This window comes from Lissotriton helveticus, chromosome 6, assembly GCF_964261635.1.
Source record: "Lissotriton helveticus chromosome 6, aLisHel1.1, whole genome shotgun sequence".
NCBI lineage: Eukaryota > Metazoa > Chordata > Amphibia > Caudata > Salamandridae > Lissotriton > Lissotriton helveticus.
The window spans coordinates 495,227,920-495,300,008 of NC_136067.1; the positions used below are offsets into that span (position 1 = coordinate 495,227,920).

A 72,089-nucleotide genomic window follows, 5' to 3' on the forward strand; every position below is an offset into this window, starting at 1 on the left:
AAGTTGGAGAAATGCAAGTTTTGGTGTACTGAAGTTGAATATTTGGGTCATGTTCTTACTCAAGATGGGGTAAAGCCTAGACCTGGTCTTCTAGAAGCAATTTCAAATGCTTCCACTCCTGTAAACAAAAAGCAAGATGTTTGCAATTTTGTTAGATCCGGTTGTCCACGTGAAAAAGTTTTGTCTTCATCGCTTCAACCTTTTTCAAAAGTTGAAGATGACATTTCTGTAGAAGATGGTATTTTGTTACCTAATGATAAGATTATTCCTCCCCACATTTTCAGGAGTGGTATTATTGTAAGGGCTCATGATGGACATCTGGGTTCCTCATTCACCAAACGTCGTATTCGTGATACTTTCTGGTGGCCTGGTATGGATTCGGATATTGATGAGTTTGTACCGGATTGCTGTATATGTAAATCTTCAGACAAGATACTTAAGACTTCAGTTCCTCCTCTCATGCCGGTTGAGTGTCCTGATTGTCCTTGGTCCAAGTTGGGAATAGATATAATGGGACCTTATGTCACTCTTAATGGGAATGCTAGATTTGTTTTGGTCTTAATAGACTATGCGTCAAAATGACCCGAGTACAGATTAGTTAAGGAAGCTGACACAAAGAGTAATATTGATTTTTTGAATGATGTTTGGACTAGGGAAGGTCTTCCTGAGACTTTAGTATCAGACAATGGGAAGCAATTTGTTAGTAATGAATTTGAACTTTTTCTTTCTAATTCTGGTGTTGAACACCTGAAGAGCTCTCTTTATCACCCTCAAGGAAATGGATTGGTGGAAAGGATGAATAGAGTGATTGGGGATTGTGTAAACTGGGCCAAAGGTAATAATAATGATGTTGCTAAGTCCCTGAGGAGCATGATTTGGTTCTTCAGAACCACACCGCACTCGTCTACCAAAATCTCCCCGTTTGAGTTGATGAGAGGTAGAAAACCTAATACGTCATTCTGTCCAGGTTGGATGTCTAAGTGGATCAAAGTTAATTCTGATGTACATAAACTTATGGATATTGTGAAAGGAAATGTATCCTCTACTCAAATCAAACAGAAGGTTAGTTTTAACAACAAAAAAGGGTCTAAAACTACCATTCTAGAGGTTGGAGACATTGTGAGAATTAGAAAATCAGTTCACGTTAACAAAGGGGAAAGTAAGTTTGGTTCTCCTGTAAAAGTCATTAAGATTGTTGGCAATGCTGTTCAAGTCGAAGGCGGGTTTTGTTGGAACTTAAGCAAAGTTACCAAAACAAAAAGTACGGCTCCAAGTGTTATTCCCAGGAATCCTGTCTCTACGGATTTTATTGGAAAACGTTCTCGTTAAGTCATTAGACCTGTAAGATTTAGAGATTGATTGCATCTTATCCTTTTTACTTTCTCACAGTGTTTGGGGTTGCTTTGCTTATGTTTTTTTTTCCATTTTTTGTATACTTTAATTTAATTTAATTTAGTTGGTCATTCTTGAGTTACGTACAGTTGGAGCTGGCTGCTGCTGTGGCTAGCTCATTTCCATGTAACCAAATAAATATATACTCAAGACAACTACTTTGTTATCCTGGAAATTACTTCAGAATGGAAGACTGGATTGTCGCAGGATACAAATCCACTAAGATGGCTGTCAACGTAAAGGGCTGAAATCCCGTGTCTTTCCCCTGAGTTTAAGCATTTACAGGGAAGCCTAAATCTCCTCTTCTTTTTACTCTTTTTGTGAATCCCCTGAGAAGTGACAATTAAGGCATGTGATGACATTAAGAATCCTCTTTATGGGAGAAGACCACAGATCTGATTTTTTGCAAATTATGTCGTACTCTCCTTGCAAACCCAGATACCTGTCTACTGGAGGTACTGGATGAGCTGGACCAATTCCTGCAGGTATCTGGATTTAAAGTGAAAAAATAAAATGTGATCACCCTTAACCTGTTCATCGTCCCATACCATGTCTCAGACATTCAATGTACTCCACCATTCACATTGGATGATCATTTGATTCAGTACTTGGGTTTGAACCTGACCAACAAACTTGATAAGAGGATAGAGGGCAACAAAGGGCAGCCTTACAATGGCAAATCTATGAAAATCTAAGGCACTGACATCCCCAATACAGATCGTGTTTGGCGTGTATTATTAACATTCTCAAAATGAACATACACCCCAGAGTCCTGTACTACTTCTAATCCCTAATGATCAGCCCTCCTCTCAATGAAATTCACTCTATGAGTTGATCGGAGGACTTTGTTTGTGTAGCAGGTCAACTGCGAATTTCAAAGAAGGGCTTACTAACACCCATACAGAGAGGAGGACTAGCTTGCCAAGACTTCCTATACTACTATAGGGCAGCACACCTCTGCTTTATGTCGGAATCAAAGATGAGGGATAGTGAAAAGAAGTGGCTGTTTATGAACCATGCGCTTGTTGACTGCTCCTTATGGGCTCTAGCTTGGCTGAAAAGGTCATATTGCTCATGCTACGCCAGTGAAAACCATCCTTGAGGTATGGGATAATAGAGCTATAAAAGGTGGTTTAACCACCTTCCCATCTCCAAACACACATATCCACTACAACCCATCATTTAGACTGGCCAAGGCGGGTGACAGCTTTAGACACTGGAAAAGGAGACTGTTGAACACCAGCACACCTATTCCATCAAGGCCAGAATAGGTCCTTCACTCAGTGCAACACTGAATTTGATGTACTTGAAATGAACCAGCTTCAATATGTTAAAAAAAGGCACTGATCTCTTCACCCCCAACCCTAAGGTGGCCACCAGATCTCTAGAACACTTTGAAAAAACTGATTCTATGGGGTTGGTCTCCAACATATACAAGGTACTCCAACTCAGAATGCCAATTAGTTGATGGTCCTATCAGAGATGGTGTAAAGTGGAAGTTGGGAGTCAAGTCACAGTTGAATCATGGGAGGGAGTATGGATTGACAACCAGAACATACTCAAGTATTCCTCACAGGGAATAAGTGAATAGAATAATCTATTAATAGTACACGATGCCCTAAAGCATTCACCACATTTCCTTTGCTATTCCAGATGGATGATGGAGATGTGAGGAGAAGAGTATACCATCAACTACATTTGGTGGTCATATTTCACACATTTTAGAAGGAAGTCCTGGAGAATATTAAAGGAACCTTACAGTATCCTATGGCAGCAGACCCAACATTAATTGTCGTGGGTGTACGTGAGCATGTCTAAACAAGTTGTTGCCTTATTTAGGAGGTAGAGATAACCCCCAATCATCATTCTTTGGTTTAATAATGTATGCCAATTTTAAACAACGGAGAAGTTAATACACAGCTTAGCTCAGACATAACAAATTCAGGTTAAGATGTTGGGCACTAGTACAATCCTTTTCAAGACTGGAACATCTCTGCTTCATGCCTCCAACCTTGTGAGCTTATGGGAGCTTGGCAGAATGGGTGTGTTGCAGACTTTCAATGCAGTTTAAAACTCTAGGATTTTATGTTGATCTGGCAATTGATGGTGTTGTCTGAAATTCTCATATATCATATCTGATCAGAAAAAATGAAAACAGAAGTTGAATGAGAAATAAATGCATCCCATAATAGTCATAGCACTGCTCCAAGTTAAACTGCTTACTGTCATGCATCTGCAAGAGTTCTCCTCATCACAGTCTCTGCTTCTTCTTCGTCATTCAATTTCAGTGTAGAGCATAATGGCTACAGAAGATATTGTTGTTGTCTTAATGCAAATGTTGTCTTCATATATGTGGTAGAGTGCTGAACTGTAAAGCATGGGTCCCACGATAGAGCTGGTGCACAGTTAATCTGTGAACGTATTCTGATTAAGTTCCCCGACCTTCAACTGGAACTCTGTCTTACTACATCATGAGAGGCCTTGCTTTTTCCTCAGTATTCTTTAGATGTTTATTTTGCCTGATCTTAAATTGATGGGTACCTCAGAAAAATACCTGCTTATTCTTTCAGTATCCTGGTAGTTTGACCCTAGCTGAACATGCTATCCTCCGATAAAATATGTTGTATTTGTGTCTTATGGACTCAACACTTACATTTTGGTGATCCAACAGCAGTACTCCATTGATTCCATTGCATACTGTCACTCTGTTATTGTGACTCTTTACCTTTTTTTGAGGTAGGGCACTATAGTGACTCTCAGAATTCAGGGTGGGAGATGCTCAAATTACCTATCTGTAGTCTGACATTTGGTTTGGGCATGTTTTGTCTTTATTCAACCTCAGGGAAAGTAAATGAAGGCTGAGGCATGCTGATAGCTCACTTGTAAATGTATTTTAAAGCCAGCATGTACGTCGTTGGGGCATTTTTAAAATACCTTTTCTTGGGTGGTTGTTCTTGCTTATGTTTAGTATATTAATGTACAGTTTGACTTTACTATTAGTAAGGGCTGCATGTACTGGTAAGGGTGTATAAATTGCTGATAAATGCTTTCTCTAATTTCTTATTCAAATTGTTATCTATATTTTTTTATGCAATTGGTGATATACTCGGCTTGTATAATCCTAATAAATGGAGGCATTTGGTTATGAGAAGTAGAGTTAATTATAGGTAGTGTGAAAAAAAAACAAGACCAAATGGTTTTGTGTTGACTTTCTACTCTTAGCCTTTGGAATCTCTCCTGTATCCTGTTTTTAAAGGATCTTTTCAATTGATGTTTCACTTTATATTAAAAAGTGTAATACAAAAAATATGATTTGACTGAAGATCTGTACAGCAATAAAGTAAATAAGCAAATAATTAGTGTCTTCAAACTAACTGAAAACTTTCCATTGGATCATAGTTGAATAGCATTACCTTTGAAAGGACAAAGCAGACACTGCATGCCACTGAAAACGTGAAACACTAAACCTGGTTTGTCAAACAGAAATATTAGATTTGTTAAAAAATATATAACTATTGTACATACAATTGGCAGCATGTATGGCTCCATCATGTTAATTGTGAGTCAGATAATATAGGCATTTATTAAACTGTAACATGTTACTGTATATTTGCAAAGAGAGTAAAAATCAATAAAAGCGTCATAACTGATTTTGATACTTTTTATTGATGTATTTCATATGAGGGTAGAAACAACATATGCCAATTGGCAAATATAATTTTGTGTTCAATAATGAGAGCTCTAAACATTTTCTATGGCATACATTGTCATATGATGACATCATTAATATACCTTAATGGAAGAAGTAGGATTTGGATTCTCATGTTATACTGATGGCATAAGTCCATTTAGTTTGAAATTGGTACTGAATGTTAATTGTTGGATTTCCAGTGAAACACGTATTATTCGCACTCGTGTATATGAAACCACCTCAGCATCAAATACTCATATGCCACCATGCCCTATTTGTTTCCTCACAATCTATGAGAAGCACATTACCCCTAAATTCCCTTCAGTTTCCCTCTAATCTTTAATGTATATGCTTATTTTGTTCTTGATTACAAAAAACACTTTACACCACACTACTCCAAATTAACTAATTTAGCTAACTATTCTGAGATAGCTTATTGGGTGCTCATATTCACACTTAATAGGGAGAGTACTCTGCCAGTTCCATTGCAATAGCCAACACTTAGAGTACATATGTCCCTTTATTACTCCGTTTTCTAAAACGTTTTTTCCAAACAAGCAGCAATCCAAAACAAATCCAAGGCTAGAGTGTTTTTCATTTGCCACAATGACGGGGGTAGATTTAGTAAGAATAGTATTACTACATGATAAAACAAACAAATAATACAGCCAAAACTATGTTTTGGGTGCTAGTCTCAAGCTACATGGATTCATATCAGTATCTACAATGTTCTTTCACTCAAGTTTAAATAGAATTTGGACAGTAACTCAGCTAAGTTTCTGTCCTTTTTAGTGAGATATTCTGTCCCTTGACACTGTGCCTTCACAAAAATCACAAATGAACCATCAAGGAGAAAATTATTTTCATCCTTCACTTTGATGAGGTAATCCAGAAAGGTAGTATTATTTAATATGGCTAGGGAAATCTTTTAGAGCTTTATCAAAGGGCCTTTATGTGCAAAGTTGCAGCCATCACTAAATAAAACTTAATTGCAAATGTTATTCAATAACAAAATGCAAAAAACTATGCAATATTAGTGGCTCTAGCTCATTCAGAAGCTCCAACACCTTACTTCTGAAACCACAGAGATTCCAAACTTACAACCAATTGTTCTCTGGGATTGCCCCGAGAACTTGGAACAGCTTGCCTCCTAAAGTCAGAATGAATCCCTCAACTGTATCTTTCTAGAAACTAGTCAAAGTACAACTTATGAACACATTTCTTCCCTGGAGCCCAAGATACCAAGTCCTCATTCACACGCATGGCTACTTCATACCGGCTAGTTTAGTATTTTCGATTTTTACCAAGTCTGACATTAGCCTTCCTTTTCTCAACACTTCCTGATCCTGCAAGTTTCCTGACTATGATAGCTTTGTTTTTTAGTGGTTTTCTACTCTGCTCTCTAAACATTGTAAAGCTCCTTCTCTTGAATATGATAATCTTGTTATTATCACTGTGCTCATTGCAATTTTGTAAAGCACTCTGATACCCGCAAGGGTCATATTCGTGCTATAAAAAACTATAAAAACAAATAAATCTAGAAAGGTTTGTTAAGGGACAACCTTAACGGATTTTCAAACTCATGACTAAGTAAAGGTGTTCCATTCTGAATCATTCAATGTCAATTAATCTTACGTTAATCCCTTGAAGACCAGCTATGGATCCCGCACTTCTGGACTACACAAACATTATGATAGATTAGGGCTTAAAGAAAAGATGGTATGAAGTATATAGTGTGCATTGCACTCTTCTGACTTGTGTAGTTCCCATTCAATAACTGTTTAAGAAGTGGCATAGACGTGGATGCAAATTACATGTTAATGAGGGTAACTAACACCACCTCTTACTTCTACCTAGAATGCTAATTGATTGTTCATCTACATCCTGCTTTTAGCTATGGCCACCTGTATGCTCCATACTATTGTAATTGTTAATTGTAAATCAGTAATTAAAATCATTATATATCTCTGTAATCACAATATATTGTAGTAAATTATATGTGAAACAAAGTTGGGCTATGTTTGTCCATCACTGAAATAGATTCAATTGTGCAGCTTGACAAAATAATGAAACTGTTTAATCATCAACAAACATCACCTTACTAGCTTACACCAAAGCACTGTTTTGCATTCTATTTAAATTATTATGTGCAAAATGAATTTTTCATTAGAACCTACACAATTTCTGTTACTTCCCATGTATTCCTTTACCTTTCTATAAAGTAACATGCTTATTATCAGGGATTAGCAGTGAGCACAATGGAAAAGGTTTCACAATACAAAGGGGAAATGTGAAATATTCCTTTCACTTCAGCCACTGTGAATAATTGCAGTAAATCAGAGCCAACCACAAAGACCAATTCATATTTCACTGTAACAAAAATCTTCTAGTGTCAAATCCATAACAATTTTGCAAGTCAAATGTCAATCTCACTTAAAAAGCTGTCAAATTCTCAACATGCTATACCACTTCGGGGAGGGAAGAAGTTTCAGCTTGTTTCCTCCACTATCCAACTAAGAACAAACATTAATCAGTTCACAATAGGAACAATGTATCTATCATACTTAATTACCCTCATAGCCATCACTTGTATCTTTCAACTACCTATATGATTGCATTTCGTGTTAAATGAAATCCCTACACTTACTCACGGTAAAGAGAACTGCATTTAATTAACAACAATGTTGTTCGTAGATTACCAACCACCTGTACCAATTTACATTCAAAATATTCTTAAGCCACATTCAATGGAAGAAAAGATTCACCACTGTTAGATGTCTGTGTACATTTAATGAGGTGTGTAAGCTTAGTTAAGAGACTGTTAACAAAATAAAACAATTCAATCACTGCTTGTCAAGCTTCTCGCTTATCCAAAATTATGCCTTTTCCTTTTCATTATGTTTAGGCTTTGTCTTTGTTACAGAAGACCAAGGCTGACATCTCTGCACACTCTGTACAAGTTTAAATGATTTACTACAGGCAGTGCAGAAACTAATGAACCGTAAAGGCCAGTGATGAATTTTGAATAAAAGAACTTGGTCATTAATAATGAAACAGAACTGCCAAAGCTTCAGGAGTGATGGATATCTAGTGCAAAAATCCCACTATTTAGGAAGTCAAAAGTTAAAACATGAAATATGTTAAGGGCCATCGACATATTAAGCTCTCTGCAAAGCAATACAGACTATGATGTGTAAGAGGCACTTTGTGTAGAAAGAGGCAGTGAGTGATGGTAGAAAAGGATCACATACAGAATTCTGAAGTACTGCATATGTTGCCAACAGTGTAATAATGGGCCAGATTCCCAAACTGCACTTCTCACTAAGTTCACACTTTTGAGTAAGTGCCACTTTTTGGTATTCGCAAACTTCCGTTTTGTAGGCGCTTGCACTTTTGTAGTAACTTACACTTTTGTAATAAGTCCAGCACTACATATCGCCAACCACTGGTACTTCAACATCCTCTTATAGAAAATAATGAAGATAAGGACTTAACATAAAAGCACATACGAAATAATGTTAATAAATGATGTTATTTAAAATAGTTAAACATATAAATTAATCTGTGCATATTTAGTCCATTATAAGTATTCAATATTAGATATCTACTATTTGAATCGATTTTGTAAGATTATTTTATGTTTGTTTACATTTGTAACTTTTAAATAATTTTTATTTAATTTAGCATTATTTCCTATGGTCATTATTTTCTATAGGAGTATGTTGCAGTACAAATGGTTGGCCATGTGTAGAGTTGGCCTTACTACAAACTTTTAAGCTACTACATAAACGCAGTGTGTGGATACTGAAAGGTAGTAAACGTACTCAAAAGTATAAGTTACCTTTGTAAATCAGGCCCAACGTTTCTATCACTATGGCAGGCTGAATATAGCAATTGTGTGCAACATTTTTTAGAGGTATTAATTGTTAATGCAATCACTGTAGCAACGTTGGCACACACACATCACAAAATGTTCCAAAATAGAAGTCAAAGAGAATAAGCAGTTTGAGGATTCTTTTTGATGCAGTTCTATCTTGTAAGATCAAAAATTTAGAGTCCACCTCTAGCTGTCCAGAGAGAGCATGTTAAAAATAAAAACCCTTGAATGATACGAAATATATGTGTGCTGCTGATTTGTTGATGCATTTTCTGACTGGAGTTAGATAGAATGTGCCTAGTTTCAATCACCAGTAATGAATGTCAGTTTTAGTTTTTTTTTACAACAAATAGTCCAGAAGATGCAAGGATGCTAAATGGATTAAACACAAAAAATCTAGATATCCTATGCGACCATTGTGTTTGCTGGATACTACAGGCAAATCTGTGCACCAAGCGCAGGATTACTAAATCTCTTTAATGTATTCATCTTGAAGGATGTCTGCACCATACTGTTATACAATTCATCAGACGTTTCATATGTGTCTGTCCAAACCCAGTAATTGATTTCCTACTTCATTTTTCCAACTATTTTAATTAAGTTCATATAAAAATTAAAACAGTTCTCAAATCCACTAGCATTAGCCTTTTGTACCACATTTGCTAAGTAAGTATTCTTCTAAGTCCAGCACACACTTTTTAAACTAATTGAAAAAACAATCACAGAGATAGTGCTTTATATTGCAACATTCTGGTATATATGATGTGAAGTTCATATGTAGTAAGGCAAGAAAAAAATGTACTTACTAACTTACTTTACAATCCATTTTCACAGTTTTAATAAAATGCTGCTTTACGCAAACAGGTTGCAAGTTATGGATAATAGTAGAACAGACTATTTTATAATTAAAATGGTTAAAAGAAGTGTTCCTAAACATGGCAAATTGTGTTTACTGTATTCAACCCTGAGAGCCTGTCGCTTAAATAAACATAATGCCCTGCTTTATGCACACTCTGGTTTACATTAATATTTAAAGGCCCAATTTTGTTTAGTTCATGTGGTGGGCTTTTCGCTATTTATTATTCAGACTGCAATGTGAATTTAACTTTCAGTAGAAGGAGACCTATTTTGAAGAGGACACTGAAGTTCTCAATACTACAAGGGTACGTGATTCAGAGATGGCAATGCATAATTGCCACCTAAATTCCATCCTGCACCCAGATACATTTGGTATTTCTGAAAATGGGTGCAGTCTTTCAACTTTTTTCTTGATTACCAAAAGTGTTCTGAACACACTGTAGTACAAACGTTTTGTTTAACTTAGAAGTATATTGTATGTGATATGTTTCTGGATGTGCTTTCTAGCACTTTGGGGCACATCTCTCTCTACAATTACGTGCATTCTTTATAAATGCTGCTTTTCTACAGCTTGTGATCAAGCCCTTTTTTGTTTGTGAAAGACTATCGAAACTGGAAACTAGCCACTAGCGTATGCTAATGGCTAGTTTCCAGTTTATGAACTCCTTCTGAGGTGTGAGCTCTTCAAAGTCAATATAGAAAGTGCTGCATCACTTTTACTATGCACAAAATCCACCCGCCCTTCTAAGGCACTTACTTGGCAGAGGAATACAACTCTCAATGTATCCTAAATGACAAAAACGGCATTCACAATGCATAAAATGAAACTAAAATAATCTGGTATTACCAAGTATTACTCCTCTTTTTTATGAGGAATAAAATAACTTCCAAAATGTGAACATTGAGGTAAAGTGGAAATATTTGTATAACCTATCAATCAAAGTCAGGCCCTGCATATTATCGTTCATGTCCTTAGACTAAGCTTCTGGGTTCTTTTAAGACATAAAACATATCTATGTAATTGCAAACCCTCTTTAATGAGTTTGGCTTCATATGTATTACTATGTTGAATCCAATTAGAGAATGTGTTGCCTAGATTCATATTTACTCGCAAAATATGTGTATATTGTTTGAACATTGATTACTAATATATGCTGTTTCATTCAAAATAAAGTTCAACACTAAGCATATTTAGGCATAATATACAATTCAATAAAATGCTGCTGTGTGTGAAAAGCCTTTGGTGGACATTGATGCAAAGATGTTTCTCAGCAAATTAAAAAATGTATTAATTCACACAAAACAGATTAGCCTTCTGTGCAAGCTGCAGTGTTGAAGGATGAGTGATTAACAATTGATTCCATAGTGTAAATTTATGTATTTATGTCGGTGTGAAACCATATGTAAGATTGACAAAATAAACGACCTTATTAGTTTGTATTTAGTAAACAAACAACTTAATCAGAGGGCCAGATTTCTTGTAATTGAATTGTGAGGTAGCCTTTCATCTATTCTCTTGACCCCTATGTATTATTATACTTGGGTACATTACCAGATCATGGACACAGTGTGACTATACGTTATAACTTGTGAACATATTTCAACATTGCACAGTAGAACAGTGGTGTAGAAGACCAGCTGTGATTGTATATTGGGATTTTTATTTATACCAACGCGTTTTTTCTCCCATGTTCTCTAAAGACAGTCCTCATATGAAAAATCATATTGTTATCATCTTTATAATTGCTTTTGCTTCAATGGATTACGGAGAAGAAAATAAACATTGTACAGTGGTGAGAATTCAGATCCCTGAGGGATCCATTCCAGTGTTGTGCATGGGGAATTGAGAGCACAACTGCAGGGAATACATTTTAGGGTTGCGCCACATGCTATCCATACATTGCACTGAAATGGTCAATTCTGAAGCCTAAGCAATACTGAAGGATAAGCAATTAAAACAAGGTATCGGAATTCACAGAGCAAAGTACTAAACCAAATCATAGTTGATTAAAACATTCTCAATTTTTCTGCAAGAACAGAGCATTCATAAAGACTTTGTTGCTTTTCATAGTTGAAAAAAATATAAAAGTAAACCTAATTAGCATATGTGTTTGCACACCAATACAGCCAATTGACAGATCAATAATTCATTTGACTTTTTAACCTCAGTCTTATTCACAGATTTTTTATTTTATCAAAGGAATTGAAATTGGTTTTAATTTTTTCACCTGTATTAGTAGTTTTAAAGTATCTGGCATACCCCCTGGACAACCTCTACGGTGGCTCAAATCAGTGCCTAGAGATCTTTAATAATGAGAAGCTTTTCAAAGGTTTAGGCACTTCTTTCTTCTACATAAAAAAACTGTAAATTATCATGGGTCATGTAGAAGGGACATTAAATGTATCATTGTCCTACTTTGGCTATACTGGTGCCACTTAATGCTACTTCCTTATGCTACATACTGACGGGCATTGAAGAGACTGAACTGGCCCTGGAATCTCGTGTTTTGCTCATGGGCATAGTAATGGTACAACAAGACACTCCCACAGTGGCCTCAGGCAGTTCATCATCCTCAGTCCATTCATTCAGGTCTGGATTATAGCACTGAATGCACTTCTTATATTTCTTCTCTACTTCATTCCAGCCTCCCACCAAGTAAATTCTACCATTAAGAGAGGTAGCGCCTGCAGTGCTTACTCCTGTTGCAAGGGGAGAGCAATAACTCCACTGGCCACTGTGGGGATTGTAGCACTCAACAGGGAGGACATCTACTCTTTCCCCACGTGCGCCAAGCTGACTCCCGCCCATTACATAGACCCTGTCGCTAAGGGAAACGGCGCAGTGCCATCCTCTTGGAGTACTCAGACTAGATTTATCCTGCCAGCTGTCGGTGGAGGGGTCGTACATGCATGTCAAACGGGAATATGCATTGTTTATATAACCTCCTGTAACCAAGATCTTGCCATCAACAGAAGCACTGGCATGGCAACACCTTGCCACCTCCAGTGGGGCCTTCATCTGCCACTGATTGGTTGATGGCACGTAGCATTCAACAGAAAGCAAACAGCCTTCAGTGTTGCGACCACCCACTGCAAAAAGAAGGCCATTAAACACATTCAGGCTAAAATGAGTGCGCCTCTGATTCATATTTGCTAGATGGATCCATGTGTTGAAACGGGGATCATATCTGAAAAAACAGAATGCAAAAAATAAAATGTTAGATGGCATTTATATTTTTTTAACGTTCCTAATGTAAATATGTTATTGCATGTATACAATTACACATTTAATCTGCACTGCATTTTCTTTATTTACAGTAAACAAAAAATTAAAAGTAGAGGTAGGATTTACCCAAAGGCATATTCTGCTGCCAAAAAACCTTAAACATTTTTTTTCACATGAACAAGAAATGTTAAAATGTGGCCACAATGTTCGTAATAAGGTATGAGACAGTGGAGTGCTTGAAAAAAATATTTTCAGTAGTCTTCAGTATTTATGTAGTGGTCTTGGCTGAGCTTTAGTGCGCAAGAATGTAGTAGAAAAATGGACTGCTTTACCAGAGCCTCTCAATTGTTTTTCAAAGGTTGCAGAGAATTGTCAATTTTATTAGATAATCAAAGCAAAATGGTGTTTGAAGTGTAATGCTATGTACTTATATCGAAAAGGCGGTAGGAGTTGAAGTGACCATATTTATTTATTTATTTATGTGATTTGTAGAGCGCCCGAATCACCCACATGGGGGTATCTCCGCGCTGTGACTGCTCGTGACCTACCCAGGAGAAAGATTCAGAACAGTGACATTTTCAGCAGTTTTCTTGAGGCCAGGAGGTTGGTGCATTGGTGCAGCTGGATGGGGATTTGGTTCCAGTAGCATGGAGCAAGGCGGGAGAAAGCTTTGCTGCCCATAAGGGCTAATTTGAAGTGCGGGGTGTGGAGGAGCGCTTGGTGACTCGACCGCAAGGGCCTGGACGGTGTGTATCTGACCAACTTTTCTGTCAGATAGCTTGGACCCATGTTGTTTAGGGATTTGTACACCATACAGCAGAGTTTAAACCTGATTCTCTTTTTTACTGGAAGGCAATTAGTTTTCGCAGTAACGGAATAGATGCAGTTCTGGAAGGGGTGTTGGTCACCAAATGGGCTGCGGTATTTTGGACTAGGAGGTTTCCTTTGCAGAAATCAGTAGGGCATTGCAATAGTCCGCCGTATTGTAAATATTGTATACTTTCATGCAGTTTACTGACTCAAAGGGACGTGCAATGGGTGTTACCGAGGGTTTCCCCTTAAATACTCATTGCTTTTTGACACTGCCCCAGATTTACAAGGATGTGTAAATCTGATGCAGTGCCAAAAAGTAACACATTCAAAAGGGAGCGTTAGAGTGCTGCAACGAGGAGAAATACTTTTATTTCTCCTCGTTTTTTGCTCTTTCTATGTGGGCTCCATTCTGCAGCACACATAAATGTAGCAAATTGACATTGTTGATTGGTTATAATTAGGAAGGGAGTCCTTCCTGCACATAAAATATCATCCCTGCAATGCAGGCACCCTTGCATCATGGCGCAAGACCACCAGTGTTGTCGCTAGGAAGCTTTTTTACTACAGAGGTAAGCACAGGGATGCCCTGGATTCTTGTTGATTCAGCGCATCCTTGCATTTTTTAAATGACACAGCTCTTCGCAGCAGGTTTGCGTGCTGCTCCATTTCATTGTAAATATACCCCTATGTGTGCTGAAGTTGCCACAAGATGGTGTGTACTTACTATACAAAACAGTGAAAATAAGTGAACACATAGGCAGTATAATGATGGAAACATAGGTTAACCACTGCTATCTCTTCCGGATAAGTAACCTGTGTCCTTTAGCACTGAATGGTTGTCGTGTGAGAGCACATATACATACATCACTATAACAAGGTAAGCTTCTATTTCATCAGTTCTTCAGATTTAAATACCACGCTCGGGAAGAATCAGAAACGTATAGGGAACATGTAAAAAAGAGACTATGAATACGCATCCATCCAAGCAGATACGTGAAATAAGGGCGAAGATAAACATTGCATTTTCTATAGTGTAGTAACGAGGACCACAAGTTGTAGAGTTCAATACCATTTAATAGGTTCAATTTATCATAGGTGCTCCCTGCTTGACAGGATCGTAACTCGCCAACATTCCACAGCTGCCTTCAAGTGACAGCACGGGTCATACCAAAGGGAGGGAAGCGGGAGGGGGGAAACAGGGAGAAGAGGGAGGAACCAAGTGACAAGTTACAACACATCATCCTCCCTAGGGAGACAAAAGGGGAAAAGGCAGGGGGCATATGTAAAATGGAGCGGAGTGGAGAAAAGAGAGAGAGAGAGAGAGAGAGAGAGAGAGAGAGAGAGAGAGAGAGAGAGAAGGAGAAAGAAAGAGAGAAAGAAGGAGAGAGAAAGACAGAAGCAGGAAGAGAGGAGATAACTGCAACTACCCAAAGAGGCTTAAAAGCGGGTCCTACAAAGAAGACCTCAGCCCCTGTACGAACCTGGGACATAGAGAAGGATGATTCCAAGGCCTCTGCCAAAACTTTGTCAGAGAGCCAATTTAAACCAGAAAACAATCTGTGTGAGGGCGGGGTGGAGGAATTCAGGAACGGGGAAGATTCCTGAGCCTATAACTACTCTTCCCCCCCCTTTCCTATCAACCGTGAGATGACTATGGATCCCCAGGATCACCCGGTTGAATCTGATAGGGAAGGGTAAAACGTGAGATGAACACCCCAAATTCCCGTCCACCCCGGGCCCCTAAAATACTAACAAGAAACAGTAAGGCATAATGCTACTAATAATACGTGTGTCTGTCCTCAAGGAAATAATGTAGACACTGGTAGGAAATAACTACCCCATGGTCATGTCCCGGGGGGCCAACACTTCAGGCTTCTAGTTAAACTCAGTTAATTTTCACATGTGGTACTACTGTAAACAAGGGTTATTAGTTCTGTGATGGCCAACCCAAAGTCAAAGTTATAATAATCCTCAGTTCCAAAATTACCCAGGAGGTATTACTGTTAAAGAGAGTTATCAGTTCTGAGATGGCCAACCAAAAGTCCTGGCCATAATCCAAAGTGGAAAAACAGATTTCCCTGGCGGATGCTGCAGAATAAATGATTCCTAGAATTCATGCTTTTCCGCTATGCCAGTAAGCCAACAGTCAGTTCCTAAGTTTACCTCGGGGAGGAGCGTTGCACCTTGCGGTGTGCATCTTTACCCTCCTCCACTGTCTCCTCTAAACTTCCCAAACACCTGGGAAGACTTTACAATTATGCTCCAGGCTACTCTCCAACTTATCTTCACCTTCATGCAGGTGAGAGATCAAAACTTTAAGATCTTCTCCTTGGGTAGTTTCCTGGACCAGACCGCACTGCGTCTGCGCCTTGTAACCACACAGACCTCATACACCTTATCATAATCGTTGTCTGGTCTAGACCATCCTCCCCCTTCAGATCTCTTTCCATACTCAGCACCTGAACCTCTGGTCATGGGTTCACAACATGTAACTACCTGCCACTCTCTCCAAAAGTTGTGTCGAATAGGCTTACACTTTTCCTCCTTTAGTCTTTTAGTTGGAGTAACCTTACATTTTCCTTTACTAACAAACTCATCTTCATTTTTTCTAATTACTTCACTTTCTTCCTTCACAGATTTCATGCTTATATTTTTCCTCCTTTCAAGTCCTTTATATATACCATGTTTGACTTTGTGTTTGTCCATAACTATTTTTTTTCTCCATTCCACTCTCCAAGCAGTTCCTTTCCATGCCACCTCACCCTTATATGGTGGTTTTCTTTCTTTTAACCGCTCAAACCAGGCTATTTGTGTACTGTTGATTTTCACCAGATCACTCCCGAGTTCATTACTTTCTAGATATATCATCCATCTTAATATCTTTTGTTCCACCCCTCTCAGATGGGAGGGTTGATTTTCTGTGTTGTTCAGGGTTAATTTTGCTCATGTTCATCTCCACTTTGTCAACCTTGTCATCCCTGATAACTTCATAACTTTGTACATCACGAGACATCACTTGCATATAATGATCCCTAATATCTTCCATAACTTCTTCACCGACATTCCATCCAGCTCCCTCTTGGTCCTTCTTTTCAATGTTAATGTAGACTTCTTCTCCTCCTGCTCCTAATCTATTCAACAATATTTCCACCTTATCACTGGGGAGTAATGATTGTTCCTCATTTTCTATAATAGCTACCAAATTACGAAAATCTTCCTTCCACTTTTCCTTTGTATTTGTAGTAATACCATCCCTTCCAAAAAATGGCCCCAGAGGAGATAAGTTATACCTTTTGTTTATTTCCATGTTAATTTCGCCGTAAAACCAGATGAATAGAACACAACCAGTAAATTTCTCTGGGTACTATGTTACTAGCGATACACGCAATTGGTGAAAAGAGTAGGTAAGCTAAATTCTCTTTAATCCACCCAGCGCGATGGCAAGATTGCTCCGGAGCACAGTTGTCATTTACTTTAAGTAGCTCCAAAAAAAAAAAAAAATGTTTTTCCTAAGATAGAACAAGATATATTGCTTAATACCTACAACAGCTTTTGTTTTATTATATATATATTTTTTCAACTCCCTGTATTATTTCCTTTTCCTTTGAAGTTTTACGAAAATACTTGTTTCCAGAAATTCCTACTTTCCATTGACCTTGTAACTACAGTTCATTATACTCATTCCTGTATAACCTTTTAATCTTGATATACTCGACTGGTGCAATTTGAGATATATTCCCTTCAGGACATAACACGCACAATTAATTAGCAAACCCAATGGGTGTCTTACTCACTCAAAATGGCCGTTAGACGCAAATGCACTATGACGTTTGCTCCTGACTGAACGCTGGAGAACAGAGGGGAGACTCAATTGAAACTCTTGAGGTGTCACCTTACACCTTTCCTTCCCTTAATTTCGAATATTACACCTTAATGTCTCAGTTTTGTTGCTCGTCTTCGTCGCGTTATTATTTGAAGCCTCTATTATTTTCTTATTAAGCACAATCTCACTCTTGTTCAGTTAAAACCTCAGAGGGAAAACGTCTGATATGACACCAATTATGCACAGCTTTTAAAGTAATTATTCCATGAGCCTTGCTCTCGCGCTGCGTGTTATAGTGTTGAATACTCTAAGTCTCTTTACCAGCACACGCTCTCCTACGCACCTGGTTGCTTCTGTACTTGTTTCAAATCAGCCTTTGTAATCTTTAAGTTCTCCATAGGGTGACTCCCCCTCACGCTCAGCCGTGCCGCACAAAAATTCAAAATGTGGTTTCAAAGAATAAATCGCTCCCTGCCACGCTCACTTCTCCTCCTCCCAGCCTCAATGACTCACCAATAAGCCTTTCGTAGATACTAGTGTGCGAAAATTCCAGTTCTTCAAATTCCTTCAGTGGACACTCTCAGATGCTGCTTTACTGCTACGGTGTAGTTAAATTCCTACGCATAGCACTGAGGAGAGTTACACTTCTTTCCTTACGGCATTTTACCCAACCGAGGGAAACCGCCACTGAACTGAGCTTCACTTTCCCATAACACGGTAATTGCCATGCGCTGAAGTGTTCTTACTGGAGATTTTCACTCGCTTTAATGCTTAAAATGGCCACACGGTGGCAGTGCCTTCCCAGGTTTGCACTGTAGATTTGAGGGGAATTTTGTAAAATGTGACAGAACTTTGGCTGCAATAAGGAAAACTGAGGAGAGCTAAATTTCGAAAGCTAATTGCGCAGATCCACCTCAATATCACTTGCGGGAACAGAGGACACTTGGTACCCTTGCCTTGCTCATACTTCAACTCAGTCACCAAGGCTCAATTTATAAAGTTCACAAAACGGCGTCAACGATTCCAAATCCGTTCCCCGCTCCGCTCAGCTCTCCTCACTAAGCTGAAACTGCTCACCACGCGAACTTTCACCATAAACTTGGGTCTTGCTCCTCTCACCATTTCATTTCCACACGGACTTTCGCCTTTTTTCCCAGAGCTCGTTTTTCCAAGTCAGTCACCAAGGCTCATATTTTCAACTTCAAAACGCGGTGATAACGAGCTCTCCTCATGAGCTCCAGCTGCTCAAATCACAAACATTAGCCTCTTCCAAAGCTCATAAACTCGGGTCTTACACCTCTTTACAATCACAATTACAAGAGCGCCCGAGCTAAATCATCAAATCATTCCTTTTTCCTTGTTCAAGCTCAAAAATTCCAGGGGAGAGCACCCCACTGACCCTGGCTCAGCTCCGTTTCCGTCGTCGCCAAAATGTAGTAACGAGGACCACAAGTTGTAGAGTTCAATACCATTTAATAGGTTCAATTTATCATAGGTGCTCCCTGCTTGACTGCATCGTAACTCACCAACATTCCACAGCTGCCTTCAAGTGACAGCACGGGTCATACCAAAGGGAGGAAAGCGGGAGGGGGGAAACAGGGAGAAGAGGGAGGAACCAAGTGACAAGTTACAACATATAGACTAAGCATCTCAAACACAGCAGCAGAGATTGGTTATTCCTTAGTCAATTGAAAATCCATTGTTTGATTTGATTTACCAAAGGCCCTTGTTAAACATGTCTGCGTGTCAATTTAAACGTCTTACTGCGCTGACGTAACATTGTGCATATTAGTTAAAGATGAAAACGTCCTTGTGGAGTAAAAAAAACAATTACCAATTTTCATCCGACAGAGCTCCTTGCTCTATGGTACTGTAAAAACTGATAAACAGATGGAAGCCAAAGTTGGCATGAGGATAGAACTTAATTCAGAACACATCCCGTTTTCGTCTAATGTAATTCCGTTCAAAAAAGTTTTGAGAAATGTGTATTAAAAAAGTTTTTTTCGTTGGTCTTGAGATGGATAATTTAAAGATATCCTGGTTATTATGATATTTCACAGTTAACAAACGTTTAGTGGCAAATGGTTTGCGAACCGGAAATTCAAGAATAAAAATTGATCTTTTATACTAAAACAGCTATGTTTCACGTCAGTCACTGTGTGTTCGTGAACGTCAAAATGGTTAGAGAAAAACTAAAGCCTGATTGGTGATGGTGGTTGAAATATGGCTGGTATTAATCAAGGCGAGCAGATCGTTAACCAGTTTGTGAACCCGAGGTCATAAAAAAGTTGTAGTATGGGAAGCACACCCCATTCTAAGAAAGGATGTGGATACACTTCAGAGGGGTACCAATCACTTTAAAAATAAATTGCAACTAAATTATGTTCTTCACACTGTGTGAAATAACATTCAAGAACCTCGGAAAAAATAATCTCAAACACTAGCAGCTCACAAAAAATATAACAATCACAGTGAATAGTGTTTTATAAGGAAATTTTTCATTGTGATCAGTGGCTGTTCTACAGCTATTGGGGCAAAGTCGTTGGGCTCAGAATGTGCCTGTTGGATAGTGCAGATGCAATGGAAGTAGACACAATAGTGCAGGAGGGGGCCCAAGGCCATCTTCTGGTCATGGCCAGATGCTGTGTACAGTGCCTCTGTCTCAGAAGCACTGGGTGGTCAAAGAAAACACCCTGCTCTCAGTGCCCCATGCCTGGAGGATACTTAGTCCAAGCAATGTGCATAAGAACACAACAACAAAAAATTTATTGAAAGTATTTTTACGGGAGCAAATTATTAGCCCTTATGCACATCACAAAGCAATAAAACATGTGCCTCATTAGTGACATCACCAATGATGTCCATGGCGATGTGCTATGCAATTTCATCAATGCTGCCACTAATGTCATTGCTAGTGTTATCTGCGACTACGTATGTGAACGAGCCTTTGGAGAGTTATAGTGGCATAGGTCATCATAACTGTAGAATTGAATTACTTTTTTTAGGTATTTGGTCTTATCCCAACACCTCTTTAACTGACCTTTTTCAGGAGGATCATAAGTGGCAGAATCCTTACACGCCTCTAGCAAATTAAAATAGTAGAGACAGCAGTAACGACACATGTAATGCTGGTACCTAGAAACATCATTCACATTCAGGTGTTTGTTAGCAGAAATTTTTCCTCACATGGAAATACAGTGACCACATCCACAGATTGTTGACTCAGGGTAATGTGGAAGCTAGAGGTTCTGTAGTTGTACCTATTAGTCATAAAGAACATCTACATAACAAAAAAGATGTGAAATAGATAGCAATGACAGTATATAAGAACTGGGTGGACATGAGGCAGAGGAGTTGGGATTGGAAGTTAGTAAAGTGATGATGGGGACACACTTTATATGTATATTTAACATTTAGGGTCTGAGTGCGATCATGAGGTTGCTTACGTTGTTGCTGGTGATTAAGAGTTTATATCCAACTCACATCATTGTACCACTGTCACAGGCACACTTGATGCTGAGGGTAAATTCTGTGCTGAGGGCCTATGACAATAAAAACAGCTTGTGGAGATATTGTATTCATAAAGGAAAAAAAACATGTTATGGATAATGAATTGTCCAATGGGGAACAACCAAACTACTTCACAAGAAGATTAATCGCGTCAATCAACCCATCAAAAACATGTTATTGTGGTTCAAAACAACAGAACCGAAAACCGTGCTCGGTGGTTATGTGATCACACAATGGGTGATAAGCACAGTGTTGAATGTGACTATACAGAAAAAACATTGAATCAATAACCTTTTCATGAGTGATACTGTTATACAATCAATTTATATTTGTAAGTGAATGCGATTTAATCTAATGTTTATATGTCAAAAACGTTATCACGCACTGTGTGAAGGTAATAACTGTCCAGTAAAGGCAGGAGCATTGAATGAGACTGTTAATGCAGTCATTACAGTAATTGACTATTATTATAAGTGTTTTAAGGTCCCGTTGACGCGAAAGGAGGTGTGTGGTTGGATTTCATGGATGTTGAGAAACTGGGTTTTAGAAGTGCTCATGCTGGCATGTTTCAAGTGATGGACAACCCAGACACCACGTTCATGGAAAGGAAAAGACAATAATGGTATCCTGACTAAAGCGGCCAGATTAGAGAGTGCAGATGGCTACGAGGACGATGAGAAGTAAACTTTTTCTATGCTAAAGTTAATGTGAGACAGTGCCACCTGTCCAGTGGAAGATGGTTGTGGGCACTCTGTGATATAAGCGTGGTGTCGATGGGATGAACGAATGAAAAAATAAGAATCTTTGGTTACTGCCCAAAAAAGGTATAATAGATAACTGAAACTGATAAATTAGAGCAGCAAAAATGAATTGGGTCGATTTAAAGTAAAAGAGGTCAAAGAACACATGCTCTGTCAATCCTATTTGTATCAATAAGTGGAAAGTAAGAGAACTAAAAAGTGATAGTGAATAAGTTCTCAATGGTAAATAAGTAACCACGGCAAGTGCAGGCAGGAGATGGCAGGAAAGATATGGTTGTTAGATGTGTTCAGTACTCAGCAGTGTCAAAGGTTGCATAAAGGCCCAGCAGAAAGACAATAGAGAACAGCCAGTTTAAATGTTAAATTGATAATGTTGGGTGAAGCTAAAGGAAGCTTGAAGTCAGTTCAGTGAAGCAAGAGGAATCCTAAATATGATGGGGGAGGTTACATAGGTTGTAGGTTGTGATGTGGGACAATATAACTGAACACTGTTCCAAGGAAATAGAGGTAAGCTTTAGGAAGAACATTTGCTTTAGTTGGCTGGAACCTACTATTAGGTTTTTGAGCAACAGGCTTTTCAGAGCATTTATGAGACAGAGGCGGTATATGCCAGAGAAGATTAACAAGTAGAAGTGGGAATGGTGTATTTAGATATCATGGGTATTTGACATTTTGCTGGGTGAAGAGGAAAGATAGGGATCAAAATGGGTTAGCTGCAGAAGATAAGAAATATTTCAGCTGAGGGGGTTAAAGAAAGATAGAGACACCAGATGGGTGAGATGGAAGGCATGTAGTTGAGTGGTATTTAGAACAGCAGGTGTTACAGATGGGCATTGTGAAATATAGTGGGCAAGGTTTATGAATGAGGTGTAGAGAAAGGGAATGGTTCTCAAGAGGAATTGAAGGTTGGGGTGTAGGTATGCGGCGAGGCAGGATAGCGATGTCTGGTTAGATCCAGGCTTAGTAGGTGGAGCACGTTAAGAGTGAATTTGAACTTGTGCTCACAAAGCTTGGTGGGGGTTAGGAATTAGTGGAGCTATGAGAGATGGTGACAGTTTTAAGAAATAGTGATAAGCATAATCAGTTCCTTGGGAGAACGCTGTAGGAAGAGGTTGGACATCCCCCAGCATTCTTACTCTTAACCTATTAGCAGGGGCAACGGAAAGAAGTAGACTTCATCCCTTCTGATATTCTATTAAACTTAAGGCATTGTGGTTGCATTTGTTTATTCTTCATACCCATAACCAAGCTACGAAAAACCTTTTCCGATGGGGACGATGCTACTCTATGATTGTGCTAGGGTATGAAAGTGTGAGTGTTTGATGTGGCCTACATGGTTTTTCATTATCACACGTGATGACTAGAGTTAAGTTCTCATCATGCCCATGCCAACTTCGGGGTTCTCAACACATTTTTACAAATATACACAACTTATGAAAAGTGTACTGTTTCTTTCCAAGTTATATTCTAAACATATAGTCAATGCAGTTGTGAGGCAGTTACAAATAAGACACTCGTTTGTGCTCTTTATTGCCACATGCCACAATGAACACTCCCTGCTCCTGTATTTGGAAATAAGACATGCATATCTAGAGGGTTAACCATTCTCAGTGAAATTAGATCTGATCTGGTTATATAAGAGGTCTTCAAAGGCAAGGAGAAAATCGGATTTATGAATGCCTACCATCCACCCACATGTAAGATTTATTTTGTATTGCAATCGAGAATGATGATGAGGTAAAGGAAGAGAGGACAACAAGCAGTAGGACAGAATGAAAGTGTTCACCTGCAAAAATTGCTGACTGCATGCTTGGCTTGGTTTCTGGCATCGTTCTGGTCTTCCCCACCAGCTACATAAAGGAATCCGTCCATCACAGTCACACACTGATTAAAGCTCTTGGAAGGCATTTCAGCTAGTCGTTTCCATCCTGTCTCAGGATCTCTGTACATGATTTCTCTACTAAGTGACTTTTCTGTTAGTGCTGGTCGTCCCCCGACAGTGACAAGGACTCGGCATCCACCTCTGATTTTTGTTCTCCTAGACTGCAACGTGTTTTGATGATATGGCAGCAAGTGGTAATTCATAGCATCAACTAAGAGTCTATGGCATTCGGTATCTTGCATCATACGAGGGACGGTCTGGACATAGTTAACTAGGTCTTGAGCAGAGATTGTACCAAAACGAATGTTGCTCAAGAGGTCAGCGGCATATTTCATCCTTTTTTCATCGAAATCCAGCCATTTCATTGCAATCTGGAACGCGGTTATTTCAGAGGGCAGCTGCAGGTCATCATCTATAAGGAGTTCATTGATCTGGTCAAACGTAAGCTTTGAGAATTGGTCAGTTTCAGAAAAATCAATAATGTTATCTCTTATAAACTTCTGTGCTGCTTCCTTGGTGCTTTTCAGAGCATACGTTTCGGCAATATTAGCAACATACATGCAGTTGTCAACATTGATTTCTTGCATCAGAAAGTCACAGCACATCTTGACAAGGGTTTCGATTTGAAGATAGATTGCAGAAGAGAGGCTGCTGCCGATGGTATACAATGAAAGAGTAAGCTTTCCAGTGTAGGCATAAGTGATGACAGTGGCTAGTCCCAATGGGGACATATCATTGAGGTCAACTCGTTGGGTGGATGGATCTTTCTTCAGTATGTTATGGAAGTATTCACTGCAAGAAGCCATTACCACTTTGTGGACAGTAAAAGATTTGGTTTTGGTGCCAATGGTTAGGTCACACAGAAAGTCGTCCTGCCTCATTCTGCTGAGACCTTCCATTAGATTGCTGCCATATGTTGCGTCAACCACCTCCGTAGAGACGCAGCTCAAGCCATTTCCTCCATCCAAAAAGCCATTCAAGTTATTAAGTTTACTTAGGGGGCTATCCTCCACAATGATAGTCATCTCGTTGATGTCTGTTTTGTTCTTTTTGATGGTCTTCTTTTTTGGTGCCATGACTGCAATAAGCGATCACAGCCAAGATCTTGCTGAAAAGGTAAAAAGAAAAAAAGAAAAGTGTACAAAAATCAGAACTTGATTTAATGACATATATTACTAATCATTGTTAACTTCCTGAAAATGTGCACAATAGCATTAAAAATATTAGAATGATAAAAAAAACATGCTTTTGAGGGATTCAAATATATTTGACAAGAACACTGTTCGTTCAGTTCTTTCACACTTCTACAATACTCAGCCACGGTATTTCTTACTCTCACCACACCCTTGAGCTGTCCTTAATTTCAGCTGACGGTTTCCAGTACTGGGCACCGGTCCTTAGCTGCCAACACTGGCGCTTATGACAGATGGACACATGGTGGCAATGTTTATCTAATTTAGAGATGAGCACAACAACAGTTGTTCATTAACAGAATACACATTCAAAATGACTAATACCTGCCTTCCAAGACATTCCTCTAGCTTTGGGGGCCTTGACCAGTCCATATTGTCACACTTGTAGGAGTGTGATGTTTAGTAGTTGTGTTGGTACTGTTACTGGCAGTGATGACAGGGGCAATGAGTGGTCATGCTGCAGTGGTGGTCTCCTGGCGAGGTCACTGGCACTTTTGTTTTTTTGCAAATTAAGCACTGCCCGAGATGCTATTACAAAACATAATACTATGAAACTTGTGTCCCTGAAAACCAGACCTTTTTTTCAGGGCAATCCCCCAAAGTCGACAAGGAATAAAGGATGCCCAAGTAACTAGTGATTTTCTTACGTGTCTATCGAATATTACATCCAAGAGGTTACACATTTCAAATGAATACATTGACGTGATTTCTTAACATGTTGTGTTCTATCTTACATCTTCTTAGAGAACTGGAAACTTAATTACATTATTTTCCAAACACAAAATAAAGTACACGGAAATAAATTTAGGGGCATATTTACAACAGAATGGTGGAGTGCGGTTTTACGCCATAATTGGTAACGCCACGCTCTGACATTCTGAAAATGCAGGGATGCGCCATATTTACAATAACAAAGCACACCCCTGCGTTTCCCTTAGTGCAAACGCTAAATTAAGCTGCCTAGTGCCAGCGCAGGCACCCTTGCACCATAGTGCAAGGGTGCCTGCATTGCAGGGAATGATTGTTCATGTGCAGGAAGTATAATAAATGCAACTTGTTGATAATACAAGGGATACACATAAACTAGCTTCATAAAGCTTTTAGTGCTTTTACAGAGCAAATGAGAAAGGAGAGGTGGAGTAACACCGAGAGCGTGAGTGGAAGAGATGTGTGTGATAGAGCATGAAAACACATGCACTCCCATGGGATGCTCAGAGGAAAAACGTAGTTCCTTGATGTCAAGCTGTGGAAGGATACAAATCCTCTAAATAAAAATGATTGTAAAGAAGCAATGGTCCACGGGAGGGAGAATCACAAGAGGAGGAAGGAAAACTATTGCATAAGAAGTGAATATATTAGATTGACAAGAAAGCTAAACAATGATCTGCAGTGGGCCTACTGTAAACTATGGTATTCTCCACAACAGATCTGTCGATAACAGTAGGCCCTGCCTAAAAGTGTGACATGACTCTTTCATGAGAGGAGATTGCCATGTTTTCACAACTTGGCTCCTTTTCTAAAATTTCTGCCTTACTTCTAAAAAGTACACCTAAACTGTTTTTATTATCTTTACTTTGCAGGTTGAACTAGTCTCTATAGTCTAGTGGGCCATGAAGCACACACTTATAAGAACTCAGGAGTAGCATTATTTTGTGTAATGTACAGATCCTAGTTTACACACATAGGATAGTAAGTGAGAGTGACTGAGAGTAAGAGTGAGCATGAGTGAGAAAGATGGAAAGGCAGTGCGAGAGAGAATGAAGGAGTGAGAGAGTTTGATTGAGATTAAGAGTGAGTGAGTGAATGTAAGTGAGCATAAGTTACAGTGTGTGTCTGCGTATGTGACACATGTGAGTCTGGAGGTACTTTTTGGCTTAAGAGACACCTATTTAAAATGATGGTGGATTAGATGCAATTCTTGGTATATAGCACACCCATGGCAAAAACTAGAGATGGCAAACTGGGTGTAATTCTTGGAATAAGGGAAACCCATAGTAAAATGTTAGTGCTGAAATATTGGAAATAATTCTAGGCATAAGGGACACCTGCAGCTAAAGGGTGCACTTGCACATGGGAGGTAATTCTTAGTATAATGGGTACCTGAGGTAAAATGTTGGCACTGGCACACTAGAGGTAATTATTGGCATATGCAAAATACTGATACTGCTTACTGGACATACTTCCTGCCATAAGGAGGCATCCAAGGTAATATCCAACAGCACGGAGATACCCCATGGGGGTGATTCAGGTGCTCTATAAGAAAATAAATCAAATCAAATATGCGGGTACTCTGAAGATTATTTTTGGTATAAGGGGTACCCCAAGGCAAAATGCTGGCACTAGCAAACAAAAGGTAATTCTTGGCATTTGAGACATTTATGGCAAAATGCTGGCACGAACATACTGGAGATCATTTTTGTAGGTTGGTCAACCATGACATATGGGGAGGCAGGCAACCATAAAAAAATGCTTGTCTTAATATATTAATTCTAACTTTCAACATATGGGTCACTGGTGGTATATGGATGAAGACATCTGCAAAATTCTGAAACTGGCATTTTGCATGTAATTCTTGACATGGCAGAGTGCCCATGACATATGGGACTCATCCAGTGCTGGCAGGTCTTGACATACTAGAGGTAATTTTTGTCAAATGGGTCACACATCATATAGTAATTTAGTCAAATGGAAACCATCCTATTGTATATAATTCTAAGCATACGGGGGCAGCTGAGGCATATGTGAGGAATCCATGATAAAATCCTACCCTGTGAAAATGTGGATAATTATTAGCATATGTGAGTACTCACTGCACGTTTTGAAAAAATGGGAGTGAACTCATCAGGAGCTTTGAGCCTCATTAACTTGAGATACCATGTAAGTACATCCATAAGTAATGAAACCTGTTTCAGAACTCATGGCTTTTGAGGAAATGTATGGCAATGTATGAGGATCTTAAAAATCAATTATTTGACTAATTTTTTTTCAAATGTTTCTTGGGAAGAGAACCCCACTTTGACCACTCTTGGAGAAGTTGGGACAGCTTGATTTAATAGCTCACTGGAATTCAAGGGCATATATTAGACCTCACCATTTTCAAAGATCACCATTGTGATTCTCTATTCCAAGTCCACAATATCTTCAAGGGCCCCCTCCGGCACACAGTGCCACATGAGAAGGCAGGACATTAAGAGGCTGAAACTGAGAAATGCAAGAAAGAAAAACAGAAGGCATGCCTTATTGTAAATGATCATAATTGTTCAGTATAAGTCTCCCTCATACAACAGAAACTGCACAGAAAGCAAAGAGAATGATACGGCTCCACTACAAAACAGATGCAGTACAAAAAGAACGGGGCAATGCAAGCCTTCCTCACAAACAAAGAAAAGTACAACCAGGGATGGAAGGAGGAGGACAAGCCAGGGTCACAAAATTGATGCAACACGGCAAGCAAGGAACAGGAGAACCACCCATCATAAAGAAGATGCATCATCGGATGCATGAGCAGGACAAATCTTTCCTCACAAAACACGATGGCATAAGCAACAGCAGCACTTAAAATTAGATATAGCATGGGAAGCAAGCATCAGCAAAAGCCCTCCCATAACAGAAACAGCGAGGCCAGCAGCTGGGCACAATTGTACACATTGGTAGAGGGCTACTGAAGGGGCTGTAAACCAAGAGCAAATTAGAGACATTGAGGCATCCCAGCCCAGCCCCACCTATGGACATGTAAGCCTCTCTCACGAAAACAGGTGATTGATATCAGCAATTACACACCTGCTGAACGAAACAAGTGGGGCATGGGCAACAGTGAAGGATTGGTGTGCACAGATGCAAAGTGGTGTTCATGTATATGACATCTCCAGCCAGCGGAGGATTTTTAGTGTTATTATTTGGCATTTTTGTAACCCACTCTCTATTCACAAAGGAAAGTGAAAACGATGATTTCTAATCCCACAGTCCCACTCTTAGAAAGTACAAAAAAACGACAAGTCCCACAATGCATAATTATCATGGCTAAAAAGCGAGCACTGGATTCTTAAGACAAGGGGGGATCATTTGATAGCTATGTGTGTGTACATATACTATTCCTGGGTCTCATGTGCTAATCTTGAAATTAGATAGTTAAACTGCACACCCTTCATACTTATAGTCAATGTCGCATTGCTGCATTGGATTATGGACTTTAAAACAAATGCTTAAGATGAATGTCTGACCTTGTTTCTCTGTGAGCAGTTCTAAGTGGGTTTCAGGGCTAATGGACAATCTAACGTGTGTATGTTGAAGAATATTTTTTCTAACATTGTGTGCAGTTAGCATCATAATGTGAGCAGGGCCTACCCTTTTAATACAATAGTCATGCAAAGTTGGTATTGAAGTGTCTTTTAAATTAGAATGCGAAAACACCTACAGAAGTTGTCATAATCTCTTTATATGTAGTTCATCTAGGAGCATCTGCTTTTATTGGAAATGAACTTCATTAGACTCCTCCAGTCCCTTTCCATGAGGCCAGGGAAAGCCTCACAGAGGTCCCTGCACAGTCGGCCGGTATGAGTGGTGGACTTGACTCTGTGCCCTGTGTCAGCATGCCAGTAGACTTCAAACATTCCTAGCATCCAGTACCTAAATGGCAACAAAGCACAGCAACAATGCTACTTTCAGGGACTCCGCCTGTGTGCTTTCCCCCAGGAGACACAATTAGCAACGAAGGGGGCAGAGGAGACATCCAGATTTACAACTGTTGGGAGGAGGTTTGTGGCCCTGTTCAGCTCTTGAGAGGCCTCACAGTACAAACGGCAATAATGTTGCAAGGTTTTTCATGCTTTCAGCTTGGTGGAAAACAGGCTTCCACAAGCTGTTCTTTTTGAAGCATTTCACGGGCATGAGGGCCCCTCCCCTTGGATAGTGAAGCCTGGGGGCCCCCGCACTGCGGGGGCTGCGGGGCCCTGCATTACGCCCCTGACAAGGCAACAAAGGGCTTTTTGGAGAATTGCACGCTACTCTGGAAACCAAAAAGGATTAGTAGTGAATTAGTATAGGGAAATAAGAAATTAATTTAAGCATTGGAAATGTGAGTCTGTTAGAAAGATTGAAAAGGATAATGGAGGAACAGAAGAGGGATGGGTCTAAAAAGTGTTTATTTGGAGATCATAGCAGTAGGAGGAGATTTGGGATGATTAAAGGAGAGATGGAGGGAGGAGAGTCTGTAGAAATGGGTTAGGGAGAAAGATGAGGTAACAGTTGAGTCTAGGAAGAATACATGAGGGAAGGATTTAGAAAGTCGTGTTTGGGAGATTTGAACAGTAAAAGAGGTTTGAGAGTATGCAAGGAGGGATAGAAGAGGCAAGTTTCTATAAAGGGTTATTTTTGGGATCATAGTAGTAGAATGGGGTTTGGGATGAGTCAGAGAGTGGAGGTAGAGGATCTATTGAGAGAGGTATATGGTGAGATATAAGGAAGTGCATTGGAAATGCTGAATTTGGAGTAAAGTAATAAATATAAAGAGACATAAGTACAAGGAAAGTATATATGTATAAGGAAGGTAATATATCTAGATTTAGGTTGTATTTAATAAACTCAGGCTTTCAAGTGTTGCTGTAATTAAGATAATTTATTTGTTTTCATAATCTCTTTTTTCCCCTTGTAATAATTCAATGGTGAAGCAATTGTAGATAAATAGATATGATAAACATTTACTTATTTATGCAGTGACCTATATACAAGTTACACATAGAATAATATAACAATAGGTAATATGTACATTTGTAAGCATAGCTAATAGGTACATTTGTTAGCAGACTAAACGGCCATCTAAATATTTATAAACATAATTATTATACACATCTATACAAAGGAATACACATATCGATATACATACATATAATCCAAATAAATGCTTATATACACAGGTATATGCTGTACATTTATGTCTAAGTATGGTGGTTATGTGAGAAATAGCCAAATCTTGAGTAGTCTTCTGTAGATAAGATAGATATCAGTGGATATTATGTTTGAGGGTGAAGTATTCCATAGTTTGCTGCTTGAAGAGAGAAGGATATGTCACCTATGGTTTTTTTCTTGTATGGTGGGCTTTTGAGGTGAGTGTCACTTTAGAGCGGAGGTTTGCTTGTTGAATGCATTTGATGATTTTATAGTTGATGAAGAGCAGCCCTGTTCCATGGATTGCTTTGTGGGTGATACAGAGCAGCTTGAATGTGGATCTTCTGGCAACCAGTAACCAATGTAGGGCCTTCAAGGCACGGGAGATGTGGGCTTGTGGGTACACATGTAGGAGTAGTCTGGCAGCAGAGTTCTGTATCCGTTGTAGTCTTTTCATAGTTGATAAAGATGATCCGTGATAGAGGCTATTGGTGTAATCAAGTTTAGAGAGTACAAGAGAGATAGTAACCTGGACATTGTGTGGTAATCCCAGGTGGGGGAAGATGCGTTGCCGAGTTTTTATAGTAATGAAGCTTGATATTGCTAGTTTGTCCACTTGGGGATCCATTGATAGCTTGGAGTCCATGGTAATTTTGAGGCTTCCTACTCCCTTAGATACTTTAGGCTGTGTTCCCAGATCGTTTGGCCAGGCGGCGAGGGGGTCATAATTTTTCCAATCACCCCATGTAAGTATTTCTGTTTTGGAAGCATTCAATTTGCTATGGCTCCATGGCATCCACTGATCAATGGCACTAAGACAACTGAAAATGTATATGTTTCCAATGTATTCGGGGCTATCTAGTTTAAGGAGTATTTGTGTGTCATCTGCATAGTTGTAGCATGTGAGCTGAAATTCATTGATCAGTGCCAGTAATGACTTCATATAGATGTTGAAAAGCAGGGGTGAGATGATAGAGCCTAGAGGGACCTCTGCTTTTGTGAAGTATGGTTTGGATGAGGGGTATGGATGAAATTTTTCTGTTTTGAAGTTAGGATGTGATCCAGTCAAGAGCAATCCCCTCCATGCCGGCTTTATAGAGTCTTTGTATTAGAGTGTTGTAGTCAATTGTGGCAAAGGCAGCTGAGAGGTCAAAGAGAAGTAGTGCAGCAACTGGTTCCAGTCAACAGTGTCCTTAAGGTCATCCCAGATGGTAATGAGGGCAGATTCTGTGTCTCTTCCTGGATGGAATCTTATTTGGAAGTCTGAAAGTATGGAATTATCGTCAATGAATTGTGACATCTGGGCAAATGGTGCTTTTTCTGTCAGTTTGCTCAGGAAATGTCCATTTACAATTGGTCTGTAGTTTACAGGATTAAGAGGGTCCAGGTTTCTGTTTTTTTAGTAATATGCATATGTTTGATTTTTTTAGGTCTTTTGGAAATATCCTAGTTAAGGAATTGCTAAAGATTATCCTAACTGATGTGGCAGCAGAGGTAGTTAGAATTATTTTCTTTAAGGTTTGTGATGGACATGGGTCAGAAGGGCCGCCGGTAGGCCTGCTTGCTTTGACCAGATCCATACATTCATTGTGTGATATTTGTTGGAAGGAATGCAGAGGCTGGGTTAGCCTACTTTTGGTGGGTATTTTTGGAAAAGGGTCAGTTCTGGTGGTTTTCCTTAGCTTTAAATAGGAGACCAACAAGTCTGCCTAGGTTGTGTAATGATTTGCAGTTTGTCTGTGATCCTTGAGTAATGGAAGGAGTTCCTTCTAGGCAATTTGGTTATGAAATTTAGTGAGAATTTTATAGAATTCTTTATTTGCACATTTAGCATTTTGAATTCTGTCTGAATAGTATCTTTTTTACATTTTTTGATTGCTAACTTGCATCATCTGTTAAGTTTCTGTAGGAGAAGTTTGTCTTTATTGGTGTTTGTTTTGAGCCAGATGCGTGGCAGCTTTCTAATTTGCTATTTTTTTCTCTTTTAATGCTGTATTTCTACAAGGTGCCTGTTTTCTTTTGTACTGTTTTGTTGTTCTTAGTGACCTTAGGATATCAAAAGCTTCCTGTAGCCAGTCATATCGTGTTTTAACAGAATTTTTGGTGCCTAGATCTGTATTGGATTTTAGTTGTGTTTTTAAGTGTTCAAAACTAAGTTTGTTATACAACCAATAGGTGAATGCATGTAAGGTGGTTTTATGTTTGTTGCTTTGTGTTGTTTTTATTTTGGAAAGCAAGCAAATGGTGATCTGACCATGTTACTGGAGTAATCGGTTGGAAGGTAACTAGTTCTGTATTTGCAAAACTTCCATCTAGGATGCGTTCAGTGATGTGTGTAGGTTTGTGGACAATCTAATGAAGGTTCAGTGCATCTAGGCCAGTGATGATCATTTTCAGATGGGGCATATTGGGTTTGTCAAACCAAATGTTTAGGTCACCAAGAATGCACAGGTTGGAGTGCAGTATTATAAGGCTTGAAATCCTGTCTAGAAGTGTTTCTGGAAATGTTGCATTGCTAGATGGGGTTTTGTAAAGAAGTAGTAAGTTACAGGAGGAAGATGGTGTAGGGTTGCATCTGTTGAAGAGGACCTCACAACCTTGTAAGGAGCTTTAGTGATAATTAATGTTTGCTTGAACACAACGGCTGGGCCACCTCCTCTTTTCCCTACATGATGTTGTGTGATAGTTTGATAGCCTAAAGAAACGGCTTCATGCAACCCTGGAGCCATGTCATCTCCAAACCATGATTCAGTTATGATGAGTAAGTCAGGTTGTGTGTCAGTGAGAAGGTCGTAGATGTGATACTTTTTTTAGAGAGTTATTGAGCATATATCAGTAGGCAGTTTAGAGAATGGGTTTTGAGGATGGTGTGACTTTGTTTTGTAGAAGAGTGAGCAGTATTTTGTGGACTTGCAGCAGGTATGTCCTTCGTGTTCATATTAGATGTATGAGGATAGCAACAGTGAAGCTTTTCAGTATCGTATTCCTCATTAAGCAGGCTAAGAAGGCATTTTGATGTGTCTGCATATGTTAGTGGTGGAGATAGTGGTTGAGAGTGAGTTGGTGAGCTATGTTGTTTTTTTAGAGTAGCCTTGTTGTGCAGTAGACATGGAGATGTGAAATTGTGAAGACTGGCATGTTGTTTATTTAGTTTGCTCCTGTTCAAGGTGGAAGGTGTATGAGTTAGGGGTGGTGGTACAGCATGTGGGTCAAGCTGTAAGTTTCTAAATTGTCCAATGTATTAGAGGCAGTTGAAAGAGAGTTGCTGTGTTGCTGTATATGTGTTAGGTGTGGGGTAAGTGAGAAAGCCTGGCAGTAGAGTTGGTTTAGGGTGTGTATTATTTGGGTAATCCGGAGGGTTGGAGTGGGTGTATGTTTCTAGTTTGAGATGGAAAGAATTATGAGGTAGAGTGTGTGTGAGAGATTTTGTTGTGCTTGTGTGTGTGTTATGTTTTGATTTTGAGGAGTAGTGAGAGGAAATGATGATGTAGTTGTTTTCGGAGAAGTAGTTGTATGTAAAATATTGTTGGTGAGTGGAAGTTGAAAGGTAAAGGGCGTGGTGATGTGTTTTGGAAAAGAGTGTTTGTGGTGTGTGAGAGGAGATGCACACATTGCAATCCATTTGGTGCAAGAATAAATACTTCATATATTAAATCAAATATTATAGAGAAGGGAGAAACAATGCAGTGTTTAGTGTAAGTGAAACCCAACTGCAAACAGCCCTGTTTTATACATTTGTATATAATATTTTAGCGCCAAATAAGTATAGAATATACAAATGGCAGAGGGATTTTGTTGGGCAAAAAAACAAACCGATCATTGCAAGTAAGTCCTGTGGTATACCGTGAACCACTTGCATGGACTGGTATGAACCAATCGCCGAAACATCATTAAATCAATAAAAGTAATTTCAAGCAACTGAGAGGGCTGTAACATACTCTGACAGGGCTATAAAATAAAATGCACTATTCATTTAGATTGGTTAAGAACAGTGGTACAAAGGTGACTGTTGGACTTGGCAATTTCTTCAGAGTCATCCCGAAACCTTTTAACTTCACCATCCTGTTTTGTTGACTTAAGCAGTCGCGGTCGGTAATGGGTGTACCTGCTGGGCGGTGCCGTGGGGAGGGGGAGGGGCAAGGTGGGTAGTAATCTATGGATTACAGAGCTTTACAGGTAAGTAAACATTTAAATAAATGAAACTAATTTATTTGCGCGCACTGCATCGCATTTGGGGATGCAGTGCACACAACGAAATTTGTGTTATTTATTTAAATGTTTACTTACCTGTAAAGCTCCGTAATCCATAGATTACTATCCCCCACCCTGCCCCTCCCCCTCCCCACGTCACCGCCCTGCAGCTAAACCCATTACCGACTGGGGCTGGAATTCAGTTATGCTGGCATTAGGAGTCTGTGCACTTACTACTGCTAACCAGTTGTAAAGTGCTTGTGTTCTCTCCTTAAAACGTGGTAGAATTGTCTTATACCCAACTGGTACATTTAATGCACTTGTAAGTCCCTGGCAAGTTCAATGCTACTAGTGAGCCTGCAGCACTGATTGTACCACCTACTCACATAGCCCATTAAAAATATCTCAGGTCTGTCATTGCAGCCTACATGTGCAGTTTTCTACCTGGCAAAGTAAACCTTCAACAAAGACCAAACCTTCCTTTCCCTCACCCCTAGGGTAGGACCAAGGTAGCCTCGAGATTTTAGTTTTACATGTCCTGGGGGTGAAAAACTTTTACATTTCTTTTTCACTACTGCAAAGCCTAATTCTCCCATAGGAAAACATTTGAGGTTCCTTATTACATATAATAAGCTGCAACTTCCAAATGGCAACAGGAAATCAGTTCATATTTGGTGTCTTTGGAATTGTAATGAAGAATCCTCTCTTATGGTAAAGTCTGATTATGAATTAAAATTTTATAAATGGCACTTTTAGAAAGTTTAAATTTTCCTACCTTACTCATAGAGGGTCTCATTACGATGTTGGTCGGAAAGGCTCTGAACGGCATTCGGTTAGTCCAAATCCGTGTTGGAAGCCTTGTTTCCGACAGACTCAGAAACATTTCTGACCGACCGATTACGATGGTTGGAAACAGTTCGGACTGTCCGACTTGGTTCCGATGTGCGTCCGAATGGCATTCGGAGACTCGAAGTCAGTCAGAGCCGAGTCTTATGTCTCTACGGACCGCGTTGCGGACCGAACGATTACGATATCGGATTACGGACAGACTTTCCAAATGTGTCTGTCTGACACTGATCTACTTTCGGATTCCGACTTTGGGGGTCCGTAGCAGGCCCCCTTTCACCCGGAGGCCTCTGATGGTGCCCTTGGGGGACCCATGGGACCCCATTTTCCAACCATGCACCCTGTGGCAGGCACCCCATGGTGCCTGCCACAGGGTGCAAGGTTTTCTGCACCCAGCCCTTTTTCCAATGGGAGCCTGTGTTGTTGGTCGGAACACAGGCTCCCATTGAAGTCAATGGGAGTCTGACCGAACGTTGTTCGGAAACATCATAATCAGTCAGTCAGACTACCTGAACCCGAGTTGGTCGGAAACCATACTGCCACTCACATACCCCCTCATTCACTCATACTGCCACTCACACTCACACTCTCACTCACCCATACAGCCACTCACATACAAATTCACTCACTCATACAGTCACATAATAACTGGCTCACATATACAGTCACTCACACAACCACTCAGTCACCCATACAGCCACTCATATACCCAGTGATTCACCCCTACAACTACTCTCACAGACACTCACCCATACAGACACTCACACCCCCCTCTCTCACCCAAACAGCCTCTCACACAACCACTCGCCCATACAGTCTCCTACACACCCACTCATCATACAGCCACTCATACATGCACTCACTCACCCATAAAGTCACTCACACAACCACTCGCTCACCCATAATGCACTCACACACCAACTCACTTAACCATATAGCCACTTATACAACCACTCACTCACCTACACTTACCACTCACACACCCACTCACTCAACCATACAGTTACTCTGTGAGGTTTGGAACTGGCTGATGAATGACAATACCCAGAAACCGGAACCAGGATACCTGTTTCCAGTCCAGGGAGGACCTGGCAAGGCAGTTTGATCTGGACCGTTCCCATGAGGCACAGGGTCAAGACTGGTTTGCATATGGCTGGGTCGAAACTGGAGTGGCATGGTGAGCAAAAGAACAATGGATTTAACTCAGATGTCTTGACTGGGGGTGAATGTAAGATTTATTCAGCATTCCGTCCATCATATATTTGCGTAGCACAGGTTAATGTAGTGACTTTCGAGGTTCACCCTCATAAGGATTTTGGTTGTTGCCTGAGTGGGGCTTCTATTCCCCTGAACCATTAACCAATTTCTTACACACAGCATTGGCTTTCATTTTAGGATGCAGTTTCCAGATTAACATCTATGGGAAGCCTAAGAACCAACATTATGTCTCACACTCGATACACAACTAATGAATATGTCAGAAGGCATCCAGACCAGAGGTCTTGCTACTAGGTTCTTGTGATCCACCACTATTCTATGTGACTGATACCTATCCTTGGAAAGCCATCAAAAGCCATCATAGGAAATCTGTAATGTGAGTATGACATTAAATGGAGAGCCTTACTTCATTCGATGGATTAACAATATATCAAAATGTATTGTTCCACTTCCATCACCTCCAAAGGACCTAGTTGTTACTGAAGCTTTCCCGCCAGGCTGCTATAGTCCTTGCAGTGCCATTTCAATGACAGACTCAGTTAACAAATTATATGGGAGACTCCCACCCAAAAAGGAATAGCTTGAACAAGAATAAACCTGCGTGGTGACCTTGTTCGCAGAATGAAGTTGGGAGACTACATCATCATTTCTTCATCATTTCTTGACAGTCTCTAAATTGGTAGCCAATAAATCAGAGACTTTAATTTACAGCACCAACCTAGGAAAAGGCCAGTCAGAGTCTGAGATGGTTGTAATTTTTTTAGCACTGGCACTGGTCCTCTTTTGGGGGCCAATATAACCCTACAGGCACAGAGTGGTGGGATGGTGTGAAAAGGCTGAAATTGGAAGTTGCAGTACACTGAATTTGGGAGTGAAAGAGGAGTCCCTGGCCTTCAAAATGACAGTAATCATTGTATCCAATCAGTGTGACTACAGTTAATCAAGATAGTGTTCCGGCACACAGCCATAGCACAGTAGCTGTGGTGGATGAAGGGGAACGTGAGCAGCGGGCAAGGAAAACAAAATCAGGGAATCATGAGCAGCAAAAACACATAAGAAAATATGGACGAGTAAAACCACTTATAAGCAGTGGTGTGTTCTAGAAGGTGTATTGGCATGTGGTACTGAGAGGATAAAATGGCGGACATCTCCTCAAGAGGAACACAGGAGGGGAACTAGAGATGTGGAGGCATCTAGTGCTCTGCAAGGAATCTGGGTGGGCCTAGCATTTGCTTAAATGAGCCAAACTCCTAGGTGAAAGACATGACCAAGATGAGGAAGGAATCAAGACATGTCAGAGGGGCAGAAATGATGATGGATCTGGACAGGTGCTTCGTAATGTGTTAGAGGATCTAAATGATCTCTAGAGCACCTCTCAAAACATCGAGGTTATGGTCACCTCAGCTGAAGATCCAAAGGAAAAATCAATGAAAGCTGTAAGTGTGGACATGACAGTGAATGAGGTTTGACATTCTCTGGATCTCAGAACTGGGTTGTGTCATCAACAGCAGGCCTTAATGTAAAAATGGAGAAGCTGAAAAATTAGGCTAGATCCGCAAGTCACTGGATCCTGGCAGTGGGTCACAGAGCATGAGGTCATCAAGCAGGAGACACGAGCAGCAAGCAGTGAGAAAGGAGCTACTGGTTTGCAAAGGTTCCAGCTGAATGTTAAGTGTTTTATAAAGTCACTGCATGTTTTTATCTATGGTTATACAGCTTGGCATTCTTTGGACCCTTGAGAAACTGATGATGCCACTAGCTAGGAAGGGTTTGCTATTAAGAGGGCTTAGGGGCTATCAACAGACATAAAAGTGTATATCTAGCACAACGTTAGTTTAGACATGATCAAAGAATGTTGAAGGACGAATTCAAGGGTTTATGTTAGGTGCCGGTTCTTGCGTAAACACAATCATTTTCCTCCAAAGTTCCATTGTTCCTTGAAATTAATAGACTCAAGGCCAACCTGTCTCCATTGATTAGAGAGAGTGGAGGGTGAAGATGGCAGGTTTTATAAGAAAATGTAGGAAACAATTTTAATCAAGGAAAATAATTTTTCTTGTGTATATCTCTATTCATTCCTGAAGAATCTAACTGGTGCCATGCGTCTAATTGTGAATTTTCCTTTTCTCAATAAACATAAATAAAATACTGCACCTGATACATTGCGTTATGAATGGACATGCCCCACTCTACCAAATGAATCTGGTAATTACGTATCACTCGACCAAATGCCAATGCCCACGGCCCCAGACCCCTGAAACATCACCCTCACTTCCTTTAACATATTCACGTTTGGCACTCCTTACTTTAAAAAGGGCACTTCCATCTCCTTGTAGCTACTCTGTGGACCTTGCGCTTGGCTGCCTCTCTTGCAAATACTGTTCTTTTAGGGCAACTGAGGCTACCATTAAAACAACACAGGGACCCAGAAAAAGTAAAGCTGAGGTCACCCTAAAAATGGCATTGGTTAACTGCCGTTCTCTACCAAAACATACTACGGAAATCTCCTTACTAATTGAAGACCTAGACGAGGACATTCTCTTTCTAACAGAGACGTGGCTCGGAACGACCTCCGGCCCTGATATTGTCCGAGCCCTACCCTCTGGTTATCTGATCCAACACCTGGACAGAGGACGGAAGGCGGGTGGAGGGATCGCTATTCTTTATAGGGAACACCTAACCTGTCGCCTGATTGACAGTGCCATCCCAGATTGTGAGAACACACAATTCTCCATTACACTATCTTCAGAACTGTCACTCTCTGGCCTTCTAATTTACCGTCCTCCTGGCCCGATAGGTCAATTTGTAGAAGGGCTAATTGAAACCACTCTGGAGTTAGCCAGTACGGTCTCTAACTTTATAGTGTTAGGAGACCTGAATCTCCATTTTAACAATACTCTGGATACCATTGCTATGGAATTAACGAAAGATTTAGCTGCCTGCGAACTACATTTGATTGTCCGGCATCCTACCCACTCCAAAGGGAATCTCCTAGACCCCATATTTTCCAACATTGCAGAATTAACCACAGCTGAACCATACCCTATTCCTTGGTCAGATCACATGGTAATCCCTTTTTTATGGAGAATAAATAGATCCAGCCCCATTAAACCCTCCCATAAAGCCTTAGGTAGGCGCTGGACGAAATTAGAGTCCAATGATTGGATAGAAGCATTAAAGCAGAACGAACCGCTGGCCAATCAGAACATCGTTAAGGCGAACACAGATTTCAATCAATGGATTGAGCAATCATTGGATAGTGTGCTCCCAAAAAAATGTATTACAAATAAAAAAGGTACTAATAAACAGCCCTGGTTCAATTCAGACCTAAGGTCCCTCAAACAGGAATGCAAACGGGAGGAAAGGCAGTAGCGAAAACATTTTGACGAGGAGAAGAAAAATAAATATAGATCCACCATAAAGCAATATAAATCTGCCCTCAATATAGATAAGTCTATCTTTTATGCTGACAAAATTGAGAAATCTGCTAATGCCCCTAGAGAGATGTTCAAGATAGTAAAAACTCTGGTAAAAACCCCAGATCCGCCATCATCTGAACTATCTCCTAAGGAATCTGATGTTCGTTGCAATAAACTAGCAAATTTTTTCGCCACAAAAATCCAAAATATCATTTTCTCTCTTCCTCCCCTTCCGGTGGTGGAACTAAACCCCTCCCAGATAGGTGATATTGATTCCATCTCACCTTGTCTCTCATCTTTCTTTCCACTCAGTGCCGAATCTTTGCCCCCTCTGTTCAACTCTATAAAAAGCGGCTCTCCACTTGACCCTGCTCCCATGACCATTTTGAAACTGGCTCTACCCCATGTCAGTAAGCACATAACTAACCTAGTTAACACTTCACTGGAATCTGGTATAGTACCACAAGACTGGAAGTTAGCCATGGTAAAAGCCCTGTTGAAAAAAACGAATCTTAATCCTGATGATTTTTCCAACTACCGCCCCATTTCCCTTCTTCCCGGCATCAGTAAGCTTACCAAAAAATGGGTGAATAAACAACCAGCGTCTTATTTGGAGACCTATGATTTGCTGCACCCCTCTCAAACAGGATTCCGGAAGGGGCAGGGAACCGAAACAGCTCTGTTGAGGGTGGTTGAGGTCTCCAGGAGGATTTTGGACGCAGGTGGCAGCGCGGCCATTATCCTCCTGGACCTCAGTGCCGCCTTCGACACGGTCAACCACCGTGTCCTTCTAGCTCGCCTGGAGAGGATCGGAGTCACGGGCAAGGCCCTTAAGTGGCTCGGGTCTTTTCTTAGCGACAGAGCTTTCAAGGTTTTCTCAGAAACCAGCTGCTCCCTCTCAGTGCCATTACAGTGTGGGGTACCACAGGGTTCTTCCCTTAGCCCCACACTGTTCAATGTGTACATGGCACCCTTAGCAGAGGTAGTAGCCCCCTTTGGTATCCAGCTGGTAAGCTATGCTGATGATACACAGCTAGTGGTCTCCCTAAATCAGGTGGAACCCCTTCCGGTTAATCTTTGCAGCTGCCTGGAGGCGGTTGCGAAGTGGATGGACGCGTCCCACCTGAAATTAAATGGAGGGAAAACCGAGCTGATGTTACTTGGGAAAAAAGCCACCTTTAATAATTCAACCTTGTGGCCCTCCTGCATGGGGCTTGGTCCCACCCCAAAGTCCGAGATAAAAAGCCTCGGCTTCTGGCTTGATATGGAACTGTCTTTTAAAACCCAGGCAAGAAAGACAGTGGCTACCTGTTTTGGCCTACTGAAGACAATTCGAAAAATCCTTCCCCAGCTACCCGAAGCCGCCAAAAAAACCATAGTCCAGTCTCTAATTCTATCAAGGCTGGACTATGGAAATGCGCTTTATCTAGGAACCCCCACTTCAGTCACTCGACAACTCCAGATTGCCCAGAACTCTGCAGCATGGCTACTTACTGGTACTAGCCGCCGTACATCAGCGGCACCTTCGTTAAGGACCCTGCATTGGCTTCCAATACAGGAACGGGTCCATTTCAAGACCCTTTGTCTGGTCCATAAAACTCTTTATGGGAAGGGCCCTCCCATTCTAAATGATATGGTCAGACCATATAAACCATCTAGGGATCTTCGCTCAAATCAGCAAAACCTTCTAATAATCCCCAGGACCAACAGGGCCCGAACAGGGGGCCGTCTCTTTTCGCGAAATGCGGCTAAGTTGTGGAATGCTCTTCCCTTACCACTCCGTCAAGAGTCCAACCTGCTCGCATTTCGCAAAAAGTTAAAAACAGCACTGTTCCCTATGATTTAGATAAGTAGGTCCTCTGTACTTCAGGCTCCTTTTCCCTTTTCTTCTGTTCAAATATCAAGCGCTGGGATGCTTCCGAGTAGCCATGCGCTATAGAAAAACCTTTACAATTACAATTACAATTACAACAATACCTAAAAGATGTTTTCTCCAAGGACAGCACGCTAGAAAGATCCATCACAAATGGACTTCTTCCTTTGTAATTTGGTCTCAGACAGACTTTAAAGATCCCTAAATTCTTGACAAAACAAATTCACCAACAGTTTGGTTCTATCCAAAACTTCATTATCCTAAATGTTCATATGTATCAACCTAAGCCAATCGGCTGTAGACTACCTTGCACAGCCCTTTCATCTCCTATGCCCAAACACATTTGTGAGTGCCATGAATACTGCCTACAGTTAATGTGAGTGTTGTATAACAACCATAACTACCAAATGTGATTCAAAATATTGACTCGCAAGTGCCTTGAATACTGTCAATAGGCAATGAGGGTGCTACAGAAAAACAATAACACATAAATGACTATTAGAGGCAATTACAATGATTTTTAAATTCTGTCAGTATATGGTAACCTCAACCACCTGTGATGCAAGGCCAATTCCGCAGACATATGGTAATGATCTTCTAGAGTGCATGTGGAAAGATCACAAGACAGCACTTTGGGGGCAGTAACCCTAATCAGTGAAAGAAAACACAAGTTCCTGATGAAACTGACGCTGTCAATTTTGGGGCACAGTGATGGTTTCCCTTACTACCTATAGACAATTTATGTTAAGGGTAAGGCAGTATCTAGATTCTGCATTTTCTCTCTCAGTCGCATTGAAAATGCTCTCATGATCTGAGCACGGAAGACTTCTTCGTGCTGAAGGTTACCCGTAAAAGTGCACTAGTGACGAGTTTCACTCTGCCAATTGAATACATGATTTTGTTAATGTGCCTCTGATTAACCTAAAGTTAAATTACTACTTTGCCATAGCAACGAAGTTCGCCCATTGCTATAATAAAACGCATACTTCCGAAAATACCTCGGGGCTTTAAATATAGACAGAGAGAGCAGGTGAATTGCCGCCGCCCCCACCCTTTCCGTGCAGATCTCATCGTACTCGGAGGAAGGCCCAGCTCCATGTGTACAGATTGTCGGTGTCACTTTCATACCAGCCTTTTAAACACAGAACCCAAAGTGTGCAATTGCCTAACCGGACGGTCAGCTGTTCTGTTCCGTAACCCCCGCCCCCTCTGCACAGATCCGTCTTTCTCTCTCTCTCGCTCCCCTTTCCTATCACCCCTGCTCTGCATTCCTGGGGCTGCATCTGTTGAAACCTATCAGAGGCAGCTCTAAAGATAGCACCCCGAGTGCTTAGGCAGAGCTTCCAAAGATAGCTACAGCTGGGATGCTTGCATCAGATGTTTCTAATGCCAGTCTGGACACTTCTAACACAAACTAAAGAGTAAGATTATACAGGTAACTCTTTGTGAAACTTTAAAAAACCTTCAATCTGAAAATGGCGACTCTCTTATGCCTGATATCCCGGACTATTGTTTCTTACTTATGGTGGGAGCGAAAATGAATATTATTTTCAGAAGAAAGTATTATGGATTATTGGCAATGCGATTTAATAAACAGTACAAAGGCAACCTTCCTTTCTGGATGCAGATAACTGCTTTTAAAAACCAGGGCATTATGTATAAAACAAACCAAGTCCAGTTTATCACATGAGAATGAATGTTATAACATACGAGGGAGGCACCTGTGGAACAAACAGTGTAACCAGAACTTTCCATAACCAGGAGCAGCTGTGACAGCGACACGCTAAAGATGTAGAGGAAAAAAGAAAGATCCAGACCCAGCAGTCCACAGTTCACGCACAATATCATCCTAGTTTTCATAAAAGGACAGCGAGGCAAAGCTTACCTCTCTCGCAGGGGTACCCCGGCTGTAGAGGAAGGCGAGTTGCGGCTGTTCTGTTGAGGGGATGAGGGAGCTGTTCTCCGGTCCAGGCCCCCCTCGCAAGAGAGCGGGGAGAGAATGAGAGGCAAGGAAACCCGGTGGCCTCAGCAGCGCCCTGAGCTCCAATCACAACTTCTCCTTCGACTAGCTCGGGGGAGAACAGTTCTCAGCCAATGACCGCTTACTAACTGTGCCCCCTTCCTGGCGTTCCTCCCCTGGGGAGGGAGATCGTCCTGACGCAGGACCTGACACCGGAGCATGTCAACAGGGTAAGAATAGAAGGCAGGTCAGGTGCTCGTCCTGCCTGCAGTCCGTGTTTCCAGCTAGCCCCGGATCACGGCAGCTCCCAAAACACTTCCAGTATTTACCTGCCATGTGCCAAGCATCATCTATCATATCAGCCTGCTAATATCACCTTCCCTTCTGCAGCTCAAGTGTACTGCACAATTCACGAATGGGAAAGCCCCTCGTGTCCAAAGGGGCCACTTTATTCAAAATGAAGGAAACTCGAGAAAAACTATTTCAAAACATATTCTTAGACATATACATTTAGATTTAAGTGTTTTGTTTTGACCTGTGGGATCCATTTTTTTCTTTCAGGTAGCACCTTCTTGCTGTTCCTGGATAACCAGATAGCAGTAACATATCTTGGTAACAGTCTGCTATGATTGCATTCATTTTATATTCAATGTTTTTGTTAAGTGCGCTAACCACCATGCAGTGGCTTATTAGCACTATGGGTTAGAGGGTCCATATAGGAGTGGTAGTGCACAGACCCAACGATGGATACACAGATGGACTGGGCTGTGAAGGAGTATCATAAACACTGCCAATGAATAAGACCTCAGAATGACGCTACAGATTTTTATGTATGACAAAGAGAGAGGTAGGGAGAGTACTCTGACACTCTTGTTCCCCGGTCAATATTCAATTAACAAAAAGAAGAGTGTCCATGAAAAAAGGTCTAAGCCGTTCACGGGAGCATCAGAACAACCACACTGGGATGTTAAGGAAGGCCCTCACTCACCACCTAGTGATGACATGCTTCATCATCGGGCCCCACCAAAGAGACCGAATGTCTCTTTGGTGTGCTGCGACGCCAGAAATACTGCGGAGCAGGATGGTGAGTAGAGGGCGTGTTGTGTGCAAATGAAAATTAGTGAGTGATGGAGGTTAAAAAATGTCAGTAGTGTATCTGAATTAATGCTTTATTAAATGATCACTAAAGACAATAGATTAAAAGGAATGTGAGGGACCAGTCCACTTTAATTGAGTGGTGGGTTCCTACAAAGTGGTCGACATGTTTCTTGCCATTGAAACGGTGTTAATTTACCCGGCAATTCATCAGGACTGGGTGTACAGAAAACCCCGGCGGTATGGGCACGCTAAGGCCCACCCTAACCTAGGGACGTGAAAGTGAAAAAAATATTAAAAAAGTGAAAAAGTGCAAAAAATTAGGAATAGAGACTTATTCCTAATTACTCCTGGTTTAGGAGGCTTCTACTGATCGTTTCTGCACTTTTTTGGTGTTGTAAATAAACACCATGGGTCTCAGGAGGGGGTGGGAGCGTATTCGGCACACCGCCCTCGACGCTCGGCACCCGTAGTGTACCTACGTCTGCCTCGAACTGGACCCCTTAACATCCCAGTGTGGTTGTTCTGATGCTCCCGTGAACGGCTTAGACCTTTTTTCATGGACACTCTTCTTTTTGTTAATTGGCTACAGATTTTTAAGCAGAGGACGTTCTATAAGCCTTGACGAGGAGCGAGTCTGTTCCTAGGCATCTGACTGGAAAGGACTGGGATGAAGTGGAGCGGCCTGTTTTGCGGACTGTTAGTCAAACAACTGAGTTAGGAGGTTGTCTTTAGGGATCTTCTGAATTGAATTTAAAATAGTCATTTTCAATTCTCCATTGTTCCATAGGGAAGAGCTTTTGGTAGACAGGGATTGACTATCGTACCTGAATGGTAGGGTTATTAGTATGCCCAGGTTGGCCGGTTTGAGCCTTTTGGTAGGTTGTTAGGAGAATAACAAATGATAAAAATATTTGGGAGAGTGGTCCTGAATTGCTCTGTGTGTGTGGCAGACGGTTTGTGCAGACACTCTTCTTTTTACTTCTTTACTGGAAGTCATTGTCCGGGTTTCGTGGCAGAGGTGATGTGGTTGTGTCAATTTAATCCGTACAGCAGGCCGGAAGCCAACTTTTGGACTCTCTGAAGCTTAGTGAGAGATGTGGTGGGAAGGCCAGTATTTAGAATGTTACTTTAGTTCATACAGGAGAGTACAACCGCGAGTATCAGAGAGGGCTTCTGAGAGGACACCAAGAGTGAAAATATACCTCATAGCAGGCATACATGATGGGATGCTGTTATGAACAAGAAACAGAACAAACGGTTCCGAGGGACTCCTTTGTCTATAGTAATAAAGCACTTTCGTACCACATTCCAATCAATAAGCAATTTCTATTCTCCACGTAGGTATGGACTATCTATCCTGAGATTACAAATCGGGTTTAGATTGGAATGTGGTAGGAAAGTGTTTTATTATTATCGACAAAGGAGCCACAGGGATCCGTTTGTTCTGCTTCTTGTTGATTAACTATGTTGCTTTTTTGGGCATATGGGTTGGGTTCTGTATACTCTGTTTTTGGAATGCTGTTTTGAGCACTAAATTGATGTGAGGTGTTAAAAGTTAGATCTGAGACAAAGAGTCATTGCGTTCTTGGTTGTGTGAGTGAGACCTAGTCACCCCCACCCATAGCGCAGTACACAGAGGAAGCCTGTAAATGCCATTCCTCTCGGTCTGTTGATTGGGTGAGGAGTGTCCACCGAGCATGAGTCCAGACTCTGCTTTGAGGGCCCTGGGCAAACAGGGTCTACTAGGCTACACCTGTGGGGGGCTGTGATCGTTTGCATCTGATGTACTGGGGTTCTTACTACTAGGGCTCTGCTAACTGGGACAAGTACAAATCCTTCAGAAGTTGACTTTCAGTGATAGCAATGGCGAGGAGGCCCATGCTTTTTCGGGGAAGTAGTGTTGGGGTGCAGGAAGCTTAGTAACTGATTGTCTAACCCAGTGCTTGTCTTTTAGAAAAAAAAAGTAATTTAATACATTCAAAAACAAATTACTACAATATGCAGGTATGGATGTTTCTAGTGCGGGCCAATGTATTGAGGGTTTAAGGACCCCTCACCCCCACCTTTCCCTAACTAGGTGTAAGATATGACACAGCCAGTTTCAGGCATAGGTGCAGTGTTACCCCTCTCGTTTAGAGTTCTTAGTCCCAGTATGTAAATCTCAACAATGTCTTTTTTCTCCTACCAGACACTGTTGAAGCCAAAAGCACATGTCTTGCCCCTCCTTTGGGAGGTAGATGCGCCAGTTATGAATGTGTTGGCAACCCACACATTGGTTTCATCGATGAAAGTAGAAGCTGCCGCTGCAGAGGCCACTTCCCAGAGACTAGTCTTCAGGCTCCAGCTTCGATGTTTACAGGTACTCTTCAAGGTGCAGGGTGAGTCAGGTGGGGTCAGAGGTTGCAGGGTCACTAAAGCACTTCTCCTAGAAGCGATCCGCTTTAAAGTCCGATGGAATAGCAGCATGGTCAACACAGGACCGTTAATTATCACAGCGGTGAAATCTGCTTTGGCCACACTTCCCGACTTGCAGCAGCATAGTTTGTTTTTACACAAATGCTCAAGGTCACAGTCGCAAGTCCTCTCAATCACACTCCAGGACAGTGCCAGGGTGCAGGTCACTTGCAGGGCCACATCTGCACCGTCCGCTCAGGCACACTTCAGGACAGTGCAAGGGTGCAGCTGCTTCAGGCATGAGAACTGATGCTACGACCCAGAAGCAGTGTTCACTTCCTCTTAAGTCTCTCTGGACAGACTGAGCCACAGGGCCAGGTTCAGAGGATTCTGCTCACCCTGATAGGCGACATCTCCTGCAATGTGGGCACTCTTCTTACCTATTCTCCTCAGGAAGGTCAGCCTCCAGGTGCTTCAGGGCAGGGAGACAATGTTTCATTCCAGGTTAGGCTCCTGTTAAGGTCTCCTCACCTCTGGGAAGGTGCTTGTCAGATAGACACCAACTCTCAATCAATCAGGCATTTGTTAAGCGCAATGACTCACCCGTAAGGATCTCAAGGCGCAGGGTGGGGGGTAGCAGGCTCCAGTGCATCAAGGGGGGGGTCTGTCAAAGAGCCAGGTTTTGAGGTTTCTTGCGAAGATGGGGAGCAATGTTGTCTGTCTGGTTCCATAGCCATCATCTGGGTAGTTGGCGAAGCACACCATCATTATCAAACAGAACTTGGAGCTGGACCAAGTGAGCAGCAGCTCCCATGCTTGCAGAGATAAAGCAAATAGGGACCCCTCACAAACCCTTCAAAGTAGAGATATAGGGTGCTAAAATATTCTGGCTCTGTGGAGGAAAAGATGGCTTAGTAATTTATATGATGTTCAAATTGGTGCATTCTGCTAATTAATTAATCTAGAAAAAACTCAGATCATCAACTGTGAGATGGATTGAAATTGGACTTGAAAGTGGCCACATGGTTATGTTGCTTGCACCTTTTACTTGTAGGTCGGGTTTTAGGTTAAAAGGAAGTAAATAGCCTTTTACCCTTGGATTTACTTATAACTGACACAGCCAAACACGAATATAATTAGAAAAATACTAACACATTGTCAGTGCATGCATGGTGGGTGTGGATCTGCCATGCCCGGAATGATGTCATACATAAGTGACTATGAAAACATTAATGCAACCAATTGTAGGACAAAATAGATTCTCAATGGCAACAAATTAATCTTCCAGGATACCAAAAGGCCCTTTAATTTACAGTTGACATACTGTATTAAATTACCTGGTGAATAAAAACCATCTAACTTCAGAGTGGAATTCACTTCTTCTCTCATGCTAGCCTGTGTAAGATTCTAGATAGATGTGAAATGATTTCATAGGCCTTTGCCCTCCCTTTTTTTTTTTTCAAAGACCTTTATTGTATCATTGCAATATAACACGGCTTAATGCCTACAACCTCATTGGTCGGCTGCGCTCAGTGTGAAAACTTATCAATAACAATGAATGTACACAGCCTACTGGCCGACAACCCGGAGGTCCGGCGGCATGACAAAATTTCAATTGTGCAGTCCACTCAAATCTCAGTACAATTATGTCCCAGGCCTATGAAATTTTCTGTTTAATCATAACGTGAACATTGGGTGTGTCTTTTCAGGTTGCAGTCATTCTGTGCATACACCCTTAACTGTAATAGTTCTTAGGATATATACAGATGCTTTTGTATACTAAGCATGATCTATGAGATAACATCTTCATACACTTTGATAGTCGTGTATCAGGCGGCATATACCAGGCGAGAAGCAGAGAAATGCAAAGCATTAATAAACGAAACTAGTGCAGTGTGAACCAGTACTAATGTGGGAAGCATCAAAAGACACAGCATGGTATCCTGTTCCAATAGAACCACCACCCATCAGCATCACACACCTTGTATGTAATCCGCCCTCCTAAGCATCCCTGCACCTTATTCTCCACAGAGAGAGACCATTGGTGGAGAATCCGTACACACGAATCCAGCACCACTATCCTTTCAGTCAGTAGGCAGCATACCACAACGTATATCACATAAATGCATTAATCACAATCGTCAGTGCATGAACCCTCCCCCAATTCGACCATGGCAGTATCCACGTCCTCCAAGCTCCCATTCTCCGATGAAACTGCAATAGCTGCCAAATAATCTCGTAATGGATCCAATATGTCCTTTGCACTACTGCGCAGCGGCTGCGTTTCTGCGTAAACCATATTCTGGTCCTGGCAATATATAAGATCAGTTAACCAGTCCTTAAATTTTGGGGCTCGCCCCCTCCCCATCTGCATGCCACTCTTCATTTCGCTAGTAATAGTGCGATATCTACAAACTTCCTAACAGATTTAGGCGTCTGCCTCGTGTACCCTAGGAGCCTCGTAAGCGGATCTCTATCAATTATATCCTTCAACATCTCTTGGAGAGCCGCATGCACCTGGGTCCAGTAGTCATTTATCACTGGGCAATCCCATGCTAAATGTAAGAATCCTGCATTGTCCGAATTGCACCGTTCACACCGAGCATTATCCAACAATCGGAACCTCATCTTCTTTACTGGTGTACATTACATCCGTTGGAAAAACTTGTAATGAATAATCTTTGGTCTGCAGCTAGGAGAGATATCGGCAGTGAGACCGCAAAAAATACGTCCATTATGAATCAGTGATTTCCCTACCAATATCAGCACTCCAATGTTTGAGCGCCTTACTTTCCCTGCTGTCACATTGCTCTCGAATACTACGGTAGAGGTGAGAGACCAGATGCCGGCCATCCGCTGATGACAACAGAACATGCAGTGGTATCATTATATCAGGTTCCTCTGGGAATTGCGGTAACATGTTTCGCAGCTCCTTTCGCAGCCGAACGTAATAAAAGAGGTCTAACGGCGTAGGTTGCACACTTTGAAACAACTGTTCTTGCGTTTTCAACTGGCCACTTAAAAAGAGTTCTCCCCAAGTATTCACTTTCAATCTATTACACATCGCGTGGAATCCTCCCTCCTGCAACAGTGAAAGATGCGGATGGTAAACAAGTGGCATGCCCGGTGCATAGAGAAAGTTAACAGGTAACATATTTAGTATCCGTTTCCATGCATCAATCGTGCACGTCACTGTAGTGGCCGGCGTTTCTATTGCACTGGCCGGGCCATGAATAATACCCTTCAAAAGAAGAGGTCTGACTATCCAGTCCTCATTGGCCAGTTGTGGCATGAATGGTGTTGGTGCGAACCAGTGATAAGCATAATGTGCTTGAGCGTTCAGATAATAAACCAGAAAATCAGGGACATCAAATCCCCCTTTGAGATAAGGTTGGGTAATGACGGACCATGCTACTCTTGGCTGCTTACCACCCCAAAATAGGTGCAATAGTTCCGAGCGCAATGTTTTAAAAAAGAACGCGCCTGGATAATAGGGGATGTTCTGAAAAAGATATAAGAAATGAGGTAGGATCACCATTTTAATGAGCGAGGCCCTGCCAGCCATTGACAAAGGTAATGATATCCACCGTGTAATATCATCCGTCAATTTAGTGATGGCCGTGCCATAATTCAATCGTATCGTCTCTTTCTTATCAATAGAAACCTGAATACCTAGATATCGGAGGTCAGAGCCACACCATTCCAGTGGGTAATCAAGAGAAAAACGGGACACGGCCGGAGTCAGGGGGAAAAACAGCGATTTCTTCCAGTTGATTTGTATGCCAGAAATTCTACCAAACACCAGGAATTTTCGCAGCAGCGGGTTTAAGTTAGACTGGGGATCCACCACATATAACGTTAAGTCATCGGCATAGAGCGAGACATCAATCTGCCTCTGGAAACATTTAAAGGCACTCTGTTTGTGAAGTTGCCGTATGCGACACACCAAGGGTTTGATCGCTATCGCGAATAGTAACAGGGACAACGGGCACCCTTGCCTGGTACCTCTGGTTATTAGTATTGGATCCGAGAGCTCACCATTAATCTGCACTCTTGCCGTTGGATCGGTATAGAGCAACTTGATCCATGCAACAAACAGTTTAGGGAAACCCATTCTGTTTAATACTGCAAACAAGTAGCTCCACTCCACTGAATCAAATGCTTTTGTAGCATCAAGGAACACAGCAGCTACAGGTAGTTCCGGGGCTATCGTTTGAATCAAAGAGAAAAGGGTCCGCAAATTGTGAGTAGTAGATCTACCGGGGATAAATCCCGCCTGGTCTGGAAGCACTATACTAGTCATGAGCAAAGAGAGTCTAGTCGCTAGAACTTTCGCTAGTATCTTAGCGTCGCAATTTATTAGGGAGAGTGGCCTATACGAATCACACTCAGCGGGTTCCTTCCCCGGCTTCAAAAGGGAAGTAATGACCACCTCTCTCATTGAACCGGGCAATCTTACCATTTCCATCGACTCCTCGAAAACCTCCTTCAGCACAGGGGCCATTATATCAATATAACATTTATAAAATTCGGCTGGCAGGCCATCCAACCCAGTCGCCTTACCATTATTAAGGGACATGATTGCTTCCCGAATTTCATCTATCTCGAGCGGGGCACTAAGAAACTGTGTGTGCATCGCTCAACCAGCATAAAGCCACATCGTCTAAGAACTCCCCAAACCGTACATCACCGGAACGCTGTGTGGAGTATAAGCCCCCATAGTGTGTTGTGAATAATTCCAGTATTCCCTTGGTATCTTGGCACGACCTACCCTCCGGTGTGTGTAGTTCCAGCACATGTGTATTACATCGTGGGAGTCTGGTGACCTCCGTTAGAGCTCGCCCGGCCTCTCCCCCTCACAATATCGGCATGCTTGCCAATGTTTGCCTCTGAATTTGTCCTCCCTAACCGCTTCCTCCTCGTATTGCATAAGCTTTTCTCTAAATTTCTTAGCCATCCTAGCCTCTAGACCTTTCAATTCACTTTCTAATTTCTTAAAGGTACCTTGGATGTCTCTTAGCACCCCAAAGCTCTTTGAGATGCAGTACCCCCGACTGTAACCTTAAACGCCTCCCAAATTGTATCTACACTGTCCACTGAACCCTTATTTCTTGGAAAAAGTTCCACAATCTCCTCCTTCAGCTCCGTTTTAAACACTTCATCAAGCAGCGCCTTGGGTTGCATGCGCCATGTGGGTGTCACCCTATCATAACCTTGTATAGCGATTTGGACCAGAACCGGGCAGTGGTCCGAATAAGTTCTCAGTAAGAGAGCAACCCTGCCCAAGTTAACCCCTAACCATCGAGACAGGAGGCAGTAATCAATTCTAGCCCAAGTGTTTGCGTAAGTTGTGAAGTGCGTTCCTTCGCGAAGCCCTGCATGAACAAAACGCCAGCTATCTATCAAACCTCCTGCACTAATTATACCTCGTAATGTATCCCTGGTGTTTCTGTTATACTGGGGGGATCCATCAGACCTATTCAATCCAGGGTACATGGCAACGTTAAAATCCCCTCCCCAAACAATATGCATGGAACCTGCGACCAGTATCTTACCCCACAGGTTTGTGAAGAATTCAGGTGTGTCTACATTAGGAGCATAGCAATTAACTAACGTTACTGTGTCAGTGCCAAGCCTACCCCACACCAAAACAAAGCGTCCCTCTGGATCCGTAATTTCACCAAGCTTCGCAAATGGCACCGATTTTTTAATTAATACAGCGGTACCTCTGGCATATGCAGAGTACGAAGAGAAGCTTCTCACCGCTGCCCACTTGCAAGCAAATGTATGAGGAGAGCGGGGGCTCAGGTGGGTTTCCTGCAACATTGCAATTTGTATATGATGCTGCTCCAAATATGCCACCACCTCCCTACCTTTCCTGGCATCATTTAGCCCCCTTATATTCCAGGACAGTACCGATATTTTCGAATTACACTCAGTAGCTGCCATCACTATGCCAATCTACACTCCCCAACTGCAACATATTCCAGAGTAGTATTCCCTCCACCCGATCCTATGCCATTGTACCCACAAGCATCTGTGTCTGAAACAGTGTACACACATAAATATGCAAAACAACAATCCAAGTGACTTTCCCAACCAACCTCCTCTGTAAAATAGAACCCCTCAACCGCCCCGTATCACCCCCCTCCCACTGCAGCATCCCAATCATGCCGGCAAGACACCCCCCCTCCCAACTCCTCCAACTTCCGAATCAACTCAACATTTCATTGGGGTATGCCCATAGGGGTAAACTGCTAGGTGGTGCATCCTATCCCCGCCAGTCACAGAGTCCCACCTCCAACTTCAGAGGCAGACCAGTGGAAGCAGGGGTGTCCGACTTGCCAGAATAGAGTAACCACTGACACCCCAACCACCTTTTTCACATCGTACAAAACCATCGTCCCCATACACAGCCATCAATGTCAAATGAACAGTTATACATTACGTCCCAGATGCATCACAGACATCCTTCTGCAGGCCAGTGGGCCATCAGGTTCGGCGGCCAGAAGAGCAAGAGGGAAACCTAAAGGTCCATCGTCTGCGTTTATTCCACCCCCGACATCATCCCTCCATCCACTTCATCCTCCTCATCTTGGCCCCTGTTCCGAGTCTTCAAGAATTTCAGAAATTTGTCCACTGACTGTGGCGTTGTATGAAAGGATTGCTTTCCCTGATAGGTGATGCGCAGCTTGGCCGGGTACAATAGTGCATAGTCTATTTGGGCTGTGCGGAGCTTTTGCTTTACTTGAAGAAATTTGCGGCGTTCTTCTTGAACCCTTGTGGTGAAGTCTGGGAATATTTGAAAGGATAGGCCTTCATAGTTAAGCTGTTTCTTCTCTCTCGCCACCTTATGGACAGCATCCCGGTCCCGGTAATTGAGCAATCTGGCCACAATAGGCCGCGGAGTCATTCCAGGTTTTGGGCGCGGTCCAAGGGTCCGGTGTGCCCTTTCGACTATGAATTGCGCCGATAGGTCGCCCTCCGGAGTGATCGCCGTAAAAAATGTTTCCACATAATTCTCTAGGCGGCCAGTGTTGGTGGTCTCCGGAATGTTCAAAATCCGAATGTTATTCCTCCTACTGCGCGCTTCCATGTCCTCATTCTTCGCATCGATTATGCGCATCAGTTTATCCATTTGGGTGACAGCCTTTTTAAGTTGCTCTGTAACTTCCTCCGTATCTGAAATGCGCTGTTCCGCCTCTTTCAACCGCCCCTCGTGACCATCCAACTTGTGCGCTATATTATCCATGCGAGTCTGTAGCTTATCCACTTTCTCACCTACCGCAGCGAATCCCTGTCGCTTTTCCGTAAGTATAATGCGCAGATCCAGGTCCGATGTCGAGGACACTGAGCCTGCCACTTTCTCCTGTCTGTCCTCGCCGTCTTCAGGCTTTTTTTGGTCGTTTTTTTGTTTTCGAATGTGATGCGTGGTTGCCTTGGGTCAGGTCTCCCCATTATGCGCAATGTAAATGCCGCACACCGTGCAGGACACGTGCCTGTAGGTGCAATGCGCACTATTAGTGAGACGTCCCGTCAACTAGAAGGAGGTGTGGGGAACACACCACGATTATTCCCAATCCCTTGTCCAAGTTCTAGAAGCCCAGTGGCAGGAGTAGTATTGCCAGAGGAAGCACCGATATGTGGTCCGGAGCCTCCCGCTACTAGAAATGCAGGGCCGCTATCCACGTTGCGTAGGAATCCAGCAGACACAGCCGGTATTAGCCCTCTTCACCGTGCTCCCCTGCGACGCGTGCTTAGTAGGGTATATCGTAGGGTCTAAAGTAATCCGAGGCACTCTCCAGCGCTCCAGCCCACCTTCAGCATTCAACTCTTGTGCATAGCCCAGCAGCCAGAGGGGGGCATCCGCGCTGCAGCAGTTCAAATCTCTCCGCCACTGTGGCTGGTAGGCCGTGGGTGTAGGCAAATGAGGCCGATCACGAGTTCACTAGGCCTCATCTAGTATGCACCTTAGTCACTGTGTGCCCAAATCACAGCTCCCAGTCGCACTGCACCGCAACCGCTGCGAGCATGGAGCGCGGTACTGTACTCCTGCCTCACTACTTTGCGGCACTCTCTCAGCAGGCCCTGCTCCGCAATAGTAATTTTATGCCACCAGGCTAGTATCCGTCAGTCATCAGCCTGAGGTTGCTGCCAGAGCGTGACCAGTCCTCACAATCAACCTAATGCCCAACACGAAGCCGGCAGACAGCACTCGCTGATAGTGCCGGGATAGCGGCGCCCGCCAATTTAGTTTCTCACCGCATATCCGCCGCAGAGCATAAACCTCACTCTTCAAACACTGCCAGGCACCTCCGATTCTCCGTCTCCAGCAGGTTCAGCGCCTCGACTCTCTCCCAGGTTCAATTTGGAGACACTACCTTCGTGCGGCCGGCCCTCTCTCGCCACCGCAGCCACGGTCCTCTCGTAGGTCCCGTATCCGCTCACAAGTTCCAACGCCGTGGTCCGCGGCTTCCGCGTCTCCTGTCCAGCGCCTGGAATGAAGGTTGCAAGCTGCAATGCCAATCCCTCTCCAGGTCCGATGGTGCTAACGGATCCTAGCTGACCCAAACACAGTTTTTTAGGTGGATAGTGGGTGTTTAAGTGAAGGATAAATGCCGGATCTTCAGTCAGACGGCGGGAGCCTCAGCAAGCTGCGGCCATTCCGCTCGTGCACCACCTAGCGCCCCATCCTTGGCCCTCCCTTGTCTCCCGCCTACATCATTGTCTTCTTTACCTTCATTCCTCCTCCCTCTTTTCATGACATCACGTCTCTTTTGAGGCTTAGCCTCCTTCCCCAGGACTTGCTACCTTTTCTTTTGCATTTTACTCCTCCTACATAATCACACTGGTTGTTCTGTATATCCCAAAGCTGGATATGATACTATAATAACACTCCATACATGTTTATGTTTTATTGCAAATGGTCTGAAATGGTTTTCCTACGGGCATAAAAAGGCACCAGCATAGATGAATCGGACGGAAAGAGCCAAATGTTTATGCATCCATTGAATACACTTATAGAATTGCTTCTCGTTAACTGTTTTTGTTGCATATTCCAAGAAGGTAAGTGGAATAAAATTGGTGCTGTGAACTAAAATCAAACATGGAAATGAGTTATCATCTTTCCGATGCCTAAGAGGCAGCTGTCAGAAGGGAGGTCTTTCCACTAGCTGTGGGACCAGCGCATGGTAGGTCATATTTTGAGACTGATTATTCTTAGAACTTCTCAGGAACAAAATGGGTGGCAGTGTAGGAGGAAGGCTACATGCTCACGGAGGCTACTATAGAGGACAGCCCCGGACAACCAACTACAAGTTCCAGAACCCCCAGTGATCTCACAAAGGTTGGCGATGGCAGCAGACATCTTTGATCACCGAGTATAAATGTCCACGTTTCTATGCCTCCTTCCTAGGCATTCATGCTTTGAAGCTGCAGCGGCAAGGACCCTTGCAATACATTGTGGAAGTAACAGAAGGAATTCTGTCGTCAAGCATCTACGGTTACCATATATATATATATATATATATTTATATATATATATATTTATAGAGCGCCATCGTCACCTGAATCTGAACCATTCCTGTGTGCTCGTGAAAACGTAAAAGGTAACGGGCTGCCACCGGAAAATGAATCCGGTACTGGTTCCTTGCAGCCTCGAAAATAGGACTGCCAGAGGAGCATCGCTGCAGGGAAAAGGCTGCAAATCATATGCTATGAACAGACCTAATGGATGGCAGCAAAAAAATCGGAAACACCCAATGGAGGGTTCCCACTGTCATCGGCTGAATAACCACAAGCACCAGCATGCACTAGCACCTCACCCCACTGCGGTGTAATGAGGCCTCGCCCCCTTTTTACACCTCTCTGCAACACAGCCCCCTGGCGCATACTGGAGGTTCCTGGTGGGCTATTCGGCCCCCAGGGACCTCCAGTATGCAAGTGGAATTAGTTCCCCATCTGAAAAAGCGCCAGGGGGCTGCGTTGCAGAGAGATGTAATGAGGCCACGCCCCTTTTTACACCTCTCTACAACGCAGCCCCCTGGCGCATACTGGAGGTTACTGGTGGGCTAGTTGGCCCCCATGGACCCCCAGTATGCAAGGGGACTTAATTCCCCAACTTAGAATGCGGTACGGGGCGTGTTTGCACAGTGCTGAAGGTAGAGGGCGGGGCTAGAGGTGATATGTGTGCAAACTTGCCCTGTGGCATGTTTTAAGTTGGGAAATTAATTCTTCTTCAATCCAGAGGTCCCCTAGGGGCCAACTAGTCCAACAGGTACCTCCAGTAAGCACCACGGAGCTGTGTTGCAGCGTGTTATAAAAAGGGGGCGTGCCCTCTGAACACCTGTCTGCAACGCAGCTCCCTGGCGCATACTGGAGGTACCTGGTTGGCTAGTTGGCTTACAGGGGACCTCAGGATTGAAGAGAAATTAATTCCCCAACCTAAAACGCGCCACAGGGCGCGTTTGCACACATGTTACCTCAGGCCCCGCCCCCTTCCTTCCCTATTGAGCAAAGAATTCCTGTAAAATCAGCCGAACTACGAATTCCGATTTACTCACCTGTTTTCACAAGAGACGTCAGTGCTGCATCTTTCAGCCCACTATTGACCCTGAAAAGTAATTCTAATCGTAGTTACAGTAACTTGAATTTTCTTCCATAGGCTTACATTGACATGTTTTACTTGGAAATTCTTCTAAGTGTGGAGTTTTGAAAGTTTAAAAAATTCCTCAAAAATCAGTCGAACTACGAATTCCGATATACTCAACTGTTATCAGGAGAGACCTCAGTGCTGCATCTTTCAGCCCACTACTGATCCTGAAAAGTAATTGTAACCATACTTACAGTAACTTGAATTTCCTTCCGTAGGCTAACATTGACTGGTTTCACTTGGAAATTCTTCCAAGTGTGGAGTTTTGGAACTTTAAAAAATTCCTACAAAATATCAGCCGAACTACGAATTCTGATTTACTCACCTGTTATCAGGAGAGACCTCAGTGCTGCATCTTTCAGCCCACTACTGATCCTGAAAAGTAATTATAATCGTAGTTACAGTAACTTGAATTTCCTTCCAAAGGATATCATTGCCTGCTATATAAAATATATATAAATTAAAAAAATATAAAAAAAAATATATATATTACAATTTAAATATTTTTAAAAACATTTATTTTTCAATTTATTTAAAAAATATGTAATGTAATTTAAAAAATAAAATATCTAAAAATAAATAATTAAAAATAATGTAGTAAATCAGTATAACAAAATTACAATACATGTAAAAATATCATTTACAAAACCTTTGAAATTCACTGAAAAAAACATAGGTTTCAGCCAAGTTATAGTTAGGAATTAGCATTTAAAAAACCTTAGAAATTCACTGAAAAAACCATAGGTTTCAGCCACGTTATAGTTAGGAATTAGCATTTAAAAAAACATAGAAATTCACTGAAAAAAACATAGGTTTCATACATGTTATAGTTAGCTGGACATTTCACTCATACAAAACCATTGAAATTCCCCCGTTATAGTTAGTTCAGCTAACTATAACTCGCGCGCTCGCAATGCACTGCTGATGACGTCACATATTACATCACTCATGACATGGTCAGTGACATCACTCATGACATCACTGATGACATCTCAAATGACATCACTGATGACATAATCCTTGTGAAAGAGTGGCAGACCTCCTCTCAGCGTAATATAACCCTTGATACACACATTCAAAAATAGAAACTAAAATTTCCAAAAAAATGGAGATACCAATACCAGTTAGAACAACCTATTCAGTAATTCCAAAATCTACATACACATCCACTCATTCACCAACAGTTCTATATAGTCACTCATACATGTACTCACTCATCATATGTACTCATACACCTATACATCCTGTTACACACTGACACTCATCCATAGAGTTACTCACACACCTACTCACACATGCAAATAAACATCCATTTATTTGCATATACAGCTATACACACATCACTACACTTACTTTTACAGAAACGTACACATACTTATTCTCTTAATCAATCACTTATAGAAACACATACTTATTTATACAGGAACTCGTCCAATCTCTCACTCTCACATATAATCACTTATATACATCAATACTCACATATACTAGATAAAAACATATGTAGTTACTCATAAAGATACTATTGAGATAGTCATTCACTCACCAACACACCCATACACACACTCATCCACCCATACAGTCCTGCACACATGCTGTCTTCAAAACACATACAAACAGTGAGTCACTCATTCATGCATCTATACGCTAAGTAATATCCCCCACCGAACCATAGAGACACTCATACTGATACTCAAAAAACAAACTAATAACTCATATACACACTCATGTAGCTACTCACCAACCCGTGCAACCACTTGTAGACAAAGTGAGACACTGATACAGATATTTACATATTTAAACATTACTCGCTAATACATGTATTCAGCAAGATACACTCAATAAGTCAGTTATGCAATAATTTTTACAAAAAACATCCATTCAGACACTTATTTACCCATGTATTCTTCCATCGACCTTTAGATATACATATAGAAAGACACACATTCACTGGATTATGTCATCAGTGATGTCATTTGAGATGTCATCAGTGATGTCATGAGTGATGTCACTGACCATGTCATGAGTGATGTAATATGTGACATCATCAGCAGTGTATTGCGGGCGTGCGAGTTATAGTTAGCTGAACCAACTATAACGGGGGATTTTCAATGGTTTTGTACGAGTGAAATGTCCAGCTAAGTATAACATGTATGAAACCTATGGTTTTTTCAGTGAATTTTTAAGGTTTTTTAAATGCTAATTCCTAACTATAACATTGCTGAAACTTATGTTTTTTTCAGTGAATATATATATATATATATATATATATATATATACATATATTTTTTTCTGCAATACCTTGCAGATTAACCTCGCATGCACACGAAATCACGAGCGTGGACCCAATTGTTGTGCATTATTTTATTTCCTTTCTTGCAAAAGTTGACGCGTTTCGGCCGTCCAAGCGGCCTTGATCACACATATATATATATATTACCTACTGGCGATAGCCAGTAGGTATATATAGTTAGGACCTAGTTTCCATAGGAAATCCACAACATTCTATTGGGAATAACTTTGGCGTCGATTGAGGAAATTGCGTGAAATTTACCAAACTTTTGGCCAGCTCAGTTCTGCTCCTTCCCTGAAAGTTTTGGGGGGATTCTTCAAGCGGGGGCTGAGAAAAAAGGGGGGTCCCAAAACATGTTTTCCCCATGTTAATTTCCATAGGATGTTCAGACACGGCTACAGCCCGAACCGCTGAATGGAATTACACCAAACTTTGCAAAATTGTAGGGACTGGTACGCAGAAGTGCCTTTTCTATATTTGGTGAAAATTGCTCCAGTGGTTTTTATGAAAATTAACTTCAAAAACACATATATATATCTATATAAGCTTACTGTAAGCTTACTGTACTCTGTACCTTCCCGAGTACGAGCTGCATTCTGATTGGCTGCCAATGTCTGTCAACACTCCAAAACAGAAATTGTTGGCAGCCATCTTGTACCTCGGTAGACTGAGGCACAGGAAAGCAGAAAAACAAACGTGTAGAACTCAAAAAGGGAGCAGGGTAGAAGCACCCTGACCCCCTAGGCCTGCTCAGGGGGTCCCACAAGGACCCCCCAGGCCCCAATTTTCTTTTCTTTTTTCTGAAAAATCGCGGGGTACGCATGAGATCAGATTGACTGTCAGCACTTCATCCAAGAAGTGTTGGCAGCCATCTTGGGACCAATATACATGATAGCACCTCATTAAAAAGCATTGTAGTTAATAGAGGGTTTTAGGACTTTAGTTACATTATAAATCATTTGTTGATGGTATCATACTCATTTTAGGAACTGTGGTGTGTTCTAAGGTGATTTTACCATGTGAAAAAGCCTTCTGCTGGGATATCATGAATCATGTTTGAAAGAAAACTATTATCTCATGCTTTTCCCACAGTGGTTTGGAAGGGGATCTATAAGCTAAACTGAAAGCATATTTTCTGTAAATTCACATTATCTTTCTCAGTCATGTGAGAATGAAGTCTGACATTCTCAGTAAAACATGTACATCCAACAAGGACAGAGACTGTCAGTTGATTCCTTTGTGTGCTACTGCAGCCTCCTAGAGTGTTCTAAAGAACAACTAGAGCGCTAACAGTCCTACTTATTACAAAGGTATGGCACACCTGAAGCCATCTTGATTGGAATAAAGTGGTAACTCTTAAAACATTTAATTTAAATAGGAACAAAATGAGGGGGTATATTTTGCCATAGAAAGTATGATTAGTGCCGCAGAAAGAAAAATTAGGGCACATTTTGAGTGACTTCTCAAATCCTCTTCTATTTCATTAAAAATTCTGACATGCAGTCTCCCAAGATGGCCACCAGAGACAAAAGAGCACAAATGTAGCCCAAATATCACTCAGATGTAGCCCAAGTATAGCCCTTGACAGAATGTCCCAGAGTGTTCTAAAGAACAACTAGAGCGCTAACAGTCTTACTTATGACAAAAGTATGGCGCACCAGAAGCCATCTTGATTGGAATGAAGTGGTAAGTCTGAAAACCTTTAATTTAAAAAGGAACAACATGAGGGGGTTCATTTTGCAATAGAAAGTATGATTAGTGCTTCAGAAAGAAAAATTAGGGCACATTTTGAGTGACTTCTCAAATCCTCTTCTATTTCATTAAAAGAATTCTGACATGCAGACTGAAACATGCACTTTGAATACCAGCAGCAGACTTCCCTGGTGAGCAGTAGCTTTACTACAGTGATCTAATGAGCAACTAGAGTACTAACATTCAGAATTTATGGCAAATGTGTGACACATCTGAATGCCTTCTTGATGGAAGTAAACAAGCATTGAAAATGCAATAGATCTCGCCCTCGTTTAAGTTAAAGCCATTCTGTTTGTAATGAGGTGGCTTTTTAGCTTTGCTTTTATTAGTGTTTTTAAAACTTTCATGTAAATACCATGCATATATGTATGCATATATGTATATGTATGCATGCATTTATATTTGTATTTATATAGATATGCAGATTATATATGTTTATATATGTATGTATATATATATTTCTCACACTTCTCCCCTCTCGGAAAGCAATTGAGTCGCCACACGAACCTTTGTTTTTTCGCCAATTTATTTAAACAGGAGCAGCATATGGCATTTTCCGACGCGTTTCGTTCTGCTCGAACTTTCTCAAGGTGAGCCATTTACACCGCTTGTGCACCGTTGGTTTCTGCAGTCCAATAGTAGGTGTTAGTTTCACTTCCTTCGGTGGTACTTGAGTGTCAGGATTACTTCCTGTTTGTGAGGCATTGTGGTACCTGCAGTTCCAAGGGCCAAAGTTTATTTCCCTCCAGTGGGTAATGTAGTTAGAATACTGTTCCTAAGTTAGAGTCATTTTGATATTTACAATTAAGACACAGGATTTGTGTAGGCTGAGGTTCCCCAGGTCCGCTCACTTTCAAAGTGGACCCAGGTCCAATACCAGGGCAGGTCCCTGGCGGCACCGCATCCCCCTCTTCGTTTGTACGAGTCCGCAGAGAGGCTCCAGGTTGGAGGATGATGGCGCTCTTGTGGTGGTGCGTTTCTCTTCGGCGGAGCCAGCCGATGTTAACTCTCACACTTCTCCCCTCTCGGAAAGCAATTGAGTCGCCACACGAACCTTTGTTTTTTCGCCAATTTATTTAAACAGGAGCAGCATATGGCATTTTCCGACGCGTTTCGTTCTGCTCGAACTTTCTCAAGGTGAGCCATTTACACCGCTTGTGCACCGTTGGTTTCTGCAGTCCAATAGTAGGTGTTAGTTTCACTTCCTTCGGTGGTACTTGAGTGTCAGGATTACTTCCTGTTTGTGAGGCATTGTGGTACCTGCAGTTCCAAGGGCCAAAGTTTATTTCCCTCCAGTGGGTAATGTAGTTAGAATACTGTTCCTAAGTTAGAGTCATTTTGATATTTACAATTAAGACACAGGATTTGTGTAGGCTGAGGTTCCCCAGGTCCGCTCACTTTCAAAGTGGACCCAGGTCCAATACCAGGGCAGGTCCCTGGCGGCACCGCATCCCCCTCTTCGTTTGTACGAGTCCGCAGAGAGGCTCCAGGTTGGAGGATGATGGCGCTCTTGTGGTGGTGCGTTTCTCTTCGGCGGAGCCAGCCGATGTTAATTCTCACACTTCTCCCCTCTCGGAAAGCAATTGAGTCGCCACACGAACCTTTGTTTTTTCGCCAATTTATTTAAACAGGAGCAGCATATGGCATTTTCCGACGCGTTTCGTTCTGCTCGAACTTTCTCAAGGTGAGCCATTTACACCGCTTGTGCACCGTTGGTTTCTGCAGTCCAATAGTAGGTGTTAGTTTCACTTCCTTCGGTGGTACTTGAGTGTCAGGATTACTTCCTGTTTGTGAGGCATTGTGGTACCTGCAGTTCCAAGGGCCAAAGTTTATTTCCCTCCAGTGGGTAATGTAGTTAGAATACTGTTCCTAAGTTAGAGTCATTTTGATATTTACAATTAAGACACAGGATTTGTGTAGGCTGAGGTTCCCCAGGTCCGCTCACTTTCAAAGTGGACCCAGGTCCAATACCAGGGCAGGTCCCTGGCGGCACCGCATCCCCCTCTTCGTTTGTACGAGTCCGCAGAGAGGCTCCAGGTTGGAGGATGATGGCGCTCTTGTGGTGGTGCGTTTCTCTTCGGCGGAGCCAGCCGATGTTAATTCTCACACTTCTCCCCTCTCGGAAAGCAATTGAGTCGCCACACAAACCTTTGTTTTTTCGCCAATTTATTTAAACAGGAGCAGCATATGGCATTTTCCGACGCGTTTCGTTCTGCTCGAACTTTCTCAAGGTGAGCCATTTACACCGCTTGTGCACCGTTGGTTTCTGCAGTCCAATAGTAGGTGTTAGTTTCACTTCCTTCGGTGGTACTTGAGTGTCAGGATTACTTCCTGTTTGTGAGGCATTGTGGTACCTGCAGTTCCAAGGGCCAAAGTTTATTTCCCTCCAGTGGGTAATGTAGTTAGAATACTGTTCCTAAGTTAGAGTCATTTTGATATTTACAATTAAGACACAGGATTTGTGTAGGCTGAGGTTCCCCAGGTCCGCTCACTTTCAAAGTGGACCCAGGTCCAATACCAGGGCAGGTCCCTGGCGGCACCGCATCCCCGCATCACCGCATATATATATATATTCACTGAAAAAACAATAGGTTTCACACCAGTTATAGTTAGGAATTAGCATTTAAAAAACCTATTAAATTCACTGAAAAAACCATAGGTTTCACACCAGTTATAGTTAGCTGGAAATCTTACTTGCATAAAACCATTGAAATTCCCACGTTATAGTTAGTTGGACTCACTATAACTTGCGCGTGCAATGCACTGCTGATGACGTCACATATTACATCACTCATGACATGGTCAGTGACATCACTCATAACATCACTGATGACACCATCCAGTGAATGTGTGTCTTTCTGAAAAATAAATATGTGTTATATATGTATATGTAAAAGTTGATGGAAGAATAAATGTTTAAATAAGTGTTTACATGGATTTTTTTTAAATTGATTGGTTAACTGGCTTATTAAGTGTATCTTAGTGAATACATATATTAGTGAGTAATGTTTAAATATTTAAATATATGTATTAGTGTTTCACTTTGTGTATAAGTGGCTGCATGGCTTGGTGAGTAGCTACATGTGTATGTATATGGGTTATTAGATGTTTTTCCTTTTATCAGTATGAGTGTTTGTATGGTTTGGTGGGGGTATTACCTAGCACATAGATGCATGAATGACTGACTCTCTCTTTGTATGTGTTTTCAAGACAGCATATGTGCAGGACTGTATGGGTGGATGAGTGTGTATATGTGTGTGTTAGTGAGTGAATGACTGTCTCACTAGTGTCTTTATCAGTAACTACATATGTTTTAATCTAGTATATGTGAATATTGATGTATATAAGTGAGTATATGTGAGGGTAAGAGATTGTAAGAGTTCCTGTTTAAATTAGTATGTGTTTCTATAAGTGATTGTTTAAGAGAGTAAGTATGTGTAAGTTTCTTTAGAAGTAAAGTGGTAGTGTGTGTATAGCTGTATATGCAAATAAATGGATGTTTAATAGTTTATTTGCATGTGTGAGTATGTGTCAGAGTATCTTTTAGATGACTGTCGGTGTGTAACAGGATGTATAGGTGTATCACTACATATGATGAGTGAGTATATGTATGAGTGACTATATAGAACTGATGGTGAATGAGTGGATGTGTATATAGATGGTGGAATTATTGAATTGGTTGTTTTAACTGGTATGGGTTTCTCCATTTTTTTGAAAATTTTAGTTTCTATTATTGAATCTGTGTTTCAAGGGTTACAATACAGTGAAAGGAGGTCTGTCACTCTGTCACAAGGATGGTGTCATCAGTGATGTCATGAGTGATGTCACTGACCATGTCATGAGTGATGTAATATGTGACGTCATCAGCAGTGCATTGCACGTGCAAGTTATAGTGAGTCCAGCTAACTATAACGTGGGAATTTCAATGGTTTTATGCGAGTAAAATTTCCAGCTAACTATAACTGGTGTGAAACCTATGGTTTTTTCAGTGAATTTAATAGGTTTTTTAAAATGCTAATTCCTAACTATAACTGGTGTGAAACCTATGTTTTTTTTAGTGAATTTCATAGGTTTTTTAATAGCAAATCTCTATAGGTATGAAATGTAATATTTTTTATAATGAATTTTATATTGTATAATTATGTAATACAATTTTTTAATGGGTTTTTTTTGCCCCGGAGCGCTCCCGGGGCGCGTACCGATGCGCTCACCGGTGAGCGCAGTGTTACGGCGCGCCCCGGTGCGTGTACCGGTGAGCGTCCCGTTAGCGCTATTGCCACGAACGAAAACATCATCGTAACGTATCGCGTAGCCGCGTGATGCGTCTTATGACGCACGGCGTAAATGCACCCAGAAGCGCCCGAACCTATACGATCACGCAACGTAAGCGCCGCCGGGCACGTCCCGACGTGCTTACGCAACGCGCCCCCGGGCGCGCCCCGGGGCGCGTACCGTAAGCACGTCGGGTCATGTGACCTGAAAATAACACTTATCATTGGTTCACATCAGTTTTGTTTTCCAAATGATGAAAGCCCCCACCTATTTTCCTCATTCTCACTTTGTACTATGAGTGAGAAAGACCTGTTGAAAGACCTCTCTGTACCTATTTGTCTGAAAAATGGCTACAGTAGCAGCAGCTGCAGGAGCATCTGCACCACCACCACCACCACCACACCACAAGGACCACCACAACACCACAGTGGTGGAGAACAAGAAGAGGAGGAGGAGGAGGAGGAGGGGAGGTTCCTACCAGAATATACTACGCCATATAAGCCAAAGGAGCACTTTATCTGGCAGTTTTTTTCCATCCCAAAGGACAAGAAGAAAGTTAATACGCCAAAGGCGACTTGTTTAATCTGTGGCTTTCAACTTTCAAGGGGGAACCCTAACAAAAAATACTCTTTTGGCAACAACACCATGATTCGGCACATGCAACGCCAGCACCCTAATAACTATGCTAGGGCAGAGGTCAGGGAACTGGCCAGAAACCCTGCCCAATCTTCTGCCAGCACCTCCCAAAGTAATGAACCCACCCCATCGGGTCCAGAGGCAAGGGAGATGATCTCAACCATTCAATCCAAGTTCTCCAATTTTAAAATCGTTTGCATATTTTGTGGAGTGACAATATGCTATGGTGAGCAAAGCATTACACTTATCACCCGTGCTTGGGATCACCCCAAGTGCCCGAAGAAACATTAATTTTTTCCTGTTTTTTTTTTGCTCCAGTTGAGCCATTTACAATTCCGTTTTTTGTTTCTCTCCATAAAAAATACAAAAAAAATATAAAACTGTTCAGAAAAGCCCAAAAAAGTAAAAATGTTCAAAAAAACAATAAAAAAAATATAAAACAACAAAAAGAATAAAAAAACAGTTCTTTTGAGAACTACCTCCAATTTATAAAAAGACTACATTTTAAAAAAACTCTGTCATTCTTTTTTTTCCAGGGTACGCGCACCGGTACTCGTACCAGGGAGCGCACCCAAAAAAAAAAATAATAAAATAAAGGAGTGAGCATGAGGGAAAGACACAGAGAGAGTGATGTTAAGAGAAAGAGAGCTAGAGGGAGCAACACAGAGGGACTGTTTATTACATAGTAAGACAGAGAGAAGGTGTAATAGGGTGTAAGTGAGAAAAGGAAAATGAATAAGGGAGCGAAAGAAGGGAAGAGAGAGGAAGAAGACTAAAGCAGAGTGTTGGACCTGCGATGGGCAAGCCCAGCACAAAGGGGGGTAGCTTGGCTCAAGTGTCAAGGCAGTGAAGACTGTAGTGCTAAGCCGGTTCTGACCCAATAATAACCCCCTGCACAGTCACACTAAAAAGAAGGACACCACACCACTGCTGTAGAAAAATACGATTCATTTATGTAAAAGTTCTCTGCTTGTGAATAGGGATCAATTGGAAAGCACAGTTACATTTCACTTTTCACAAAACTCTGGGATTCAGGTTAAGAATAAATACTGAGAATAAATACAATACATAGGAATTCAGGAATACTGGTATTGCATAAATATTGAGATTAGCTCTGTTCAATAAATAGATTAGATAGCAGGCTCAACTGTCACCATTACATGTTTTAAATACCACTTGTACATAGCGCATTACTTTCTAGTTCATTTAGTCTTCAAAGCCACATTTCCATGTTAATAACGCTGCCACCAATTAGAGAAAGTCATGCAGTTGACTCTGGTAAGTAACACACTTTTAGTAAATGGTTGTTTACAGTACTTGTGGAGTTCTGAGGACTGCCTGCGGTCACACGGTGAGTGGGTACTCCTTTTAGTTCACTCGGGAACTATGCGCGTATGACTGGAAAAACAAGGAAACCCAGTAAGTCCTTCATTCGGCCCTACGCGGCCACCGGGGAAGGATGTCCGCTGCCGGTGGGGGTTGACTCGAGCCTGCAGTGCTACTGCGGGCTCCTAGGCGGCTCAGTTCGACGTCGCTGGACGGACGAACGGCCGCACACAGGGGTTCTTGCCTTCAGCGCTCACTTAACTCAATGTCGGGCACAGTTCCACTTTACCACGGCGCACCAACAGGGGAATCAGATTTCCTCACAACGGCTGGATCGATTAGCGATTCAGTCGGGCACAGTATTCTCCTACGCCAGCATCAGGGAATTCACGGGCTCCCGGGACCTCCCTCCAACTTCCTCACACGGGGGCTGGTCCCGCCCACGGCAACAGTTTCCCGGGTCTCGGAAAGGGCAGGGACGCAGATCCCGCCCAGTAAAGGCCCGGCCTCTCCCCGCCCTGGCGCACCACCTCACCTTCTCACTTTGGGCACCAACCAGGAAGCGCGCAACGCCGGTGGGGCTCGGAGACATCCGAGTCCCCCACGCTTAGCGCTACAGGTGAAGGGGGCACAGGATGAGGTCACGGTCACGGCGATCGGGCACACGCCTCGCGACCCGACTTCTTCCTCAGTCTGACGCCACCGGGGGGGCGGGGAGGCACACAAACTCGTACACAGTCTTCTGGGGCACAGAGGTGCTAGCTGGGCAGGCGCTGTAGGCGCAAGGGTTCAAAATTACGCCTGACTGGAACGCCAGTCAGTATCCACAATATTAACCCTTGCCACACTACTGCCTGTTCTCTCAGCCACCTCAAGGGTAAGCAGGGCAGGTGTCTTCTCTGGTGTCAAGTCAGGAATAGGGGTCACACCTCTTCAGCAGCTATCAGCATCTAGGTGTAGTAGTCTAATCAACTCCCCTCTCTCTTCAATAAAATGGCCGCCAGGGTCTGGGCTTTATATAGCCAGAGCCCTGAGGTACTGGCACCAGCCAGAAGGTTCTAGAACCTTCCCTGGCTGTGTCAATGGGTTGACACATTCTGAGGCGTCTTATGGTCACTCACAGCCACCGTACTGGGACTCTGGAGCGGCCATTTTGTGTACCTGAAGAAATCTTAAGAATTCCTGTCAGGAAAGCGCGCCAACCACAAAGGGCGCCAAAACCTCAGAAGGTCAGGGTTCAAGGAGGCTCCAATGGGAGTCACTCTCATGAGGAAAATATGTGTCCACCATTTTAAGGTTAAACACACACAGGTTGCCAACCTCAGTTTTAATGGCCACAGGTTTCTCCAGGCGCCTTGTACATAGGTGCCAGAAACCTTGTGAGCAACTGGGTGTCAAGGAACACCTAGCCCCATGAAACAACACACAAAAAGGTCCTGGTAGACAAATGAAAAGCGACACATTTTGGGAGGTACAGGGGAACAAAAGAAATTATAGTGGTGAGGGGACTCTCAGAAGCAGACGGGTCCAACACAGAGGTACTGGGAGAATGTGAGTGGGTGTTGAAAGTAAAGGGAAGGACAGTAAAGGATGGGGAATGAGGGGTAGTGACGGAACCGGAGTAAAGGAACAGCGGTGAGGGAGGGTTAGAAAAGAGCAGTGACTGTAAGTAAAGAGGGGTGAAAGAGGGTGGATAAAAGTGAATAAGGGTAAGACATGGGGAGTGACAGAGAGAAAGGAGAGAGAGAGTAAAGGAAGGAGTGACTGAAAGGGAGTGAATGAAGCAGCAAAGAAAGGTAAGTGAGGGAGTGTGGGTGAGTTGTAAGGAGTGAGCATGACAAAAGAGTATTGACAGAGTGAGGGGACAGAGACAGCGATGGTAAGAGAGACAGAGTGAGGGAACGGAAGTGAGGAACTGTGAGGACTGACGGACTGAGAGAAGGAGTGAGAGGAGTGAAGTAAATGAGTAAAGGAAAGAAAATGAGTGAGGGAGCAAAGGAAGGCAACAGAGGGTAAGGGAAGTAAAGCAGGGGGACTGAAAGAAGTTGAATGTGGGAGGGGAGTTAGGGAAAGGGGAGTAAACATGGAGGATAAGAATAAGTGAGGGAAGCAGAGTAAGGAAACAGGAGTGAGGTAGGGTGAGAAAATAGTAGTGAGGTTAAAGGAAAGGGTGATGACAAACTACATTTTTTAAGTCACACTTACCATATAATTAATGTAAATTTAATTACTTTTTTTACTACACTTTGTATCTGTGAAAGAGAGAAACAAAATATGTTATAATTAGTAAAATATATATTTTAAAATAAAAGATACAAATGAAGAGGTTAAAAATCATAAACAGTGTATTAAGAAATAAAGTACGATTGAAAGACACAGAAAGGGAAATAAAGTAATGTAGAAGGACAAAAAGAGGGTAAAAGAAATAGAAGGAGAGCAAATTACTAATAGTAAGGCAGATACATTCAGTGACAGAGAGGAGGAGAAGAAGAGAGAAATGAACTGAAGGTAAGAAAGATACTAAAAGAATGTGAGTTAGCAAAACTAAATCAGGAAACAGGAGTAAGTAAAAAGACTGAGAGGGAAAGGAGTCTGATTTAGGATGCATTTAGAAGAATGAGGAATGGAAGATAACTGAGAGTAAGTGAAGGAGAGTCATAGAGTGAAGGGATGAAGGGAGAGAGGATAATATAGAAGGATTCAGGGAAAAGAAGTGAGGAAGTTAGTAGACAGAGAGACTAAGGGAAAGACTGAGTGAAGTAGAGTACAATGAGTGAGGAAAGGAAAATAAGTAAGGGAGCAAAAGAAGGAAAAAGAGGAGAAGAGGACTAAAGCAGTGGTACTTAGAGAAAGTGATTCGGTGATGAAAGTAAAGAGAAGGACATTGAAAAATAGGAAATGAGGGGTAGTAATGGAACCGGACTAAAAGAAATGGGGTGAAGAACGATGAGAGAGAAGCAGTGAAGTTGTTGTAAGAGAAATGATAGAAGGTAGATAAACACAAGTGAACATAACACAAAGAGAGTGAGGGACTGAGGACATAGAGGTAGTGAACGGAAAATAGAGAGAAGAGGTCAAAAGAAAGGAGCAAACAAAGATAAGCGAGGGAGAGAGGGTGACTTATAGTGACAGAATGCGACAATACTGGTGAGTGAGTAAAGAAGAATTACTAAAAGAGCAAAGGAGGAAAAGACGGAAAAGGGAAGTAAAGCAGAGACTGAAGGCTGAAAAGTGGTGCAAGGGAGAGAGGGGAT

General features: G+C 41.9%; 1 protein-coding gene across 1 annotated transcript; it reads right to left on the bottom strand.

The window, feature by feature from the left end:
- Positions 1-5,039: 5,039 nt before the first annotated feature.
- On the bottom strand, positions 5,040-44,504 carry KLHL31 (kelch like family member 31). The gene is made up of 3 exons (XM_078647947.1): positions 44,342-44,504; positions 23,738-24,941; positions 5,040-13,006 (listed from the first exon to the last, which is right to left on the bottom strand). Exons 2-3 carry the CDS (start codon positions 24,907-24,909, stop codon positions 12,274-12,276), a joined length of 1,905 nt encoding a protein of 634 aa, XP_078504073.1. The 5' UTR covers positions 24,910-24,941; positions 44,342-44,504; the 3' UTR covers positions 5,040-12,273.
- Between the last annotated feature and the right edge of the window lie 27,585 nt (positions 44,505-72,089).

Excerpts from the sequence above, each read along its gene's own strand:
- KLHL31 (XM_078647947.1), bottom strand. The coding sequence starts at position 24,909 with ATGGCACCAAAAAAGAAGACCATCAAAAAGAACAAAACAGACATCAAC. Across the intron at positions 13,007-23,737 it reads GCAGTCAGCAATTTTTGCAG|ATATGATCCCCGTTTCAACA; the intron begins GTGAACACTTTC and ends CTGTTTTTTCAG.